The 64,054-nt window shown below is 40.1% G+C and overlaps 1 protein-coding gene across 4 annotated transcripts; it reads left to right on the forward strand.

Moving 5' to 3' along the window:
* Positions 1 to 15,813: 15,813 nt before the first annotated feature.
* On the forward strand, positions 15,814 to 59,785 carry LOC139717449 (presenilin-1-like). 4 transcript variants are annotated; one of them, XM_071628966.1, is made up of 11 exons: positions 15,814 to 15,876; positions 21,794 to 22,013; positions 44,689 to 44,915; positions 47,898 to 48,039; positions 49,808 to 49,875; positions 51,141 to 51,361; positions 53,971 to 54,069; positions 55,831 to 55,941; positions 57,091 to 57,264; positions 58,938 to 59,050; positions 59,630 to 59,785. In XM_071628966.1, exons 2-11 carry the CDS (start codon positions 21,801 to 21,803, stop codon positions 59,783 to 59,785), a joined length of 1,524 nt encoding a protein of 507 aa, XP_071485067.1. In that variant the 5' UTR covers positions 15,814 to 15,876; positions 21,794 to 21,800. The 4 variants fall into 4 exon arrangements, with proteins under 4 accessions (XP_071485067.1, XP_071485059.1, XP_071485073.1 ...); XM_071628958.1 differs by lacking the exon at positions 15,814 to 15,876 and adding an exon at positions 16,142 to 16,277; XM_071628972.1 differs by lacking the exon at positions 15,814 to 15,876 and adding an exon at positions 20,119 to 20,235.
* The last annotated feature ends 4,269 nt before the right edge of the window (positions 59,786 to 64,054 follow it).

Here is a 64,054-nt window from a genome sequence, read left to right on the forward strand (position 1 = left end):
TCATCAGTGATACGAAGCTGCGTTTGCACCATGTTCCCGGCAACCACGGCAGCCCAGTTTCAGGCCACCGTGGAATAAATGGGATGGACATGAAACGACATTGTGAGACGGGATTGTCAAACGCGGCAGGCCGTGATTGCCGTGGATGCCGTGTAAGATTTTTAAACTGTCAAAAAAATGTCACGGCAGTCCCGGTGCTAATGAGGAATTTTGTATGGCGTGATAAAGCGGGCTGAAGGCAACGACACATGACGACACGTGGTAGACCGTAACACAACTTGGACGCAGTCCGCAGCAGGACGCTGTGAGAACAGCGTTTGATAGCTAGATATGTTCACCAGGGCGAGGACCGGAACAAACAAGACTAGAATACGAAGGGGGGGGGGGGGGGGGGGGGGGGGACATGAGAATTTCGGGCAAATGGGGCTGCCGTGGGAACATGGTGCAAACGGTTACAAGCAAAGAGACATTCACTTTCCACTGTTCTTGTTGACCACTGATCTCTAATTGATCGGTGCTGTCGACCGGTACTCTGATCAGTGTGACCAGCGTGAAAATGGGATTGTGCTTGAAGCGGCCTAAAATTATGCTACAACTTGCCATGAAATTGTATCACATCATGTCAACCAAGTGTGGTGCCTAATCAGCTGACAAGCTAAAAAAGGGGGGGAAAAAAGTCCTCACACTTTTTTTTTTTTTTTTTTTTGCTACGGATTATGGTGCCCAATCGCATTTGGTGCCCATCGCATTCTGTGCCCAATTGCCCTCGCATTTTTTTAAAACTACAAATTATTGTGTTGCCCAATCAGCTGACAAGCAAAAAAAACAACAACAAACAAACAAATAACAACAAACAATAAACAAGTAAACAAACAAACAAAACAACCCAAAAAACAAAAAAAAAACAAAAACAAAAAACAAAAAACAAAACAAAAAAACAAAAACAAAACAAAATAAAGAAAAAAAGTCCTCACATTTTTTTTCGGGGGGGGGGGGGGGGGCTAAGAATTACGGTACCCAACTCAACTATGCCGTGAGAAAAGTGAGAAAAATCCACTTAAAACAGGTTTTCACAACTTTTTATTGATCTTGTCGACAACTCAGCTGAAAAACTAACAAACCAACCAAAAAAAAAAGTATCACAGTACGCAAAACGCCTACAGATTTCCTTTCTGTAGCAATTATGCTAGAATTATGCCAAAAAACAGACAAATCATGCATAGCATAAAGCTAGATGCTGAAGCGTCTAACAATATGCCAAAAAGCATAATTATGCCAACTTTGGCAACATCGACTCTGATCGCTGGCGACCTCTGTCAGTGCAGCTGCTGTCGACAGAGAACATCAATTTGTGAAGTGAATTGCTGCCCTCAACGCCTATCAGCTGACAGCATACCGAAAACCAGTCATCACGATAGGTCAATAAAACTACAAGTGAAGCTGCATATAGGTGCCAGCGCGAAAACAAGATAATTTCTTGCCTTTTCTGGGTCTGGATCTGGGGGGTGTTTCATCAAGTTAGTCAGCGCTGACAAGTTGTCAGTCTCTGACAATCACCATGGCACCAGTCAGTGACCAGAGCATCTCAGCCAATCAAAACCAAGGATTTTGCTGAAATTGTCAGCGCTGACTAAATTGATGAAACACCCCTGGATGTAGTACGGTGCAAGACCTTGCGGTATAGGACCCCGGGTCCGAAGAGACAAGAAAACGAGATCCAAGATGTTCTCTTCAATAATCTCGACTGATTCGGGTCCAAGAGGGGAGACATGATATATTCCTATACTCTCGTCTTCTCGACCTTTTTGAGTCCGAGAAGGCAAGGAGGCTGGTTACGAGAGATCCTGTCTTCTCAACATCTCGGGCCAACTGAGAAGGCGAAAAGACATATTATTATAGTACTATTGACTTGTCTACCCGAAAAGGAAAGAGAAGATGAGATCTCACGACTTGCTTTCTCACCTTCTCAGAAACAAAAAGGCAACAGGACGAGATTTCACATCTCACCCTCTCGCCTCCTCGGATCCGAAAAGGTCGAGAAGGCGAGGAGTTACATTTTCTTTTCTGAGGCACTTTATTTTCTACTAATTTTGTTTCATGTTTATTGTGAGCATTGTTCTTTTTTTTTCGGAGAAGGGACAGAGAACAAGTCAGAAGATCCGACATTGCTTATCTAAAATCAAAGGATGAAATTTCAAAATGTAAGAAATGTGGATATGATCGAAGGAGGGCAATCACTGCGTTTTTGTTTTATTTTGATTTAGGGTTTGTTTGCTTGTTATTTTTTATATTTTGTTTTCACCCTTGTGCATTATATACATAGTCGTCTCAAAATTGACAATATTGAGGAATTCAAATCCGTGACCAGCCGGGAACTTATGCACCTTATTTACAATCTTTTGAGGAGTTTCTCTAAACTCTTTTTGTTCCGAAGTGTCAAAATGGCTACTGATGGCTACTTTTTTCAGCCCGTAAAACCAAGGAGGTACTAGGCGAGGCTCGCCTAGCTAGTACTTCCTTGGTAAAACCAACCCTTGATAACGAACAATATCTGCTATAACTGCATCTCTTCGTGTGATTGATCTGGTCTCTTTACAATGTGCGACCATCTCATGGTTTTGTTCTATGTTCATCATTAATATCAGCAACTCTGTATTCAACAGGATCGTAGGAAAAATAAAAATTAAATGGTTTGCTTTACTATTGCAGATTGTGTTGCATAATACGGCACTGACACTGACTAATCTCCATTTGAATGGAACCTATACGCTATGTCGCCCGAAGAGCGTGCTTTGCTCGAGTTAAACAATGATCAGTCTCTGCTACTACAGGTGTAGTATGTCAAAAACCATCAGGTGTAACTACATGCTGACGTGCAAACAAAGAAAAGTGATCGCAAGTATCCCGAGAATGTCAGCCCAGGAACGAACCTTATAATGAAGTCTATAATTCTTGCAAAGAGTACTTCTTAGCGCGCGATTTTCAGCATAAGTCAGTGTTCTTGGGAGTGTGTGGACGGGCTCTGCGAGGCGTTTTGCCCCTTGCATCATAGGGTTGCGAGCAGGAGGGTTTCAACATGCCAGCATCAGATGTGTGATTCTCTGCAAATGCAGAAAACAGTGCACACCCAGTGCTGTCTCAATCAATGTGTATGACATCACTAAACATAGTTCTTTACCAGTAATGGTAAAATATTAAGAGTGTATGCAACCTAATTTGAAACCATTATGTTCCCGTTTCGTGTCTTCGCACTGCTGCTAGCAGCGACCTTGTGGGCCCACCTACTCTCTTCATCGGTTGGAGTTCGGCTTGGCGCCATTTCAGGGCAGGAGGTAAGCTAACGTTATTCAGTCGGGAAAATTGCTCTCTTTCACTGAAAGCGTATCACATTCATCTTTTGTATGATCAGGGATGGTAGTGGAATATTCCAGTAAATATAAAGGTGAACATCTTTTTTTGACATCGAAGTTTTGAGGACGACATAAAATGTTCTAATCTACGTTCTTGATTATGGAAGTCTTTCCGACTAATTTACTATCAATAGCACAATAGCTTACCTTTTTATCAAATGCAGCTCCGGTACGAAATGTGTAGCAACCGATAGATTTTGATAACACAGAATCCAGCCTTTACAAACAAGTGTAGTAATAACATACCATACGAGATATACTATGTACATGTATTTGAAATCACGAATTATTAGTAAATACTCAAAAGGTTTTTTTTTTTTTTTTTGTTGTTTTTTTTTGCCGAAGTGATCTTAAGCGCCATACCTAAGAAGTCACGTGAGCATTCCATTGTGCCAGAAGCTTAACTTGACTGCTGTCAAGCGTTCTTGTAGATTTCTTGAATTTCCACCACTTTCTTTCAGGATCGGCATTTCTTCCTTACAATATATAGTTGATTAATGTAGATGTTACAATGTGTCAATGAGGTTGATCTTCCTCTTCTTTTCCCTGGTTCCGACTGCCTGCTTCGCCTTCAGTCTTAAAGATTCTTGCAAATCTTTGTTGCTGTTGTTAATTCAAGATGCGCGTCATTCATACTTGAATATTTCGGCAAATCTTGTGGAATCATTACGTAGACTTTAAGCAATACATTCCCTCATGTCGAATAAATTATTTAATTCCTATCCATATAATCATATATAAGTTGTAGTATAGGACTTGGTTTCAGGTATATATCTTGTGAGTGAAGGTAAGATTTCTGTTAATGCCCATGGAGCGGCGACTGTACATGACGCACTTCACGAGTTCGACACCCACGAGTCATCCAGCTCACGAGTCATACAGCCCATATGTGCTCGGTATACTCGTAGGCAAATAAGACCCATAAGTCGGACATTAAGCAAAAAAGACCCAGGAGACTGACACAGTAAGCCCCTTGAGGTAATGCCGATCTCGTGGCTCTTTTTTTATAACCTGGTGTCGAACTGATCGTAGGTCTCGTTTGCCAAGTGTTGAACTCATGGGTCTTTTTTGCCTAAAGTGTCGAGCTCATGGGCTGTATGACTCATGTACCTGTTTTAATGCCGAACTCGTAGGATGACCCGTAGTACAAAGCCCTAATATCATCAATTGACTTTATCTATAATTATCTTCAGATCAACATGCACCAATTCAAACCACCAATGGTTTTGTTTGTATTCCATCGTTACAGCGAAATGAGTCCGAGTTTCGAAGAGAGCGAGACCGAATTGTTCCAAGCGCCATACCTCAGGAGTCACGTGAGTGTTATAAAAAAAAAAAAAAAAAAAAAAAAAACCAAAAAAAAAAAAAAAAAAAAAAACCGACTTCCAGAGTATATACGAAATGGTGTATATTAAAGGATCATCAACGTATAAACTGTCGGCCAAATTCCGAGATTCAATGCCATCTTATTCCGGTGTAATTACAGTACGGCACAGCTAGAAAGATGTCATTCCTAAATTTATAAAAGCACAAAAGAGATATCTAGTCAGTCAAGGAGATCCAGAAATGATTCTATTTTTCTCTTCTGAGAACGTTGTCACATTTCTCCATTCAAAATTGTAAAGCTAAATCGCCTTTTCAATCTAAGTATGAATGTTACATCACGATCCGGACTGTAATAGATATTGTGATACATTTGCTACATGAGAAATACATATTACAGTAAGCCAATTATTGTTGGAACTGTCTGGTTTGAACTAAGCTCTGTCCAGCCTGTTTCAAACCATATCAAATGCAGCAACGTCGAGCAAATCGTACGTCCACGAGGACCGTTTCCCTCTGTTTTGCTCGTTTGAAGGGATTCCATATAAAGCATTTTTTTTTTTCAAGAGACAAGTGTGAGCCTTCTTTTTAGTTATCTTATATGAAGTAACATAGTGACAAGTAAATGACATCCAACACTGAATTAATTTATATAGAGTAGAACAGTTTCAATGGACAAAATAATCAATGGTAATACAGTAACGCTGGAGTACCACATGCAGGATTGTGGAGAAATATTATTTAGGCTTATATACGTAAAAGCAAGCTTGTTCATTTGCAAGTCGCATTAAATCCTTGATTTGAAACTAAGAAATCGGACAGAAAAATAGTGAGCCCCCCCCCCCCAAAAAAAAAGGAAACAAAACGAAACAAAACGAAGAGACTTCCATTATTTATGTTGCCCCCTTCACACTAATTTTGTCATACCACTCAGGGAAGATTGCATTTGACTTGAATAAACTACTGTTATCAATATAGAATCAGTGATAGCGGAAAATGATCAAATAATGGTGGGGTGCATTTGCAACCCCAAGAGAATTCCTTGTCATTTTTTTTCCATTTTTATTCTGTTTAGGTGACTTCCACAGCTTGTCACAAGGATATGATGGGAAACACAGCGTCAGCAAGAGAAGTTACCATAGCAATGGCAAGTTTCTGATCGACAGAGACGCCGACAGCTGCAATTACACCCGGAAAGAGTCATCTGGCAACTTCACTTATGAGCTGCTCGACGTAATGACGAAGTGTAGTCAAAATAGGACGGTTCCCGCAGGATTTCTCATCCAGATACGCTCCAAGGATAGACAGGGTTTCATCACCCAGCTCCGTTTTGGCGAATTTGAAAACGCAGGCAATGGCTCCTGCCTCCACGATGAAGTGCGTCTTGCTCGTCCCGATTTTCTGGATCAGCCGCCAACTGATAGAGTGTTGTGCAATATGACGTACACATTTCCAAGTGGGCGTTTCACGACAGATTACAACCAAGCTTTGATCGAAGTCGTATACAAACCAAAGGAGGATACCAATACTTCAACGTGGTACTCGATAGAAGATGAACACAATAGTATGTTCTACACGGAGGAGACACCATCTGGAAATACTTATGGTATACACATTGAGGAAGACGCTTATGCTTTCACCGAGCTTGTAACGACAGACGATAAGAAGGAACTCTCGGAAGAGAGTGGTGACGAGTGCATTGAAGTTGAGGGGACAACGATACGTTCTCGTAACATCCCCGGCAACGAAACAACTTGTTCGTGGTCTTACTCTCCAGAAGATGACCAGGATATTACTCTGACGTTTCTGGTAATTGACCTAATGGTTCCTATTGGAACTGAATGCAAGGACGCCCATGCCTTTATCAGTATTCGAACTTGGGACGCAGCTGGATATGACGCCGAATCTGTGGTGTGTACTGACCAGTCCGCAGGAAGACAATTCGTATCATCTGCCCGCATCATTCTCACCTATCATCCATCTTCTCTTGTGAGGCGGGGATTCATCGCTGAGTTGAGAACACAAACCAATACAGACAATGACATTTCAACTACAGATGCATATTATCCATCTACACTTACGAGGCGGGGATTTATCGCCGAGCTGAAGACAGAAACGACAGAAACCAATACAGACAACGACATTTCAACAACAGATGCATACCATCCCTCTTCGCTTGTGAGGCGGGGATACATCGCTGAGTTGAAGACAGAAACAGCAGAAACAACTACAGACAATGATGTTCCTACAACAGATGTATATTTCAGTGACGAGGACGAGGACATTGAACCGTGGCAACAAGTTAATGACAGTTTTCCCCGGCAGTCAACCTTGGTACACCATTTGAAGGCCCAGGCAGGTATATTCTCATCGGTTGGATACCCAGAAAACTATCCGAGGGTTCGCATGAAATGGAGCATCAATGTTGGGATAGGAAAGAAAATCAGACTCGTGTTTTTGGATATAGATATTGGCTACACTCCGCCAGCCCCATGTACTCCCGCGACGCCAAAGATAATTCTCATTTATTCACCTCCCACCGCAGATAGCCAGCATTACTGTGGAACGTTCCCACCACGCAATGTCACATCAACTGGTCACATTTTTGCTGTCACGTTTTCTCCAAGAGCAGGGGCTTTAATTGGTCGTGGAATTTCCGTAGAATATACCTCATTTAAAGACGAAATTATGTATTTTCAGAGCAATGTCGATAATCTTGATTCAACCCGCATTCCACCGACTCAACTTGAACCAGCTTCACCGACAGCGTTGACCACACGACACATTCAGTTCGAATCTGGGTGTCGGAATCTTGTGGCCAACGCAACTGGCACAATTTCCTCACCTGGCTATCCCAGGGGATTCGCTTCAAATCAAACCAGTTGTTGGAAGATTAGCTCCGATGCATCTGACGTTATTAGACTCCGATTCATGAAGTTTGATCTTAACTCCACGCAGACAAATCCATGTGATCTACAACTTGCTTACGTGAGCCTGACCGAAAACAATCAAAGTGCGCAGATCATCTGTGGATCCGTTAGTACTCCTTTCGTATCTTCTACGAGCCATTTGAGAGTTGATTTCAAGAGCGTACGTGGTCAGGGACCTGGATTCCTGATAGAATTTGATTCCATGCCAAGAGAAGCTAATCAAACTCGGAGCCCAGTCTGCAATGCGAGTAGAGACATTGAGTCACGCATTGAGCGAGGAGAAGCATTTGCCCCTGCTCTGATGAGCAGATGCGTGTGGTTGGATGGTTCTTGGCCAGAATGGTATGTTGAATCTCACAAGGAAAGTGAATGGTTTGCGTCCCCATCATTTCCGGATTATTATCCGCCGGCTTCTCACTGTGTGTGGATGATCAGGGGAGTGGAAGGGAGCAGTGTCGCCATTCGGTTCAAGAACTTTGATCTTGGGGAAGGAGGTTTTGAGGACTGCAGCCTGGTCAAAACTTTCTTGCACATTAGGGATTGTGGCACTGGCATACAGCAGACCCTTTGTGGAGGCAGAACTGTGCCTGAAGATCAGGTAATACCATTCCATGTAGTTTACATCGAATTCATCGGTGAACAGGTGAAAGGACAAGGATTTCAGGCATATTACGAATTTAGATACAACAGTAGTGAAGAATATACCGGTCGTATTCCACCCACATTAATACCTCAACCTGAGTATCGTCGTCATCAACTGACGCCACTACCAGAACCTCGTTCACCGAGTTCTATGACATCAATATACCGCGATTATACCGTACCCTCAATTGGAAACATTGATGTTACCACGGATTCAATGTGTAAGTCTGCTGGAAGCGATGTATGTGGAGACCATTTTCAGTCAGAGTATGGCTATTTTTCCTCTAGAAACTATCCAAAGGAATTTCCTATGGAGAATCACTGCCGATGGGAAATAAGTTCAAATGATACTACGAAGATGATTGCTGTTAAATTTTTGGACGTTGATCTCGGAGTACCACCCAGTACAGGACCATGTGATACCCGCTACAGCTTTCTTGAAATTAGCATTTCAGGGGACACCAGAATACTCTGTGACACGCAAGGACCGAATATATTCATCGCCATGTCAGGTGTAGTAAGTGTCGAATTCTCCTCACTGTACAGTAGCGGTCGTGGATTTTGTGCAGCATTTACAACTGTTCAGTCTACGTTTAATGGCAGCCTTGCAGACTTGCAATTTCCTTGCGTCTGCGAAGACGTATATACGAATGTGACATGGGGCGCCGACAACGAGAATCCTGAAACAGCCACGGAGCCAGAGACTTGCCAGTTCTTGCTCACGGATACGTCAGGAACCTTCCCTCGAGATGATTTTCCATCGCCGTACCCACCCAATTATGAATGTATTTGGACGTTATTAGTTGAAAGCGGCATGTATATCCATCTTGAATTTATTCGACTCGATCTAGACGCACCTCTGGGCAAAGGAAAGCAATGTCTCCTCTCCGATACTCACGTCCAGGTAACCCTGTTTGATGGAGACAGCGTCCATCAAAGGCGTATCTGTGCAGAAAATGACGCATCGGTACCACTACCATCAGCTACAGCCGCCATTATCAAATTTAAATCGAAGGGCATATCCAATCACGATCACGCTGGATTTCAAATGTCTTATTCAGTCGGCCCCACGCGGGGAAGCTTTCCTGGCTTGGGAGGGAATCATTCAGCCAGCAATTCCCCGGAAGATGATTTTGGTTTCAGGGTGTTCGACGACTATGACTTCCCGCTGCTGGCTTCCGTTCAGTCTGAAGACTACGAATCAATGTACGACACTGACAGGAAGGAGAACCCTAATGAGAGACCCCGATTAACGCTGGTTATAGACGACTTCACAACTATTTCAGATTATGTCACAGATATCGTTACCGACATTGTAACGGATGGTGACGCAACGACACTAGAAGACAAGGGATCCGAGTGGCGTAAAGTTCCGAGCCACTCCGCGAAGTACCTAGATGGGGTCGTGAGCACTGGTTCGATTTCACCGCCTGACCCAACGCCTCCATCAACAACTACGAAGGCACATCTGACAACGAGATCCCAAAACTTGCAACGAGCATCGAAAACTCAACCAACAATGGAAACGTCGACCGCAACAACGGAGACAATGCAAACCACCACGAAATATGTGTCTCGAGAAGACAACGAGGAAATCCCTGGTAAAGGTAAATATTTCATGTGTCCGAATGTCTGTGCCGTTGAACTCATGTCTGAGTATACTAAATCTCTTTGTACGCAGGTCGTTACAAATTTTCCCTTACCTGTATGCGTTTTTCATGAGCGCATGAGCGACGCAGTGTATCTATTTCAAGAAATCTCTCCCTCTTAGAATCGTTGGAACGAAAAAAAAAAATAGCGACGAAAGAGAAGCCTCTATTTTCTGTGATTACATCATTTTGTAACATGCTTCCAGCTGAACATGGCGGCCCTCGTTAACCTATCGAAGTGTCTCCCCCCCCCCCCCCTTTCTCCTTTACCTGTATCCAGGACGACGAATGACTGATAAACAGATTGGGCTCACCATCTACATCTCCACAGGAGTGGCGGCAGTTCTCATCCTCTCCCTTATATTTCTCATTCTCTACTGCGCAAAGAACAGGTATGAGGTCTACGTTGTCATACAACTAATGTCAAAGACTATCAGGTCAGTCTTGGCTAAGTCTTTGCATTTTCTAATTCAATTTCTCCGGAAGTTTCTTTAAAGGCGAAGACCAGCTTTACTATCATAATTTATGAAAATATGAATGCAGCAGAATCCTTTACATTAAAAAAAAATTAAAATGCCAATTTCGATACAACGTAAACGTTACACCTATACTGGTGGTCACAGTCATGTCACGATTCAGCTCTAAGTTCGTGAGTCTTATGATGGTAAATCAAACAGTGATGGGTCCACATAGACATCTGAAGTATATCCTATGTATATATACATGTACCTGTGTGGTTGTCAAGTGCAGCTGTACACGTCACGCCATACACTATTATGAACTTCTCTTAGATGGTGACGGAAATGTGCCCGTTATGCAACCTTTGAGTTGATGTTTTGTGAGATACTTCGAAGGGCTAATCTATGAGGTGTGCAATAAAAAGAGCTGTATCAAACATTTTCTTGTCTCGCTCGTGGGCGCCAACATGCAGGAAACGAAGGGGCAAGGCTGATTATGACGTAGATGCTGCTGACGAGCCAACTACTGGCAGACTTACAAAGACTGGGCCAGAGATTGGGCCACTGAGCCCGTGGGCTCGGCACTGAGCACCAGGGATGCCGTTCATGGAGATGACAGCTTCTCGGCGGGAAAGCAACCAACCGGCGACATGGCAGAAGAAGATGCGGGTCATTTGAAGACAGTGAGTGCTGTGGTGAACACCCCGCACGTGGATAAGCCGCCAAGGAGTTTCGACGACCCAGAGAGACTGGTTTAGCATTATCCGATTTTTGGCGGTGGTGGCGCAAGGCAGGAATGCTGAAGATTGCGATGAGACACAAGAAATGTAGCTAAACAGAATTCTCTCAAATTGCACACTAGGACGCCAAGAGTTGAATCAGAGATGTGTGCACTGTCATGTTATTATTATGAAACTGAACAAGACAAGATGCTATCTTTTTTTTGTTGCTAGTGTTTTGATCCCTGATGTGTTTTTCAGAACGAGTATAAATTGTTTCAAGAAAAATTGTTCAAATATCTTGATAACTGATTATGTCCGATGTGGACTTTACGTATACGCTCGTGTTTATATAGTGCGGAGTTTAATAGACAAGCAATTCAGTAATATATACTAGTTGAAAATAGAATTTGTCATAGCTGAAGCATCGATATAGGCACGGATATCATGTATTATATTGTGTATATTTATAACAAATTTAATATAAAATGTATCGTAAGTGGTGGTGTTTGTCGTTTCACAACCGCTCAAAAAAACAAACAAACAACCAACAACAAACAAAACAAAACACCCAAGGTATTATGAAATCGAATATACCTCTATACTCTTTAATACCTACTAACTGTATACGACAGAAGTAAGAAGCCAGCTTTGTAACATGTTTACTGCTTTTATATGTTTATGTCCAATTTGGTTTTAAACCATGACGTCTTAAGAATCGTGCAAAACATCAGTTGCCCCGAATGGATTTAAAAAAAGACGTCAATCCTCTGGGGGAGAACAAAATTGGAGGACCTCTGTGGATTATGATAATATATGCCACGGATTATATAATAACAAAACAATATTCTGCTGTTTGAAGGCTCACCTTTTTTTCTTGGATCGGAGTTTATCGATTCAAATCTTCTTCCGTCTTATATCAGTTATATTAATGCAGTTATGTATGAAACTATCGTCTGATCGACGTATGTGTGTTGCAATTTATTTTGCAAGTAGTTTGAACTGCTGAAATGTAAGCATGAATTGACACATCCAATAGTTTCGTCTCTTGCTGCAGTATAAGATATACAAAGATCCATTTTGATTGAATGGTATTTTTTTTCATAAACATTACCTGTTGCAAAAAACAAAAAACAAACCCGAAACTAAATGAGATTTGCTTAGGAGGTAGAAGATAGTATCTTCTTAGTTCTTCCTTCTGGTAGTGGTCATTATCATTTCTGAAGCGCATGTAGAAAATAATGAAGATGATCATGCTGATGTTACAGTTATGTAAGTAGAATATAGTAGTATGGTTCGGAAAATGAAAAGCGGCAAATGTTCTTAATGTTGTGCTTAAATATGTAGACCTGATGGCACGGTTCACCCCTCTGTAATTATGATGCTATTTGAAGTGAAAGTTTATAGATTATGTGTTTCAAACCCTTTGTGTTTACTCGCTGATTATGTACGCATGACGTCGTTCCAGATATAAACAGTGTACAAAAGGGATGAAAAGTCGAAGGATTGTTTAAAATGCTCGAGACATTGCTTCCCCTCCATCGTGAGCAGGGAACATCGTTGCGCGCTGTAATACATGATAGCATGCTTAGCAGTATTCCACATTTGGTCATAATAATGATAAATTTTGAGTCTCATGCCTTAAAGAGTGTGTACAGTTCTGGTTGAGGTGAAGATTTAGCTTGTAACGTTTTGCGAGATATTCATAAACCATTCAATGAGATGTCAAAGAGCATGCAATTCTACGGGGTATCAAAAGTTTTATTTGATGAAAATCGGTTTTGAAATGGCTGAGATATCCAAAAACAAGGTGAAACAAAGAGATCCTAATAAAAGGCATGGCCTGTCCGCCTTTTATCATCATCACTTTTTTTTTTTATATCTCAGCCATTTGAAAACCAATTTTCGTCAAATAAACGTTGAATCTTTCTTAAAATTACATGCTCTTTCATATTTCATAAGAGGTTTCTTATTATCTCACTTAGGAATGTTTTTAAACCTGAATCCCCACCTCAATCAGTACTGTACAGTCCCTTTAATCTCTGTGTGCATGATGCTCCAGTAATTCAGTTATGTACATGGACTAAAATTAACATGTGGACTCTGTAGTATACAATAGCAACATTATGTATTTGTATAGATCAATATGAATATTATTGATGGTGTCGACATAGAACTCCATGAAAAATATTTTCGTATAAACTTGCAGGTATGAACATTGTGAAAAAATCTATCATCAATACTAATAATTTGTATCCTATTTTGTCACTTTGTATTGCGTCAATTCTATACAAATCTGCAGATTCTGTTATAGATTGTTTGTGTTCGTGTGTGTGTGTGTGTGTGTGTATCGTGTGTGATTTTTCTTTTCACTTTGTATTGCGTCAATTCTATACAAATCTGCAGATTCTGTTAGATTGTTTGTGTTTGTTCGTTTGTGTGTGTGTGTGTGTGTGTGTGTTTGTGTGTGTGATTTTCCTTTTCACTTTGTATGGCGTCAATTCTATACAAATCTGTAGATTCTGTGTGGAAATTAATGGAGTGAAAATATAGAAATTGTGTGTTTGTGTTTGTGTGTGTGTGTGTGTGTGTGTGTGTGTGTGTGTGTGTGTGTGTGAGGGTGTGTGTGTCTGTGCACGGATGTGTCGCAAATAGCCAGCTGGGCTGGTGGCAGTTGCACAGACTGTGAGGCCCCGGGTGTGAGCAGATTAATATAGATAAAGAGTGACATCAGTACATTGTATCCTCCCTGATTGTATACATACCACCGGCATGTTTACATGCAACGTACAGTATTTCGATCAATATTACATTAGGAAACTTCCTGGTTACAGACTTCACTGGAATTTACTATCAATACATTTGTCCATCCACTCATATACGAAGGCGGGGATAATACAACCATGTGAAGGAGAGGTGAATTTTACATGCACATTATGGTAATGGCTTCAATAACTATAGTGGTAGGTATATCTGAAAACATTTATACATATAGGTCTATACGCATCGCAGGAAAAAATAATTGCAAATTCTTTCGAAGCCATGTATCTGGTTTTCATATAAATTGTAAGGTGCTACAATCATCATACATTCTTTTCATCCTTGATAGCTTTACGCACCTTATTTTCTGTTACCCAAAAAAAGTGATGTCCTATAATTATGTTCTTGTCGAAAAATGAAATTAAAAAAAACATTGAATGCCGTTATAATGTTTTTACAAAATTCATCTTCATCACTATTACGATTATTCGAACGAAGTTCCAGAAACAAGAGCAGAGATATTATTAAATAACAACCCTGAAAATCTAATAGCGTCCTCTCAATGCAGAGAACCATCATCCATGAAGATACCAAAATACGGAAGGTGTTGTACATATTAATTAATCCACTATTTCTCCCGCATGGTTTTGGAGTATAGGGCATGGACCATTGACCAGCCCCTCCCCCAAAAAACTAACAAACAAACAAACAATTAAACAAACAAACTAAATTAACAATAAAACAAAAAGCTTCGCGGCCCCTGCCTAGTGGTTGCCGGGTTGCAATCAACAATCCAGATATCAACGCAACTTACTGGACATTCATACATTATACTCACTAATAAAAACAAATGAAATACTAGTACTCTAATAGTAAAGGTCTAAACTTAAAAATAGATGTTTCCCTAGATGACCAATATTCATCACGAGAATTGTTAATGATGGAAAATTAGGTACACGACATATAAAAATGACATTCGAAAGTAAGACTTTCTATTCAGTGATAACCACGTCTTAAAAAGTAATGACGTGACTGATTATAGCGAGAGCCATATTTTTAGGGTGTGTTTGCAAAACCGTTTGTTTTAGTGAAGTATGAAAGATCGACAGATAAATATCTTAAAATAAAAATTGTTAATAAAAGTAATAATCTGTGAGGATATACGAAGAGAAAATTAAGTTTACACGTTGTGAGATAAAACAAATACTATTTTGAACAAAAACCAAACTCACATCCAGTAAGATACTGATAGATAAGTGAAGTATGAACGGCAGGTAAATAACATATCTTAACATTGTTTAATAAAAGTAATAATCTACGAGGATACGGAGAGAAAAATTTTACACGTTGTGAGATAAAACGCAACAAACACTATTTTGAACAAAACCCCAACTCACATCAATAATATCGCAGAAATCTCCTGTCTAACGATCTAATATAGACCTGTACTGCGGCGAAATAAATAAATCAGTATGCTCGTGACCGTTCTTATGGCAGCTTTAAAAAAAGAAAGAAAAAAAAAGAGAAGAAGATAAAATGGAGGAACGATTCCATGATAATATGATATATACTCGAAGGAATTGTCAATATTAGGCCTAAAATACTCGTCAATTCCTCAGGTGACGTATGACTATTTAAAGACCTAAAAGCATCTCCCTTTGTCTTTTCCAAGCTTCCTTGTGATAATTTACTCAGAATTTTATAACTTTCAGTTTAATTCTATTTACCTCTGAGAGAAAAGCAACAACACTGGTATCTATGTTATGTATGTGTATAAATCTACCCTTTTCCGCTACACACTTACGATGCGTCGCTTGGCCTGGGTAGATGGCATCGATGATGAAGCACAATGTAATGCATAAAAACCCGCACCACCACCAACAAACATCACGTGACTCAAAATGATGCAGAACGAGGGAAAGCGGAAGTGCTGACAACAATGGAGATGCCGAGAAAGCTGCCAACTGCTACGACTCGGTGAATAGGTACAGGTATCGTTTTACGCATGTCTTTGGCGACTTTAGAATATGATATCAGTGTAGACCAAGTATTTATGCTTAAGTGGACTTTGATCATGGCTATAAATAATCAAAACATTGAATGCGGAAATACATACATTGTACATTGCCTAGTCCAGGGCATTTCACTTTGACGCTCTATCATTATGGCTTACCAGTGCATGTTCGTGGATAGCGCTTAGAATATTATTACATGCGTAGCATACTGTGTAGACTGCATCGGTACGGTATCGGGTGGTATATGGTCCGTGGTCCAGCCTTGCCCCTGGTCTTCTGTACAACACTCGACAGATAACCCTACTCTTCTTTGTACACAATTGCTATATAGGCCTAGAGTGAGGCAAGATATTCTACATGACGAAGCGAAGGTACATGTACACTGCAAGTGATACTCGGTATACTCTTTCGTTCGTACAGCCGTGGTATCAGGACTAAATAAATAATTTACTGCCGTAGATCTATGTTCTAATTTTCGTAAACTGAGAGAAGGGGAGAATAAATCCTTGTAAATCTACTGATAATGTTAAACTGTTTCCTCCATCGAGTCCATGCCATGCCCAAGACTTAGGAGCAGTAGTCGATAGAAAATAGTCTACAATGTTTTCTTCACTCAAGTTACGTGGTGTATTTAGTCATTGCTATTGCCACATTGGCCAACAAAGACTGTCATTTCTTCTTCCATAGAGTGTAGAGCTCTAGGCTGTGTAGAGGAATCATCAGCATGGAGGCGTGTGGATGATGATGAGATGTAATAATGGGGGTGGGGGGGGGGGGGGGGGGGGTCATTGATGAAAACCAGAAACAGGAGAGGTTTAAGTTAATGCCCTGCAAAACTCCAAATGTGACACAGGTGGTGTTTCATACTCTTTCTTCTGCTCAAATCTGACTCCCTGGGTTGGCCCTTGGAGGAATTCCTGAATCAGTCAAATAAAATGGAAGCAATCTCTTCAGTCTTACGAAGGATAGAACTTACAGTATCCGTCACAATAAAGTTTCACTTGTAATGTTAGCTAACGAATATTGTATTCCACATACTAAGAATGTTGCAATAGGATTGGTCCAGAGCTGATCACATGATGAAGCGTAGTTTTGCCCATCACATCACCTTAGAAGAAAAGTTTGTTACACTCTATGTTGATAGTCCCTTTTGTTTCGCTGATCTCCACACAGTCCTAATGCAAGATGAGTACGCGCGAAATAAAAGTGTGTTGCACTGTGGACTATCATGTGACCTAGGTCACTTGATAGTACACAGTGCAACACACTTTCACTTCGATGCCGCGCAGTGTGCGCAGCAAATTCATTGTTTTGTCATCTACGTGCACACGTAGCCTAAGCCCTAAGGATACCTAAAGACAGCTAAAACAGTTTCAGATGTGGAATAAAATGGGAATTTCTAGGACCCTAGATGTGCAATATAAAGCAAATAATCATCTTTGGGTTTCAGGCAATGAGACAAACTATCACTTCCTCGGCGATCTGAATGTGTACGCTATCTTTCCTCAGCTGCGCTTCAGGAAGATAGCTACATCCACATCTACTTTCTTACTATCGTTAACTAACGACTAGGGGAATCACCGGGAATTTAGCTAACGTTTGCTATTGATACCTAACCACATTTCGTCTAATGTTAGCTATCGATAGCTAACGTTCGCTATCGATAGCAGCTAGCGTTTGCTCCTAGGAATTGATGTGGGCTAACGTTGGACAGAGAAATCCATTGGTCCGGAGGAGTTTAGAGAAACTGGTGTGCTTGTCACCCTTCCATAAAGAAGTGACGACATTAGCGGCTTTCCATTCTCAAGGGATTCTTCCTTGTTAGAGTGAAGCATGGAGCAGAAGGGAAAGTACTGGAAGCAGTTTATTCAAAAATGTTTGGATTCATCCATTGCCATTGTTTTATTACTGCTGTGTATTGTGTCAGGAAGTACAATTAGACCTACTGTAACATACTCACAGTTGGTCAATTTGAAACACAAATGTACCCAAGGTATTGTTTTTGCTTAACACTTTATGAGTTTAATTTTGTTTCAGGCCCTGTGATCTACAGGTTGAACAAAATCACTGGCAGTGTTATATGATAGATACCTGTAATCAGTGTTAGTAAATATTGAAGGCAGGTTTCTAACAGAAAAGTCTGTGTTCTCGATTTACCTTGATATACCTTGATGTTGGGCATAAAGTATACTGGACTTATTTGCCCCTCTGCATCCTCTTGAGTCTTGCTGCGAATGTTATTTGCACTACTATTTACATGCGTAGGGCAGGAGCATCATGGGAATTTAGTATCCGGGTCGTAACAGTTGAATTTATGTTTCCCTGACTTCAAGATTTGATTTGATGGTGTTGATGCTGCTGCTATTGATGACTTCAGGTGGTAGGCTGTTCCATAGATTAACTACTCAGTGTGAGAAATTCCTTTGCCTTACATTTGAATTTGCGTAGGTTCTTCAGAGCTTGAGTGTGTGACCTCTTGTCCTGGAATGTGTACTAATTGCTGGAAGAAATGTGAGCTATGCAAATCGTCTAGGCCATTCAGGATCTGCTTATAACGTCTGGATATCTGCTCTGCGTCTCCTATATGACAATGTTTGGGGACACAGTTTCCTCAGTCGTTCTGTGTTGCTCAGGTTTCTCAGACCAGGTAACAGCTTTGTTGCTCTTCGCTGTACGTAATTCTCCAATTTGACAATGTCCTTCTTTAGGCATGGGAGCCAAACACTACTACACTACATGTATTCAAGGGATGGTTGAATGATTGATTTGTATAATTGTACTAAGCCTCTTCCATCCATATTAGAAAAGGATCTCCTGATTAATCCCAGCAGTCTATTTGCCTTGGCGCATACTCTGTTGACATGGTTAGAGAATTGCAGACTGCTGTCGAATAGTACTCCAAGGTCATTCTCATGATTAACTGTCAAAACTTCTGATGTATCGTCAGGGTTTGGATAATAACTCAATCCAGGATTTCTCTTTCCGAAACACATTACTTAACATTTCTTTTGGTTGAAAGATAACTGCCAGTCTTTGGCCCATGATGTGAGTTTATACAGATCCTCCTGTAGATTGTTATTATCAGTCTCTTCGTGTCATGAGGCATACAGTTTGGTGTCATCGGCATATAATTTAACTGTGGAATTTGTAGATATAATCTCAGGTAAGTCGTTGATGAAAATAATAAATAGTATTGGGCCTATGACACTTCCCTGAGGAATTCCACTGGTTACTATAGTTTCCTGCAAACTGGCTCGCAGTTCTGCATTACCATAACTTAAAAGGTAAATCTTGTACAGTTATCAATATGAATAGTGATGATATTAATCTGACGTGATTCATGAGTGGAGGCTTGTTTGTTTCGTTGAGGACTGCTTATCGTCGCTGGGGCGACAAGACCTCGTATCTACAAAATGTCAAATGTTCAGGAGAGCAAAAAAACATGGCAGCCAAAGCACTGTATCCAATGGGATAGACATTCCTCTGACATGCCATGGTGGCTTAATTTCTGGGGTAAGACATCTAGGATTTGGACAGGATATCACTTAACTGATTATCTGACCATTAATTAAAAAAAAAGTCATTTTCACCAAGGTCTTGTCACCCCAGCGACGTTATGGTGTCAACAGAAAATCTGACTAATTACCGTATCACATTATCTCTGTGGGGGCTGTCTGTGTGTTGTCTTTGCTTTTGGTCATTGTCTAAAATCATGACCGTTAGCTATGGTCGACATAGCCCCCAGTGTTTGGTTTATTGTGGAGGTGGCATTAGGCTTGTCCAGAGCATTTGATTCCCACTTGTTTGATCAAGTGACTTATTGCTGTGTGCATACTGTGTACTGTACTATTCCTTGGATTGGACAATTCTCAGGTGCAAAGATCAGGATTGTTTAGTTTATGGAGTCCAAACCTGCAGTTGCAATAGATACACATGTACATAATGCATAATGCAATACATTGCATAACACAGTTTGCGTGTACGTGCACAATTCTATACTGGATCCAATGTAGAACTGTTTCATCTGTCAGGACTGGATTGTGGGTTAAAAATTGTGCTGCCTGACAGACCATTGTTTAATAGCAGTGGTCATCAGCCTCTTGGACATCGGTCAAAGTCATGAAGGATGTCAATGGATATGTGTTCAATTGAACTCTAGTCATTTCCATGTACAGTGTACTTGTAGTTTGTCCTACCACGGTGGATACGGTAGCCGGCTGGTGATTACACTGTGATTGGCTGCCATTTCAACATAACTGCCTGTGAAACGGCCTGCTGGAGATAATACTTGGTTTTATTGTGTGGTTGAAGTCCACTTCGGTGGTTAAAGTCAGTACACCTTACATTTTATACAGTACATGCATTTGAAATTTCATTTCATTTGATTTTGTATCACCTTTGATTCATCGTTTCTTTTCATCGTAGGGTATGGGAAAGTATCATGTGTGGTAGATTGATATTTTTGTTTAGACATGTGTGAAATACAAAAGTACCATTGTAGTCAATATTACTGATGAAAGGGGGTCCATCATTATTGATAGAAAAAACAAACAAACAGGTGAATGTATCACCGTTTCTTATCAGATTTGAATATGTTTTTATTCTCACAATGCTACTTTGTGAATTTTGCAAACATATCAAGAATTCACAGAAAAGTTGATACAGAAATGAGAAGCATGTCAATATTTGCAGACATTTGTTGACACATGCAACAATCAGTCCTACTTAGATTTCATTTTGTTTTTTTTGTGCATACCTACATATAAAATGTATGCTTTCAGAATCCAATCTGAATACATAGAGTGTACTTGTACATATGGGTTCGTTTTTTTCTCCTATTTGCTTTTTTTTTGGGGGGGGGGGGGGAGGTGAGGGGAAGGGGAAGAAATGAAATGAGAAAAGTGGAATTGATTGACCATTTTTTTTTTTAAATGAAGAGATCAATAATGGTCACTGTTCTACCGGTTTGTACATGTGTGATATACTTTGATACCACACTTCTCAACCAGTGGGCTGTGATGCCCACCAAAAATGAAATGGAAATTTTATATGTGATCTAACTTGGTCTCAAAAAAGAAGAAAAGAAAAACAATATAGGAGTCAAAGTGGGCCTTGGGTTGAGAAAAGCTGAGAAGCATGGCTTGAACAGATTGTTAAGTTCCGAGCAAGAGATGTGATTGACATGGAGGCAAAAGATCTATTCTAATCTTGATTTGAATATGTTTTTCTGTTTGTTCTTGAATTATTTCTTACATTGAATATGTTATGTTAGCTAAAAAATAACACAAGTGTTGATGCATTTTTAGAGTACCTACAGGTGTACAAAAAGTTGTACCTCTCAGCCATGTTCACATTTTGTGTGCTTATGCTTACAATGTACATGTAGCAATTTGTTGAAATTTTGGTCTTTTGACAAATGTTTCAAATGATGTCCTGCCATACTATACTATTTGCCTGATAAAGAGCGCTCTGAAATTTAAATACAGATTTTATTTTCAAAAGAGTTTTACTCAGACTTGTTGCTTTAATTCATTAGGTACTGACATTTGTTTATCCTTGATTCCTATTTCAGGAAATTGCATGGCACAAATAAGTTTACAAAGTGTCTAATTTTGTTTCAAATGGCAGATGGAACTTAATCCTTGTTAGAACAACAAGTGCTGCTCATTGGCGGGTTAATGGTTGCTTGTTTGCAAGAGGAGTGCTGGTGATTGTGGCATTTGATATCTAGGTTACTCAGCCAGTGAGGAGGAAGTGGGTAATTTTGTGACGTCTAATCACACGGCCGCTGCACGTCCCCTTCCACACTGAGGGAGCTGTGACTTGTTTGGGTCGGAGTTTGAGTGTGAGTAGCAGCGAAATGACGTGGCATTCTCTCTCCCTGTAGATCTCATATGGGCAGCTGGGAACAGGACGAAGATAACCCGACGGAGGTCACCCGACTGATGATTGACGAGGACGCCGATCAGCAGTCGGACACAATGGAGGAAGGCACGACGGCACCCACGGCGCAGTCGCCGAGTACGGCAATCACGGAAGGAGCCACCAACCCAAACTACGGCACGAGCATCAACGCCGAGAATCATTCCACGTCAGTGCAGAGAAGGGTAAGAGAGAGATTTCTGAAATCAATTGCATGCAGGTAGAACACTTGTCACTATAGTGTATGTGCAGTACTGTTAACTCCCTTTGCTGCACAACATACAATGTAACACAGAGTTCCTCACGTTTGCAAATACTGTATCATGCATGTACAAGTTCCTTAGGCACCATTACTAGACATCACTTTTGGGGACCATAAACAATAAAAATGACCACTGATTGCATGTTTTCAGCATTACAATGTACACATTCAAATGATAGTGTGCAGGTTGTATTCATGATATTATGCAAATAGTGTGCATTATATTCTGTTGACTGGGTTGCCTATATCAACCCGTCAATTTTCAGGGATTTTCCCAATTAACCAGTTAGATGCAGTTTTTATTGTGATGTGGAAAGTATGTACCATGGTAGTAGTTTCTGAGAGGTGATGAAATATCGGTACCTGATTATTATGGTTGCTACGACAGCACATCCAGTAATTTGAATACCAGTGCTATGATTCGGTAGATATGATCTCTCTAGATTGTATCCGGGCAATTACCCCCATAGGGCAATTACCCCCAGCTAAATACTGGTTAATGGTAAGGTTAGAGTAAAGATTAGGGTTAGGATTAGGATTAGGTTCAGGATTAGGATTAGGATTAGGATTAAGATTGGGGCCAGGGGAAGGGTCCGGGATAATATACAAATGACGCACAGGTCTGAGTGCGTCAGTCGGAATTGTGTGCATAAGGTAACTATGGAATGCTTAACCCACGAGGCGAAGCCGAGTGGGTTTAGGCTAAATTCCATAGTTACCGCATGCACACTATATTCCGACTGACGCACGAAAAGACATGTGCGTCATCTGATTTATAGAATGGGTAATTTTCTTGTCAAAAACCCATTTTTCTATCGTGTTACCCGATGACAAAATTACTGGATGCATTTCCTTTTGGCTTGCCGTAAACAAGCATGCATCAGTTTTTACTGGACGCACGGCCAGCCATGCATCAGTATTTACTGGACGCATGGCCAACCTGAGTGCCGAACGCTGCTTAGTGCGCAAACCTTTGTTACAAGTACGCGTACTCTTGCTACAAGTGCGCGATAACATGTTTACCACACGGTGACTCGGCGTACGTAGCGTGCGGCCAGTAAAAATCAACACATAGCTCTCGACCAATCAGATCGCAGGATTCTCGCTACCCATTCTATAATTGCCCATAACAGGGGGGTAACTGCCCTAGACCCCTCTAGATTAATATCATGCATGGTGAGTGAGAGGACTGTGCAAGTATACACACAAGGTGTACATGAACGTGGTATGTCAATGTACACATGTATGCCTCCAAGAGCTCTGCACTGGGAATTTAGAATTACAACTTGTACTTTGTATTAACTGATTGAGTTTTGTTTGTAATACACCTTACACTTGTAAGTCAGTACATGATGTAAGGATACTGCATCATGCCATTATACAGTCAAACCTACATGTATCTATATTATAACGGCCACCCAAGGGAGACCAAAAAAATAAATAAATAAATAATGGCTGTTACAGACAGGTGGCCACTGTAGACAGGTCCTTTAATATATTTTTTTCTCTCAGAGGGAATTGTTCATAGCGGTCATATACAGCAGGTGACCGCTGTAGACAGGTGGTCACTAGGACAGGTTTGACTGTATTTAGTGAGTATAATATTTTGTATTTTTGGCCAATTTGGCAACCATAACCAAGTGATGGAATGAGACAAAAGTGTTTTCCCCTTTCCAGGAAAAAAAAAAGAATTAATATCCCACTTTGGACACTATACTAGATGGGTTGGAGTTTAATATTGGAGGCAATATTTTCACAAGTGGTTAATTTTTCAACTCATGAAATTCACAAAGATTATTACACTGCAAAAGATATGCTGTGTATGTAGTATCACAAGTGCAAACGGTATTTCAACAGTTTGCTTTACTGCCAGTGCCACTCTGTATGAAAGGGGATTCTAATTTTCTGCATAATACAGAGTAATTGCAAAGCGATGTAAACAGTGTCAGTACTGTGTACCCATCTATGATAATCAACTGACATGTGACATTATCTGTTTTACATTAATAGATGAAGACTTAAGAATAATGACTGTAATTAAAAGGTACTTGGAAATAGACCTTATGCATATGACGTCACACGGTCTTACCAACTGAAGGGCGCCCTCCCTCAGAGGGCAAGCGATGCGTTGCTGGAGCATGCTTTTACACGCGAGGCAACGGGCATTTACACACAACATCGGTGTTTCTTTTACTGTCTTTTCTATTGCATGTAATCCACAGCCCTAGATCGGGAAATTTAAGCTTGTATAGCAAAATCGACATTTGAGGTATGCATTGCACTCACCAGGTTAATGATATACCCAATATTTTGGCACAATTTTCATGAAAAAAGATGGAACTACCAGCGGTCGTAACAGCTCATCAACCTACGAATCCATTAGCCAATCACATGCGAGGTAGATTTCTACGTGTTTTTTTACTAAAACACGTACCTCGCATGTGATTGGCTAATGAAATTCAAAATGGCGACATACATACAGCGAACGGCGATGTTGCGCTATGGATACAAATTTCTGCGATATAACCTAGGAATTCTCTAGTTACTGTGAGTATTTCGATTGCACAATGTGAGAAAATTACCCAAATATTGCTGCATAATGTGTCATGTCATGTCAAACTTGTTTGATGGTAAAAAAAACTGCCACTGGCCTGGGGACTAGCGGCGAGTGAGGCGGTCGCCGCTAGCGCGCATAAGAAAAGCACACAGCTAGCTGCACGCGTGCGGTGTCAAGGACTTCGCTTGCCCCCTCTAAGATGGCGTCGCGAGAGGTTGTCAAGCGAGTGATGACGTCAATGCATAAGGTCTATACCATTACTCTCACCTGTAAACAATAATATCTAAAAATAGACGGCACAAGTGTTAATAGAACTTTCGGTCAATTGATATTGCAGCAATTCACTTCTGGCATCATCCCAGCAAACGTGGCTTTCAAAAATTGGCCTCTGATCTGAGATACGATCAGCAGGAGGGTAGTCATAGTGGCCAACCTTTCAGTTTACAGACAGAATGATTGTAGAAGTCACGTAGACCCCGTTTACAGTGAGTGAAAGGGCTGGGCTCAGCCTTCATTTCACTGTAAACGCGCAAAAGGCCAAATGCGGTACCGAAATTGGCCAAGCTCTGGAGGTAGTCTCGGCAAGCCACGGCCGAGCCCAGCCTTTCCTCACTGTAAATGCAAACTGGGCCAAATGCGGTACCAAATTGCGACCGGCGCGCTCCCAATGATAGTCGTTTGTTTACAAGCAGAGCGCCACTACGACAACATTTTCAAAGGTATGAATTAAAAGCCCGGGCCGAGCCCTCCACTGTAAACGGACAGAATTGCACGACCGAGTACCGCAATTGAGGCCGGACTTGGCCGCGGCTCGGCCGCGGCTCGGCCCAGCCCTGCACTGTAAACGGAGTCTTAGAGACTAGACATTGAAAAAATAGATCGCAAGATGGGAAGCATTTTTGTGAAAACAATTTTGGTGGGCTAGGGCCTAGCCCCAATGCTGCAAGCAAGTCCACAGTTTGTGTTTGAAACATGTTTGTGAGACATTTTGAGTGTGTCCTGCATGGAGCCGCAGAATATCAAAGCACTTCCTCATAGGGGAAATGACAAGGCTAAGCATGGGATGACCAGCAGAGATACACACATGTACATCGTACTTGTAAGTAGATCTTGGATGACTGCATTATAAAGGCCTCATACCTGTATATTAGATGGGTTAATCAAATACCAGTTAGTGATTGGCATAAGAAACACAGTCACGTGATGGAGGCACATTGGTTACGAAGTATGTTCGCCCATGGGCAGAACATTTTTGTAATGTTCTCCCATGGGAAAACATTTTCACGTAACAAATTACAAACGATACTAAACGATTGAACAATCATATTTTTCACGTAATCAATAGGGTGATGATGGTGTTTGACTAACCCATATAATATAACAGATGATGACTTTTATTGTCAGGAACATGTACCAAATGTTCCACCCTCAGGGTTTGAAATGCTATTTCGGGAGGCTATAAGTCCCTCAATAGCATTTCAAACCCTTTGGGTGGGACATTTGGTATGTTCCCTCCCCGCCAGTCATCATCTATATAATGTCATGCTGCAAAAAGTGTATCATTTTACATGTAAAAGGGCTTGGATCATGGGCTGTGCTTTAGTAATACAGTAGCTGCATATAGGATGTAGAAAGAATCCCCGGACAAGAACATGTAGGCATTCAGCAAGTCACCTGGGATGTTATGCATCTGAAATTTAGGCAGAAACTGTTCACTGGCTCAGGATTACAAAGGCAAGCAGAAGAGTTCCGTTTATTCTACTGTCTTCTCCACCCTCTCAATGAACACAGCATTCCCATCTTGTGTGCTTCTAATCTCTCACATAGTACTTGGGGTCACAGGCCTACTGTATATTGGTTATTATAACATAGCAAAAATGTCACTTACAGATATAAATGCTCATTATTGATGTGTTGCCTGTCAAGATACCTTATAGGGCTTTTTACACTTGTAAAATTTTGCTTAGCCCCGGACCAACGGTGGGGCTAAGGGGGGGCCTTAGCCCCACCGTTGGTACGGGACTATCCTTAGCCCACTTTCTGTTTACACTCGTTTTTGCCAAAGTGGGCTAGCCCCACCGATAGTACGGTACTATCTGGCCCTGCAAAATAGCAGGGGTTAGCACCACAATTGCGGTGCTAGCACCGCAATTGCGGTGCCAAGCAAGTGAGTGTAAACAGAACGAAAAAATAATCCTGGGCTAAGCGACGGAGACGAAGTCCGACCCTCACTGACCAATCAGAAACGAGGTAATCAAGTGCTGCCGGTGCGTGCGTGTACGTGTACAGTACACAGCGTAATTATGAATATTCATGTGGTTTGGAAAGTCCGGGGCTAAGAAATACGAGTGTAAAAAGGTCAGTTTTCTCCTTAGCCCCGGACAAGAGATAGTACGGGACTAATTGGCGAGTGTAAAAAGCTGAAAAAATTGGTACGGGACTAACGATAGTCCTGGGTCAGAGAAAGTCCGGGGTTAAGAAACACAAGTGTAAAAAGCCCTTAAGTGGAAACTCAGATTATTGGTTTTTATCTACATTTTAAGAAGGTGTGTGTCATCTCTAGTTCTCATTATTAAGCTGTTTTTAATAGCAGAATCAAGTGTATACATCTGTAGTGTAATATAGTTGTGATTCATTGATTATACAAAGCAAAAACTGTAATGCACATAGAGATTATTAATTCCTTACTCTTAATTCTTTAAAAGTTTTTATCTTCAATCAGTGAATTACACTTTTAAGATCTCTTAACTTGAATTTATTATGTATGGGAGGCAATGAGAAATGATTCTTGTTTCAAATGTACATGAAATGTGACAACTAAATTTTGATGTAAACTCACTCCCAAAATATAAAGACCACAGTACAAAGCAGGAGTGTTGAATAAAATGTCTTTAAATTAATACAACAGAAAATGATGTAAACAAGATACAGGGTTTGCATCAGAATACCATGGTAATCAAAAGTTTTTTAATTCATAGATGTCCTCAACCTTGCATTGATTCCATTTCCAAAATTTTCTTACCGAGCTTCTTAAATGCTGCCATGAAACCTACACAATTCGTATTTGAGTGCACCATTTGTATGTTTTGCCCATGCTCGGCTGTGGTCCCCCCTTTTTTTCATTTTACCAGCAACATACATCATGTACATACAGTCGTAGTTCAGTGGATGAGTAGATGTATCATTGTATAGAAACTAGAACCAAACTGATTCATACCAGCTTTCTGCTGCAGGATACAGAGAGTTACACTGTAGGCCATGATAATCCATGTAGTGTGGTATGTCCACATCTCCCCCCCCCCCCCCCCCCCCCCCATACAGCTGTAAGAGATCACATTATCTACTGGGCATGAAAGATTGTTAGCTATCACTCATTATTATACATAACAAGCCACTTTTTCGATACAATAAAACCATGTATCAATATTCCTGCAAGGGGTTTGCTTAATGACATGCAATATTGTTAGCATAATACCTGTCCTATGCATTTTACATTACCCGTATCAATGGAGAAAAAGAGTACAATATGGTTTCCAATATTGTACTCTGCTGTCAATAACGCACGCAAATGTTTCTTTATACGCATGCGCAGTATCGCTTGCAAAGAAAGCAAAGTGCAGTGGCATTGCGCGATGAGGTTGAGAAATGCCATAGGAGTACACGTAAATCGTCTGTGCGGCCGGGCCCGGTCTCCGGCAGTCGCTCGCTGATATGCTGTACTGTACTGTACTGTACTGTACCTCTGTATACAAGTTGAAAGGTTAGATTTTGTAAACAACAATGGCGGCCTCCACGGTTCGCGACTCTAGACTCTGACGAATTCGAAAACATTCTGAGAGAAAAAGACGCATTGAACACACGAAAGGCAACAAAAAGTGCTCTAGATGTTTTTAGAGCATAGGCCTATTTAACAGAGAAGGAATTGCCGTGGACGTTTTGATCACTTTCATGTCGAATGTGAGTGAAACCCTTTTTCATTTTTTTTTTTTTTTTGAAATTGAATGTGGTGTTGTCGTGGAAAGTGGTTTGTATATGTATAATAATAATGATATTGGATTTCTTTCGTGGTATATCAGATATATTGCAGGCCTCGAATAAACCGACGGCCACCGACGGCCATGGCCGTCGGTACCCCTCTCGTTGGCCGCAATGCCTTTTTTTCCTTGATCAAAGTTACGGCCAAAAAAAAAATGTGCCCTTTTTCTTGTGGCCGTGGTGCCCTTTTAGAATGAAAGTTATTATTTATGACGTATAATATGCCCTTTCTCAAAGTCTACACTTTAATAAGCTTGAACAACTTTCCTGATCTCAAATATCATACCTTCAGTTCACTCGCGTCCCAATATATCTGATTCAAACTCAAAGTATCTTTCCAAGATACGAGACGACGTGTAGAAGTCTACGTACATGTACGCGTAGAAGTCTACTTACATGTACGCCCGACCGGCTTTTACCGTCCCGACTGCCTCCGCAGCGCAGCGGCCATAGAGTTACTAGCTAGGCAGCGGCGGGCCGGAGCAAGTGGTCGCAAGCCATGCTAAAAAATGCCAGGCCTGTCGGACGGCTGCGAGCATTGCCATCTCTCTCGCTCTGCATTCATGCCCGCATGCTCTCAAAGCAAAATGGCGCCGGAAGTGCTCCAAAGTGAGCGCGGCGTACGCGTTGAGAACGTACTGTATTACAGAACCTACATCGTATTGCATATGGCCTACTGCCTAACGTCGTCTGCTGCGGAGAGATCTTATGCCAGACTCTCCAACCCCAAGCACCTTCTGATCGGGAGATTCTCCCGCCCGAAACCCATAGCAAACGGGAGACTCCAAGTTGATGTGTGCGAAGTGCGAAGTTCCTAGGATTCTAGATGTTCACTGGTGCTATCTTAGGCTTATTTTTTCAACATACGATAGAAATAAGTAAGAAATCCTTTCCACCGGGAGACACAGAGCTAGGGCGGGAGAAATCAAATCTCAAACGGGAGAACGGGAGATTGTGCAAAAATGGGCTTTCGGCGGGAGATCTCCCGTCGAAAACGGGAGAGTTGGAGTCTCTGTTATGCGTGCGTGCGCTGCTGGAGTGTAGCAGCACGGTCGATAGCATACAGCTCTACAATTGTATGGGGCATTCACATCATGTATAAACACCCAACATGCCCTTTCCAATGTGGCCTTGGTGCCCCTCTGACTGACCTAAGTGCCCTGGCCTCTTGGAAAAAGTGCCCTTTTCTAAATGGCCTTGCCCCTCCAAAATCCTATTTCGAGGCCTGATATTGCATTCATCAACATGAATATTTCACTCGTCTTCGACTCGTGCAATATTCCTGTTGATGAATGCAATATATCTGATATACCACTCAAGTGCATCCAATATTATATAAATATAGAAGAGTCATCAAATATTAGAGCAAAATGTTATGCTGTGAACTCATGCAATATAACATATCCAGTATACTGTAAAAGTGGTTTCTTTCGCGTACAGAAACTTTTGCGGTTTCCATCGGTGCCGACTTTTTCGCGTGTGTTTAAATTCGCGGTCGGTAATGATAGCGTTGTAACAAGCCATGAGTTCAAAACATTTTCGCGTGATGTTAAATTCGCGGTTCAACCTCAAAGCGCGAAAAGCGCGAAAATAAAACCACCGCGAAAGAAACCACTTATACAGTATTCTGAAATTCTCTGTTATACCAATCATTATCGTGATGAAGTTCCAGTCAGTGGTTGAAAATGGTGCATTGCCATTATGCTATGCAGCTGTGTACTACAATGTATGTTGTTGGACTGTACAGTTTACCAAAATTTTTGTAACACTCAACAGCACTTGGCAAAACAGCACTTGTAAATGTCATATGTTCAATGTGTTGGTCACAGTGGGTGGATGTCTGTAGAGATTTTGTGTACGTACAAGAGGATATCCTGAATCATGATAAACACACCAGTTGCTGTGCAATAAGGAAGGGAAGGGGATTTCCATGATGATAGCGTACAACCATGTACATGTGCCGAAAAATTTTGAATAGGGATCACACTTCAAGATCATGAAGTTTTCACAATCTTTTGTGGTCTGTTCACACTGGCAGCCAAACTTTGGATCTTTGGATTGAGAAGTTTGGGTCACTAGTGCGCGTGCGCAAGAATGGAGAAAAAGTAGGCCATCTGACAGCTGGCAATTTTGACGTAACAATACACTCCTTTTCATTACAGTGGCTTCAGAAGCACAGATGGTGGACTGGTCATTGTGTGGCAAACTTTGCAAAGTTTCAGTTTCTAGCATTCACACTGGCAAAAGATTGAGAAGGTTAGCCGGGATTTGAGGAATTAACCCTAGTTTGAGTGAGAAGTTTCGGGAGAAGTTTTGCAAAAAGTTTGAAGTCACACTGGCAAAAGATCGAGGTCTTAAAGATCACGATCTCAATCGCGATCTTGTGGCAGTGTGACTGCAGCTATTGTGTACCTGTTGCCGAGTGAGTGCTTACACCATATATGTGCGTATGTACTCCTATTATCCACCTTGACCATAAAACTTTTATAGTGATGTTGGTACAAAGTTTCTTGTTGGTGATGTTGCCTTCTTGTGTTCTGACGATCATATGCATTGTAGTGTATTATCAGATTTCTCCATTTTGTCCTGGGCATATATGAAGCCTGCTCAATGAAAATGAAATCATTAGACTATTAAACATGGGGATGAGGTACTGTATACGCTATAATTTTCGCGTACATAAATTTTCGCGAATTGCCGCTGTCACACATTTTCGCGAGTGGTTAAATTCGCGATTGGGGGACCAGAGAAAATATGAAGTGGCAAAGAAAGTGTGAATTTTCAACTTACTAGCAAATAAGAATGACACTAGTTATACACTGCATGAAAAAAACTTACCAAACTCTGCGAACTAGTAAGTCAGAATTCAACATTTTTGAAGTGGTTAAGTCCATCGCGCTAGATTTCTGACGAGTGGTCCCCTTGCGATAATGGATTGGCTCTCTACAGTATTTGTAAGTAGACGTGGACGTGCGTAAACAAGCTTAGCCAGCATGGTCTGTTCGGTAAGCCGTGACATGGTATACTAGTACTGAAATGTTCGTATCATCAAGGCAAGGGATTCATTTTGGAAGGTAATATTTTCGCATGTTGTTAATTTCGCGAATAGCTCCCGACTCGCGAAATTCGCGAAAATAAAACCCACGCGAAATATATAGCGTATACAGTATTTTATTTCACACGGTGTCATATACAGCTGTATAAAGCAATGTGTTGTAAGTTACACCAAGGAGATTTAAGAGATGGAGTTCCAACTGGCTGTAATTATTATACCCCCGCCAAACGAAGTTTGAAGGGGGTATATAGGAATAAGCGGACGGTCGGGCGGTCGGGCGGTCGGTCGGGCGGTCGGGCGGTCGGTCGGGCGGTCGGGCGGTCGGGCGGTCGGGCGGTCGGGCGGTCGGGCGGTCGGTCCGTTGCAAATCTTGCGTCGCGAACTACTTCCTCAGTTTTCAACCGATTCCCATAAAACTTGGCACAGATGTGTGCCTTGGGTTGTAGATGTGCAAGACGTATTTTTTGACAGTACCCAAAAGTACGTTGCCATGGTAACGGCATATTATGGGCAAAAATGGGTACAAATCTTGCGTCGCGAACTCCTCCCACAGTTTTTGATCAATTTTTATGAAATTAGGTACAGATGTTCATCTGAATATGTTAATGTGCAAGACACATATTTCCGCAGTGGCAAAAAGTGCGTTGCCATGGTAACGGCGTGTTATTGGTAAAATATAGGGCAAAATGCTTCATGGCAAAACTGCTTCATCAGTGTTCTTCCAATTCTCATGCAGTGACAAAAAGTATGTTGCCATGGTAACAGCTCACATATTATGAGCCAAAATGATGGAAAATTTTGTGTTGCAAACTACTTCCTCAGTTTTTGCCCAATTTCCATGGAACTTGGTACAGATGTGTGCCTTTGGTTGTAGATGTGCAAGACGCATTTTTCGACAGTACCCGAAAGTACGTTGCCATGGTAACGGCATATTAATGGCAGAAGATCAAGGAAAGATCTTGCGGATTTAACTACTTCCTCAGTTTTTTTGACCAAAGCTTATGAAATGTGGCACACACCTTGATCTTGGTGGGAAGATTTGGAAGACATATTTTTCGGACGTGTCGGAAGCTGCGTTGCCATGGTAACGGCATATAAATGGCAGAAGATCAAGGAAAGATCTTGCGGATTGAACTACTTCCTCTGTATTCGACTGAAGCTCATGAAATGTGGCACACACATTGGTTTTGGTGGGAAGATGTGCAAGACATATTTTTTGGACATGTCGGAAGCTGCGTTGCCATGGTAACGGCATATTAATGGTGGAAGATCAAGGAAAGATCTTGTGGATTGAACTACTTCCTCAGTTTTTGACAAAAGCTTATGAAATGTGGCACACACAATAGTCTTGGTGGGAAGATGTGCAAGACATATTTTTCGGACGTGTCGGAAGCTGCGTTGCCATGGTAACGGCATTTAAATGGCAGAAGATCAAGGAAAGATCATTCCTTGGGTAAGACTGTCGTCACGGGGCGGGGGGGTATTAATCACCTTAAGTGATATTTCTAGTTTTCTATGCCTCCACCACAAAGTGTCGATGTGAAGGCCTTGGAACATGCATACACTTGGATTAATACTAGGTATACATGTGTTACTGCACAATATAATTTTATGGGGAGAGACTTGGGCCGTTGGGGTCAAAGGTCAAATGAAAGTGTAAAAATATCACTATTTTCTCATATTTTGAAAATAGCTTAAAATCTTGTTCAAACAGTTGTCAGATTTCTATTGATGTGTGTACATTGTACAAAAGAATTCCACGGGTGCATTTGTGCCATTGATGATTGAGGTGTGATGCCGCCATCTTGCTGAGCAATCTGAAGACTCATTTTGAATGTTGACGTAATGCTGACCATATTTTGCCTGTGCAGAGCTACCAAGTCTCACGCATTCTGCTTGAGACTCAAGCATTTAGGGGCCGTCTCACGATCTCACGCATGGCACCCATTATTCTCACGCATCGGGCGAAGTCTGCAGCTTGGGCCTATAATAATGAGCATAGCTCAAAGGATTAAAGTGATAGTTGAAATTGAAGGTATATTTCCCTTTTGTCTTTAAAAATAAGTAACAAAAAGTCACTTAAGTATGCACCTGATTGCACCATTAGGAGCTAAAATGGAAAAAGCTCCCTACCGTGGGAGGGGGGAACGGAAAAACCCCTCCAACACCCTCGCTCGCGTGCACATTCGTGCACCGAGATGCGGAGTCATGAAAATCTCACTCATTAAAATTCTTTGAACTTGGCATCCCTGCCTGTGTATTTATGACAATGTTTTCATGGAAATGCCCCTGCATACCTCAGTGAACACATCAAGCCATATCATCCTGGTTGTAATCTGCACTCAAAATCAAAAAATCTCTCTGAAATACTTGTGTCAAACATTTGGTGATAGAGCTTTTGGGGAAATGGCACCATCATTGTATGGAATAATCTCCCTCTTAGTATTAGATACATTATGCATTTTAATAAATTCAAATCTGTGTTAAAAACTCATCTTTTTGATAATTGTTAATTATATGTGAATATAGAAATGTTTGTTGTGCGTTCTAAGAACTGTTTATCATTATTATTATTTACTAAGTGATTTGAAATCTCACTTATTAATGAAGCATATAAAACATGATTCGATCCTGTTTAGAAATACATGCAAATGTGTAAATCATAGCTGTATCATGTGAAACCTATCTTTTATAAGTAGGGATGGTGAAAAGTAATTACAATCACAAAGATATTCCAATAGAAAGTGGCTGGTGATTATGCAATGAGGCACAAGTCAATTGTCTTCCTATTTGTGCAGAGGATCCAATTTGGCACATGCTTCAAATATTTTAAAGTGGCGGCATCAAACATGGTTCAAAGGAAATAAGACAGTTGTGACTCCATTCTCTTGAACCTCCTTGATTACACTATACACGTATTAAAGTGAAAGTGACACAGTATACAGTGTAAACTAATGTAACCTTCACTTTCACTTTTGGGGGTCAAGTTGCTGAGGAGGATGAGGATGAAAGCTCTCAGGAAACAAGAGAATGAAAGCAAAGTTGTTTAATAGCAAATGTTGATGTAGTTCTCAAGTATGATTCAAAATAGGATATCACTCATGCTATAAAACTATTTACATGTAAAGTGGATAAACACAAACAGACTGTAGGCCTGAATGTACAACTTTAAGGCTTTTTACACTTGTAAATTTTTGCTTAGTCCCGAACCAACGGTGGGGCTAAGGGGGGGCCTTAGCCCCACCGTTGGTACGGGACTATCCTTAGCCCACTTTCTGTTTACACTCGTTTTTGCCAAAGTGGGCTAGCCCCACCGATAATCCCGTACTATCTGGCCCTGCAAAATAGCAGGGTTAGCACCGCAATTGCTGGTGCCAAGCAAGTGAGTGTAAACACAACGAAAAAATAATCCCGGGCTAAGCGAAGGAGACGAAGTCCGACCCTCACTGACCAATCAGAAACGAGGTAATCAAGTGCTGCCGGTGCGTGCGTGTATGTGTACAGTACACAGCGTAGTCATGAATATTCATGTGGTTTGGAAAGTACCGGACTAAGAAATACGAGTGTAAAAAGGTCAATTTTTCCTTAGCCCCGGACAAGAGCTTAGTACGGGACTAATTGGCGAGTGTAAAAAGCTGAAAAAACTTGGTACGGGACTAACGATAGTCCTGGGTCAGAGAAAGTCCGGGGTTAAGAAACACAAGTGTAAAAAGGGCTTAAGGGTATTTCAGATTCAGAATTTAGTCCACGGACCAAAACAGGCACAACATGCATGTCCCCTTCCACATGCATACCGGTAGATCACTAATTAGAATTACAACTGGAAAGCCAGTTCTTATAAGCATAGAATTACGTGTATGATATTCCTTTTCCCCTCCGACAAAAGTTGGCACATTACAAGTTTGTTAGATTGCCAGATTCCATGCTCAGTTTAGACTGCTTCATACTGTAAAACGAGGAATGTTTGCGCGCATTTTAATTTCGCAAATTTCGCGAGTGCCAAGATTCGCGAAATTAAAATGCACACATAAGTTCTTGTCTACACTATATGCATTGAATGTTAGTGGCAGTTCGCGAAAATTTCATGCCGCAAAAAAGGCCGTCGGCTCCAATTCGCGAAAAATTCATGCCGCGAATATATCATGTTTTACAGTATGTGTTAATGGTCATTGCTCAAACATAATTTGAGCTTTGGGTAGAGCATTCATACAATACCTGCACCGCACTGTCGAGCTTGCCCCCCTTACTGTGGTATTTTCTGTGATGCCCCATATGTGTTTGTGATGCCCAAAGAAAGCTGTCATCTGCTGCCTTCTTTCTACATGTACATTGTACATGGTACATTTACAGGGATACAAGTTTATGACAAATGTGCATTATATTCTCTAGGTGAACTTGAGCTACAATGTAAGCTCTTTATTTTGTCCATTTACAACAAGTTTATCAGTGTGTAATGTACAAAGTTCATCTTCTTCACTATCAATATAACTTGAACTGGCAGAGACTTATTTGTTAACTTTTTTTGGGTAATTTTATAATCCTTAGAGCAAAGCTGCCACATGTTCTGTTGAGAAATTATACACATTAGTAGCCTGAAGTACAGGCTGAACAAATTCTGCTTAGCAATCAGTAATTGAAGTGTACAAAAGGTTTATGCACATGCCTTGTTGCATAAAAGGGTATTTTTGTTGCAGCCTTTTAAATTTCTAACACTCTATGGGCACAACACTAATAGATGCATTTATGAAATCATCCCTCTTTCAGCAATCATTTTTTACGAGTTGGTTATACTGGAGTGAGCCCTCTTGTGGTTTGATTCTCCAGAGTTGTGTGCATGATAAACAGCAGTTTTCATTGGTGTGTAGGCAGTCAGTGAACACTCCATGGTGCATACCCGATCAACCCATGACATACGTACAAACGTATGTTACATTGCAAGGAGCACACTCACAGTACATGTGTAGTGCCCTATGTATGGGTGTACACTTCATTGTATGCGTAATGTGTGTTTGGAACAATTCATCACATGTTTCAATGTAAATTAGAATTATAGCAAACGGGGGGGGGGGGGGGGGGGGATGTACAACGTAGTTGGAAGGGCACAGTACAATTGTAGGTCTATGTTATCAGACTGCACACTTGTGGCTAAGAAATGATAATTTGTGGGACCAGTATTTGAAAATTGTAGCTGTGGCCATAATGTTCATGTTATAAATATAAGGCTGGTTTTTTTGTTGTTGTTTTTTTAATCAGGTACTGCAAGATGGAATAAAAGAGGCAAATGGTGGTTGTACAACAGTAAAAATGTACATTGTATATTGGTATTATACATACACCACCTGCAAGGCCCCCTTTTGTGGGGAGATAATGAATTTTTGATGATATGAGGAACAACTCCAATTCTCGTACACAGTGTAGCATTTGATTGACAACAACTGGCTACGTAACAAATTGTGTGGTTGATAGGTTGGTCTGTCATATTCACTTCTACCAGCATCAATTGTAGTACAACTGTAAATGATTACAGCAATGTGCTGCAAAGTATGGAAGAGGATGCAGAGTACTCATTTTCGAAAGAAGGTTTCAAGGTTATGTTTTACAAAGCTTACTTATGATTATTGCAATTCGATCAATTCATACAGTTTGTACGTAGGCCTGCACAAGTGTAGCTTTCAGTAGTCTCCACATACACGCGATTGGGTTGTTTCGGGCTAAGTATTTCTTACCCAATTAAGTGGTGCACCCGATTTAGTGGAGAGCATGCTTCGTTTAAATTGTCACAGATCCCGCACACTTATTATGATGAAACTGTATAAACTGTAACATACGCAGCATGGTATTTATGTTACTACAGCCACAACTCATCTGTCATGTGTAAGAACTAAAGTCACTCATTGTCCTTCAAAGATATCCCAGTTTTTCATGAAATGCTTTCAAGGAACAGGATGTACAATTTATAACCTGTGCTTTGCCATTGATCCCTGGGTAGACTACATGTACTTTGCTGTCCAATACATGTATGTTTCATGCACCCATGTGCTGCAGCAAATTCTGCTGTCCTCACGACCATGTGATTTTTTTTTTTTTCATAAAGAGTAGCCAGAAGAAAGGTTAGCATCTCAGTGGAGATGTAACTTGAATACACCTGTACCCTTTGTTTTTCTCAAGAGCTACATTTGTAGCAAGATACATTTTACGAGGAGTTATCATTTTCCCTTTTTTGTGTAGTTTAACCCATTAGTCACTGAAACGCCCCAGACCGCTTGTCCATTTTTTTAATTTTTATTTTTTTAGTTTTAAGCTTTACCATATTTTGTTTCCATTATATATAGAATACATAATTATGTAATTTGAAAGAGGTTAGAGTTCAACAAAAGTACTCCTGGTAAAGTCTATAAATAAACATAACTTACACACAAAAATAAACATGTACAATGTAGGTGAGCTAATTTGCATCATTTTTAGAAAGTAGTCGAAATGAGAGCGATATTTCTGTACCTTCCAGTGAACCACAGGCCATGACTGTACAGAATCTTCATTTGCTAAAGGGTATAAGGTCTTGTTTACCTTTGGGAGCAGTGATTTTAAAAATGTTCAAGATATCACTTTTAATGCATATATGTAGGTCAGTTGTATCACAAAACATCCCACCATATAAAATTTTTGCAATGAAGCCTAAAATATAAGGAGGTATCACTATTTTTCTCATTAAACCATAACTGTAGATGGTTTAGTCTGGAAACATTTTTATCATAATTACTGTTCACATTTTGTAGGCCTATATTCAACAATACTTACCATCGATTATACTGGTTCAAAACTATTTTGAAGCACTAATGTTGGGTTTTTGTTTCATTTGCAAATGGTAAATTATGCCTTTATTATAGCAGTGTGTAGTGCTGTTGCAAGGGTTTGTACATGGCATGCATTTATAAATGTGTGTTTACTTTGTAGCACACAATACATTGTATGACAAATTGATCACATGCTGCACTATACAGGTATACAATGTTAAAAAGTGAAACCAATGAGTTGCTTTATTGCTTCTCATTACCTCAGAATCTATATTTATAGAATAAAATTGTTTTCTTTGCTGAAAGCTGTGAATATAGAGCAGGTTTGTCCGGATAGTTTTTTCCAATTTAATAATGGAAATGCCTGCCTGACTTTCAGGTATGAGATAACTTGCCTTGGAACTGTTCTTTCAGCCTGTGCCCTATAATGCAAAAATTACCTCATTATGTGGAGACCACTGTTCAATTACAATATAATGGATATGATGAAATTTGATTGAACCACTATAGTTGTGTAGAGATAATATCTGATATGTGTGTGTCTATGATGTATGGTGGAAGTGGATGGTGCCTTCTGGACAGAATAAAAGACCATTCATTTTGGTCTTTCTCTTCACAGTTGAGTGCATTTCAATCTCGTTTCTGAGCCAGTGGTTTCAAAAGGTTTATTTGTCTGTGCCGATCGACAGACCCACACAAAATGCACTCAGCATAGAACAGCTTGAAATGCCCAAGTGTTATTGCATGAATGCTCAATGTACGCTGTACATCTAATTTTGTACACAAAGTTTATGGTTGTATAGCAGGTACCGTACATGTATTGCCAGCTTTAATAGTCTAGTGCAGCTGTCTGTTTCTGGCTGTGTGAAGTAATTTCTAACCTTGAACAAACAGTGCTCTAGTGATTGGGTGTGTATGTATGCATTCACCCTGTGAGGTCATAGAGTGGTTTCAGGATTATCTGTAATCACGGATGTGTGTGAAGCTGCATATCAAAATGCATATTTGCCCGATGCGCATTTGTAGCCTGCCTCATATGTATTTAATGGACCTTTCTGTGGATTTGGACAGAATTCACTGAAGTCTCTGAGAGCGTGCAGCTGTGGAGCATGACTGATGCTATGCAGTAGCTGGCCTGCCTGCCTGCCTCCCCGGATATCAGACACGGAGGCACAACAGTAGGGTCACATGTCTGGTATGATGCTGCCCCTGTAGCTGGTGGGATCGGAGTGAGAAAGCGTTGCTTGAAGGGGGCACGAAGCTCTGGGAGTTTCTCTGCATCAGTGTGTTGGTCTTGGGCAGTGCCAGGGGATCACATGTCTGCAGGCAAGGATCGTCTGTCACCCATGTGTTTGTGTCTGTGTGTGCTTGTCAAATCATGCAATACCGACTCACCCGCCCGCCCGCTGGCAAGTCATCAAATCATTACTCTGGGTAGTGACTTGTTCTCCTCTTCAATGTCGGACAGGGACGCCACTTTGCTGTAATTATAACCATCCCTTCCCCTCGCATGGATGCTGCTTGTTACATGTCAGTGACTCTGTGTTCCAATCAGCAAATTATAACACCATCATTGGTTGGCAGAAAGGCTTAGTAGGTTGCCTAAGGTTGTTTGTCTGCAAACCAGTAACGTGTGGCTACAGTATCTGAATGGCATAGTCTGCTTTCTTGCAGCCCATACCCCAGATTTACAGCCATGATGATGATCTTGATAAGAAGGAGAACTCGTTCATTTCGTAGACACTTTGCGGATGATGATGGAATAACACCCAGGGATTTTCAGCGAGTCAGATCTTACTTACAAGTGTGCTTTGTACATGTACCTCAACATCTTTGTCTTCCAAATGTGTCTTTCTACAAGTAGAAATCCGAGCGAGCAAATTGCTGTGTAGCATGTTGTGCAGTTGACTTGGAAGTTTTTAATCAGAGTCCTTCAAAGATGCCCTTTAGATCTCGAGGGATTTGAATCTGTTCATTTCTCTTCCGCTCGCATGTCTATTGGTGCCCAGAACAAATTAGTCCATTAAGCGACGAAGCTGTTTTGTATGCATGTGCGATCTCACGGGCCATCAAGCGAAGCATTCCTCGAAGCTCATATCCTGCCCTTTCCATTGACCACGGAAGGGATGGTAAGCTCGCAAGATAGGCTATCACTGAGATGGTGATGAGTTGTACAGATTGCATTAGAAGCATCTCACATTGTGCCTTGCCGTTGCCCCGAGTGAACTGAGCGTGACATCCGCTATTAACGCAAAGCGACTTCTGGACTGCAGTTTGGTGCTAATTGTTCAGTCACCGCCACAAACCCTTTCTTGAGGAATATTATTAACAATCTGCTACTCACAAGATGAGCGATGAGAGGGAGAGTGATGTGGAGGGTGAGGGGGATGAATGCGCCGTGCTCCTCATCCACCCAGACCGGTCCAGATCAGAAGCCTCATTTCACAGGAGCAGACGAAAAGTAAGTGAACAGTGGGCAGCAGAAGGAACAGCTGACCAGGGCCCCATTTCATAAAACTTGTTATCAATAAAATTAGTAAGTTATGATAATTGTTATAAACTACTGAAATCCTTGCATCTCATTGGCTGAGAGCAAATTTGTCATGGAAACGGGACCCAGGGGCCTGTTGCGCATCAATCTTTTTACCTGAGAAGAATTTTGGTAAGAACTGAAAACTCAGGTTAGCATGATTCTGCCGTTGACTTTCACACAGATAGGGAAAAGCTCTGTTGAATACAACCTGAGTTTTCTCAGGTTAAACATTTTATGCAATAGGCCCCTGATGCATGTATGGATACATGGTATCTACATCATGAGATAACTTCTCAGATTGTATTCAAAATCTTCAAGCACATTTCGGAGTGGAGACCTAACATAGTTTTGTTACAAAAAAAGAAAAAGTAAAAAAAAATGTACAGAGTACATATCTTAAAGGCATAATTTACCATTTGCAGATAAAACAAAAACACAGCATTAGTGCTTTAAAATAGTTTTAAAATGTGAGTTAGGGATAGAAACAACCACTGTAGAAACTGAACCCATATAACCGATGTTAAGTATTGTTAAATACACAAAATGTGAACAATATTTATATAAGAATGCTTCCAGATTAAACTGTCTACAGTTAGGGTTTATTGAGAAAAATACTGATATCTCCGTATATTTTAGGCTTTATTGCAAAATTTTTATATGGTAGGATGTTTTGTGATACAATGTATCAGACGTACACATACAATGTATGCATCAAATGTGATATCTTGAACATTTTTACAAATCACTGCATCTAAAGGTAAACTGGACCTTTAACAGTCAATTTTTTTTTCTTTCTTTCTTTATTATTTTTATTTTTTTTTTACAAATGGGTCTTTCAGAATTGGAAAGTTGAAGTTGATTAGGCCATTCACAAGCAAGCAAAAATTGCTCATTTCTCAGAGAATTGTGTGAGATATTGATTTGCAGTATTACATAAATACAAATGTACATTGGTATGTACATTACACTTTGTCAGTCAGTCAGTCTTTTTCAAGTTCATTGAGTTTGAGTCTGTGTTTTTAAAATTTGAACAGTGGTTGAGTGCACACTGAGAGATTGTACTACTATCTCTCATCTTGTGCGTGCTAGCTTGTTATTGCCATACAAATGTAGTTTGAAGACAAATAACAGTACTGTGTACATAAGAATGATTGAGGGGAAGAGATGTAAATGACTAAATGTTTAGATTATGTGTACATACAAAATGTACATTGTACTCTCAAGTTAGCGTACAATGTAGGTCGGTGCGAATTAGAAATTTGTGAGATGTGTAAAGCACTCAGTTGAGGTGGCTGTACAACACTTGCATGAGACAAATCTGGTAGGACCGTTTTTGCTTGTTTTGTAAATTCCCACCAAAATTAGATTTCTTGTAACAATGACTTCAAGTGTACATTTACATATCTGTGCGTGTTCAGCATTATGTACATACATGTAGTGTATTGAGTGTATATTTTGCTTGAACATGCACATTCTAATGTTCACTTACTTTTATGTGAATCTGCACACATGGTTGTCGACATCATATTTTCTTCTTTTTCCCCGAAGTAATGATTTATTTGATTTGTAGTATACTCGTAAATGCATGAAATTCCCATGACCACTGTGAGGCTGAGCCATGATTTGTTCTACACATACCGTCTATTGTAAAGGGCAGTAAATTTGTAGGAAGGCATGGTGTGCTACATACGAGTACTGTAAATGCAGCATGTAACTTGTCTTGCCGGCCATCCTTCCACTAGGTGTTTGCAGGAAGCGCTTCATCACTTTGATTTCCTTATTGTTGAGTGATGAGTGTGGAAAACGCTGGTCTAAATGTACTTCCTAGGGCAATAACCTTGGCAACTATTTTAAGAGTAATTGCATGAAACTCAGCTGAAATCCTTTTACTGTAAAGTTCATTGCCACAAATGACTTTTTATTCTAGATACAAGATAAGGGGCAATCTAAAGTGTGAATTTTGCAATGATTAGCCTGGATATTTTCATCATTTGTTAGCTATTGTACATTGTGCTTTTTAAAAGTGTATTTGTACTGCATTCAACCCCCCTGTGGCATCATCTAGAAAATCTCATATCAGTAAAATTGAAGTTAATTACAGACTGTACCTTCTCAATGTTTGATAGGCTCTTTGGCTGTAAAAAACCTCACAAAGCAGTTGCATATAACACTCAATTTCTTTATCCCATGCACATGATTTTTTATGCAGATTCCAAAAGACAAAACCTTGCTTTGATCTTGGGCTATGGTAGCTCTCCATGCTATGATCACCTCATTTCTTTAAAGGGGAAATCCAGTCCTTGAAAAAAAAAGAGTAAAATCTTACGAGTTCAACGGTGAAAGTTTGACTGAAATCAGATGAAAAATAAGGAAGTTATGGCGTTTTGAAGTTTTGTTAATTTCTGCAAAACAGTTCTTGTACAGTGGATATGAATATGCAAATGAGTGAGCTACCCTTGTCATACCCTCTCAAGTCTCCACTGATCGTGTAAAAAAAAAAATGACGAAAATTCTATGTTCTATGTTCATTGAAGTCTGAAACATGATGTTATTCCTGGTTGAAGAACTTCAGTATAGTGATCAGGTAGATATGCCAGGATGTGAGTCCCGGGCATAAATTTGCATTTGAATGAAAAACTGGAAATTTGGAAATTTTATGTACAAACTATATATGGCAAGTTGTGAGGGGATGACATTTTCACTTTACCATTTGCATTCATATTGACTGTTCAAGAACTATTTCCTGAATAATTAGTGTAACTTTGAAATGTCATAACTTCCTTATTTTTCACCCGATTTCGATCGAAATGTTATCGTTGCACTCGTAATATTTTACTCTTCTTATCAGATTAACTTAGATTTAGACTGGATTTCCCCTTTAAAAATGGGAAGTTGGACACTCACTTTAAAAACTCTGTTTTCCAGCTCTGATTGTTGACCAGTTATGTGTACAGATTTGTCACTGTGTACTATGTACCCTTCCATGGTTTTGTTTGATGTACCTCAGTTAAAAAAAAAGAATAATAATAATAACCTTGGCAACTTCTCAGGCAGGCAAGAGGGAAGAAGGTCAGAGTGTCACTTACCAAGGAGAGGGATGTTTGTTGTATGCAGCAAACGTTCATTGTGAAATACGTTGAATTCTTTGTTGATAAACTTATTGATAACTCAGAACCTCTGTAAATTGTACATTGTGTCTCTGTATTGTGGTTTCATTTTTGAGTAGTTGGATTTTTTTTTTTTTTCGGTCAAGGAAGGAAATTTTCTTTTTTCAATTTAGTTGCGAATATTGGAATTTTCACTGTGTATCCATAATATTCATAAAACAATAAACAGTTCATCTGAATTATTTTAAATAGTCACATGTAATACACAAAATAACACCAAAACACATGTTTACTTCCCTCTCATATTTCTTCATGAATTTGCTTATCATATTGTAGATGAATTCTAGACATTTCTCTGAGTTAAAACATTTAGAAATTTAATAGGTTTTTTTTGGCAAAAAGTTTGGCTGACCCCATCCCCTTCTACCACCCATGCTAGAATACAAGAACTCCACTCAGTTTGGAATGGTCTTTTCCTTTTGCTTTATACTCTGTATTTATCGATTGGTACATCTAGGCTAATGCAGCCAGCAGGCGTAACAACCAGGAGCGCCAGCGGGATGCCCGTTCCAATAACCAGTTCGCCAGGGGAGGCGGTGATGACGAGGAGGAGGAGGAGGAGATCCTCAAGTATGGAGCAAAACATGTCATCATGCTCTTCGTCCCTGTATCCCTGTGCATGCTGGTCGTCGTGGCAACCATCTCCACGGTGTCTTTCTACACAGAGTCAGATGGTGTCTACCTGTGAGTATGATGCCTTGTAACGGTACTGAATGTTGCATGCAGTCACAGTATATGTAAAGACCCCTGCAGTGAATTTTCCGGAAAGCAGTGTTCTTGACCTCCATTTTCACAAGTTTTTCCTTCCCCCTAAAAGAGTCTAGGCATGTTCAGTGATGCTACGCTTGTGTGGGCTTGAGCATCTAATTTAGATTAAATAATTTAGGTGTTCTGCAAACGATTCCTGTGAATATGTGAAGAAAAAAAGAAGAATTGTTCATCAACAGAATGGAAGCAGAATGGAAGCAAGAGCGACAGAAATTCACTTAAAAACAGAAACAAAAAAATATGACTTTTTCCTATAGCAGAGGGACAAGTCATACCTTGACAATATTACATGTGAGCACTATCAAATGAGTATTTAGATGTGGACAGTATATTATAGAGATTAGCATGTGTACAACTGTCCCCACCTACAGAGAGAGTGTGTATTTCAGTGTGTGTTTGTGTGTGTGTGTGTGTGTGTGTGTGTGTGTGTGTGTGTGTGTGTTATACAATTGGCGTGGGCTGCCAAAGTGGGATAGATAGAATGGATGGCTCAGATATTTCTAACAGCTTACTGGCAACATTACTGTGGCACCATGTTTCCGAGAATTTTGATTGTGCCTAGAGAGCAGATCTCGCACATAATTTTTCTTCTCTGTCTGGGTTCATCGCGGTTAGCAGGGAAATGGAAATGTTAGGGATAGACAGGGTATTACAACCATGCCCGCACTAATCCCATCAGTCGCTATGCATAATGCATGACCCCTATTACTAATCTTCGCAAAATGTCAGGACGTGCTTTGCTCCACCCTCCAGCCCTACTTTCCAAATGGACAGAATGCAGATTAATGACCCGTTCCTTCACGTTGAAGGATGCTTCCCTTTATATTAACCGTGCCATCCATCATCAATTTTTTTGCATCACACGACATCATTTGGCTATTTTTGAAAGGGGATAGTGTGTGTCACATGGACTATTTTAGACTGGAATCTCCCCCCCCCCCCTCTTGGAAATCCATTCCAATGGTGAGGTCATGCTCATTGTCCCATATTTTGCAGCTTTCTACTTGCCTGCAGCCTGAATGTTTGTCTTAAAGAAGTCTTTTATGAGTGACAAATTCTAACTACAGTGCACTCCTGTTATAACAAACACAGTTATAAAGAAATTCCGGTGACAACGAAGTAAAAATTCAGGCCGCAACATTATCCATTCTATGTGTTTTCATTGTTTATTTGTTCGGTTATAATGAAATTTCGATATAACGAAAGAAAATTGCCGGTGTAGTATACTGTAGTACAGCATAGTGCACTGTATAGTGTACATGTGCATGGGAATCATATTTGTTCAGTGTAAAAAAAGGGCTATCACAGTAGATGAATACCTTTATTATAGGAAATTGTAACTTTCATCGAGGGCTTGAGGTACAGTACATTGTAGTAATGTTGAGGCAGTTATCCTCTCAAATGGCAAATGAGCCACCTTTGATACTACAGCCTTTGCTAGCTCTAGATGTTTGCAAAGTCTGTTGAATTTGTATTGTGTGAGGAGAAAAGATATTCCAAAGATTATTATGTCTTGTGACATGGAACATCAGTTTTAAAAGCACATTCACTGTGGTATATATTTTTCCCCCTTGGCTTTGAAAACACACTTATGACAGGAACAAAGTCCACATCATACTTTATCTGTGCTGTTTTGAATTATTTGCATATGTGTGTGTGTGTGTGTGTATATGTGGTTGTTTCACTGCATTGTATCTGATGAATACCCCGTTTATACTGCAAGTGGGTTTTTTAACCTCGAGGAGATTCGAAAGCCTGCTCAAAAACTGGTTTCTCATCTTTTTATACTGTGTGAGCTGATGTTGCCCAGAGCAGGCCGTGGCAAGCCCTTGCAGGCCCGACTGGCTCTGTTCCTACGGTGACGGAGTTCCCCTCTGACACAAAGCATGGGCTTTTGAATTTCTTACATGACCGCAAACATGATTGAGCGCAAAAGTTTGCAAGTTTTGTGGTATTTGTCAGTGGCTGTCGATGACGATAGCTGGGCTGTTTACATTAGCTTGCGATGACCTTCAATGATCACTTCCGGGTCGGCAAAAAAATGACGTCTCGAACCCCCTAGCATTTTTACTGCAGCCGAGGCTCTTCGAGGCTGCTGTATAGGGCTCTGAAACCACCACCTAGAGGTGATTAGGAACATCTGTTTACTATGACAATTAATGCATGTTCTGTTGATCGATACACCAGAACTGGGCTGTAGAACTCCAAATACTAAATTATCCCTTGTGCCGTTCTATTTCATCTCGGCCTGTGGTCTCGGTGAAAACAAAATGGCACTTGGGATGATTTATTATTGTCATTCTATAATCCAGTAAAGTGTATGACAGACCAATAGTGAACACTTGCAGGGGAAAGCAATGAGAGGTTTATAGGGTCAGGAGCTACAATGTCATTTCCTATCCATAACTTTTCCAGGGAAAGTCCAATAGCAATGCTAAACATATGCTGATGGAAATGTATCAGGAAACATTCTTTGGTCTAAAGATGGTCATATGTCAGGTCTTTAGGGGATCAATTGAAATTAAGGAATTCATTAGAATGTTACATTTACCCATGACAAAATGTAGTGATTGCGTGAGAAAGTATCCAAGTCTACTGCTCTAGTTTGTTGCTTGTGTATGGCAGTATGTATCTCTGTGTTGGCTCTTGTCAATGTGATTGTATGTGTTCAAGTGGTTATGCATGTTCCTTTTGCTTGAAGTACATTGAATAGGTAACATTGAATTAAAAGACCCCTCGGACAAGAGTGGAAGGTGTGAAATGCGAGTTTGTCAGTGATCCTCTGAATATACGTAGATGTCAAAAGAAAAGCCTAAAAGATATCTTGAGTATGAAGATTACTACAACTGTAGTAACACCTGCTTTGTTTTGCATGTTTGTCTCTATCCTCCAATCCAGGATTTATACCCCTTTTCATGAAAAGTCCGATCAGGCTGGAACCAAAGCATGGAACGCTCTGGCCAATGCCCTCATCATCATCGGCATCGTCCTCATCATGACCATCTTCCTTGTCGTCCTGTACAAGTACCGATGTTATAAGGTGAGATGGGAAGACAGCACAATCTGCCTGTTTTTGATGTCTCCCTTTAAGGCAGAACCATGTAGCGTACCTGTGTTATTCCCATGTGCACGTATCCTTCCTAAACCTTTACCCTCTGTTTATACTGTGGGACATTTGGCTCGCTTCCATTTATGTCGTGTACACATCTCTATAGAATGAGGATTTGTACGTGACTTGTGTTACTGGAGATAAGGAGTTTTACATTCTTTTCTGTTTTCTATTTGTTTTCCCCGTCATTATAAAACATCCATATGTACAACACATCCTTGCTTTCTGCCTCTTGTTTTCTCTTTTTGGGTTATTCCGTGAAGTTGGGGCACAAAGTGTTACATTTTAGCATATAACTCAATACTAATTATGCTATACATATAGTGTTTATAGGCTTTACATTTGTATTGAGACCATACATTTTCCTGGAAATTTTGTGCCATTCAGACTCAATTTTGATGAAGTTATAAAAACAATATGTAACGGTGTCCTGTAGCATCGTGACGTGTCCATGTAGCATCATGATAGTTAAAATCTGGTCCTAAAAGACAAATTAATGCAATTAGCTTGACCAAAATTTGATATAGTATGCATAATTACTAGATTAGTCAGATAGCTAAATATCTTAACTCTCCTTTCCACAGTTTTACTTTTACAAGAAAATTACACAATGTGTCACCATGCTACGCGGTGTCCACCAAATGTAACAAAAAAGGACACCGCATAGCATCGTGATACATTTTTTAATTTCTTTTAAAATTAAAACTGTGTACAGGAAATTTGAGATATTTAGCTATCTCATTCATATCTTGTAAATGCATATTGCATCAAATTTTGGTCAAGCTAATTGCCATAATTTGTCTCTTAGGACCAAATTTTAGAATATCACGTTGCTACATGGACACGTCACCATGCTACAGGACACTGTTACATATTGTTTAATAACTTCATCAAAATTGAGTCTGAATGGCACAAAATTTCCTGGAAAATGTGTGGCCTCAATGCAAATGTAAAGCCTACAAACAATAAATGTATAGCATAATTAATATTGAGTTATGCTGAAATGTATTTTTTAAATATCATGATGCTACATGGACACTGCCCCAACTTCATGGAATTACCCTTTTATATCTGTCTCTGCCACTTTTTGGATATATCTATCACATACTGTTGGAAAGAAATGCAACATGTCCAAATTACTACAGGGTAAGCTCGGACCTGCATGTGTGAAGATGACTCTAACACTTCCTAGTTTCAAATTCAAATCCTTTTGCCAACATTTAAAAAAAAACTATGATTGTCATTGCAGTATCTTTCTTCTTTTCTTTTTTTTTTGTAGGGAGGAGGGAAGGGATGAGAAGGGTGTATTTCTACACCTTGATAGATGCAGAATCGTATCAAAATATACTCGACATAATTCAAGTCTTGCATTTGATATTGTGAACAGTCTTTTATATTTGACATGTCAGTAGCTATTCAGCTCAACTTGCGAATACAAATCAAGGCTAGAATGTAGAATGTATGTTGTACTAGCTGACTTTCATTCAGTGATGTATCACATAAAAGATATATTCATGGTGCCACTGATGTCATTCTGTACTTTGAAACAGATCCATAAACAAATCACAATACATACATGCACAGAGCATATTGCATCAAATCAATAAGTTGCACATTCAAGTTGACATGACCAAGTGAAACTGTAATGTCTTCCTGTCTTTGTTTATGTTTTTGTCTTTTTTTCTCTTGTCCAATTCAGGTTATCCACGGTTGGTTAGTCTTGTCATCACTCATGCTCCTGTTCTTCTTCACATTCTTCTATTTACAGTGAGTACCGTTGCAGCTTCTATATTTCTGTAGATTTCTAGTTTCTGCGATGTTCACATGGTGTATTATACACTCTTCGCCATGTCTATGTCATGCAGTAATATGGAAAGCTTTCCATTTCTTGATATCATTGATGGCTAATAGGCACAGCAATTACCAGGTGTAATGTTAGTTTCTGTTATTATTTTTTTCCGGCAGCAACAAGTTGTTTTTTTATTAATCTAAAACCCAGAAAATATCTAAACATTATAGTGATAAAACCTTGGTAAGCTGCAGTTCTTCTCTTTCCCCCGTTTTCAAGTGAGAAAATCCTTAAAACAAGAAAACTATCAAAAACCAACATTTTGGCTAGAGTAGATATGTGTTTGTACACAGCCATCTAGGGTAACCTTTTCAGTGCAGATAACATAATCCAAGAGGGCTCTGCAATTGTCATTACCTTTTGATAATTAATTTTGAGCTTGCAGTAATTTGCATATCATTATGATTACATAAGTAGTGCCATTGTCAGGTCTGTGAGTGGCATTATGCTACAAGATGTCAGTTTGATTCTGTTAGTTGATATGGCTGTATTTCACATGAAGTATACGAAATGTAAAAGTGTGTTAACTAAAATCAAAATTCACACTTGTCATATTTCATCGACGGAGCAATAGAGATATGTTTGCTTCTGTCTATCTGTCTGCTTGTCTGTATGCCATCTGTATTATGCTGTAAGAGCTGTTATCTTCATGAGGGTTTAATTTTTGTGAATCACACTGTTGGGCTGCCAATTAAACAACATACAAAAATATTGTAAACGGACACGCATTAGAGCACTTGCACTAAGCCTCGATGTCAAATCGCGAAAATGTCTTTGAACTCCTCATTCACTACAATATCTGTATACGGAAATAACAGCTTTTACAGTAGTTATCGATAGACGATATTTCAGTATCCGTCCATCCAGTTATCTGTTGATCTACTGTAAAACCAGAAATGTTAGCATGCATTTTAATTTTGTGAAAACCAAATTCGAGAAATTTAAATGCACATGTAAGTTCTTATCTACACTATGTGCATTGAATGCCAATGGCACTTCGCAAAAATTTGATGCCGCGAAAAAGGCAGTCGGCTCCAATTCGCGAAACTTTCATGATGTAATGATATCTTGCTGTACAGTTTCACTTTATCCATTGATCCACTGATTTTGATGTTTAGTTCCAGTGGTTGCTCTGGCTGTTAACATGCTCATGCTGCTTCCTGCCCCATTACCTCCCCCGCAGAGAGCTGCTGGTGACCTACAACATTCCCATGGACTACTTCACCATAGCGGTCATCATCTGGAACTTTGGCATGGTGGGGATGGTCAGCATTCACTGGAAGGGACCGCTGCACCTCCAACAGGCCTACCTCATCGTCATCTCGGCCCTCATGGCCCTCATCTTCATCAAGTATCTCCCAGAGTGGACCCTCTGGACCATTCTGGCGGCCATTGCTGTCTATGGTGAGTTGCTTGGCTGGAGAGTTGGGGGGGAGGGGGAGGGGAAGGGGCACAGGTGTCAGAATTTAGGGATTGGAGGGAGAACAGAAGGATAGAGGAGAAACCGGTTTATATGCTTCCGTTGGAAAGAAGTCCTGTATATGCTGTATATTTTGCGAGGTTTTCATTTTCGCAAATTTGGTAAAAATCAAAGCTGGATGGTATTTACAAATCTAAGAACACCCGAAAACATCAACTCTGATCCGGACCATAATGCGATTGCGCACGCATACATTTTCTCGTTCATTACGGTACTTCTGGTTCGTGAATTTAACCACTCATGAAATTGTCGCGAAGTCCCAATTGACAAAAAATTAAACTTTATAAATATATGGCGTATACGGTACTTCACATCCACTCTACTTCTCGCCACACATACACACACACACATAAACAAGAAAAAAAAAATTATTGTATTGGTCCACAGTGTGTGAATCAGATCATTTTTGAAAGCTGTGTCATCTAACCTGAGAATACTTGCTTGGGTGGATGTAGTTCCTGTCGGAGGCCCCTGCTCACCTCTCTCTATGTTTAATTGACTTCTAAATCCCTGTTAAGAATAACAAGTCCTCCATAATGAGCTCCAAATTACAACTGCAAGATTGATGTGGCAAGCTGAAACATAGCATGAAAGTTGAATGAAAGTATATCGAGGTCCCTTTGTAGGCAGCACATGCTCTCGAGTTGAGAATCTAATTTTTTTTTTCCATTAACAGGCTTCACTTCTCACCTTACGCCCACTTTGGAATTTGTTTTTGTTGTTTTTTTTATTGCAGCACCGGGCTTTATATTTTCTTTGTGTTTGTAGGGTTTTTTTTAGCTCACCTGAGCCAAAGGCTCAAGTGAGCTATTGCGATCGCCCTTCGTCCGGCGTCCGTCGTGCGTCGTGCGTCGTGCGTCGTCCGTCGTCCGTCGTCCGTCGTGCGTCGTGCGTAAACTTTTTACATTTTCATCTTCTTCTTGAAAACCCCAAGACCGATTTTCATCAAACTTGGCAGGTAGCATCCCTAGGGGGTTAGGAACTCAATTTGTTAAAATGGGCACCATGCCCCACCCAGGGGGCCCCCAGGGGGGCCCAAACCCCCCAAAATTAAGGAATCTGTAAAAATCTTCTTCTCTAGAACCAGAAGTGATAGAGCTAAGTTAATACTATGAGTTAGTACATTGATGACTGTAGTTTCAAGTTTGTTCATGGCAAAATTAGGGGTGCCCCCCTTGGGACCCAGGGGAGGGGGGGTGGGGAGGGGTTCTAATGGGGCCTAAATTGTACATTTTCATCTTCTTCTTGAGAACCCCATTACCCATTTTCACCAAACTTGGCAGGTAGCATCCCTAGGGGGTTAGGAAGTCAATTTGTTAAAATGGGCACCATGCCCCACCCAGGGGGCCCCCAGGGGGCCCAAACGCCCCAAACTTAAGGAATCTGTAAAAATCTTCTTCTCCAGAACCAGAAGTGATAGAGCTAAGTTAATACTATGAGTTTGTACATTGATGACTGTAGTTTCAAGTTTGTTCATGGCAGAATCAGGGGTGCCCCCCTTGGGACCCAGGGGAGGGGGGTGAGGAGGGGTCCTAATGGGGCCTAAATTGTACATTTTTATATTCTTCTTGAGAACCCCATGACCCATTTTCACCAAACTTGGCAGGTAGCATCCCTAGGGAGTTAGGATTTCAATTTCTTAAAATGGGCACCATTCCCCACCCAGGGGGCCCCAGGGGGGCCCCAAACCCCCAAAATGAAGGAATCTTTAAAAATCTTCTCTAGAATCAGAAGTTATAGAGGTAAGATAATACTATGAGTGAGTACATTAATGACTGTATTTTCAAGTTTGTTCATAGGAGATCAAGGGGTGCCCCTCTTGGGGGCAGGGGGGGGGGGGGGGGGGGTTGGTTGGGAAGGTCCAAATGGGGACCTGAATTGTACATTTTCATCTTCTTCCTGAAAACCTCATGATGTATTTTCATCAAACTTGGCAGGTAGCATCCCTAGGGGGTCAGGATCTCAATTTATAAAAATGGGCACCATGCCCCACCCAGAGGGCCCCAGGGGGCCCCAATCCCCCCCCCCCCCCCCAAATTAAGGAATCTTAAAAAATTTGGGCCCTTATTGTACAGTTTCATCTTCTACTTGAGAATGCCTGGTCAAATTTTGGTAGAGCTGTGAATAATTTAGATTAGTGACTGCGTGAAAGGTGAACTTGCGATACTCAGGTGAGCGCTAGACCCGCGGGTCTCTTGTTTCCCTTCATTTTCTGGTTGGCTGGTTATTTATACACTGTGCATCTACTTATGCAGATATCAATTTAGTCTTCTGTGAGCTGTGAAAATAAAATGTACTATTTGATCCAGAGCATTAAAGAGTCAGCTGAAATACCACAATGCCAGGAGTTGAAATGATTCTTCACCTTGAATCTTTATCTTGTGCACCTTTTTTTTTCCCAATAATTATTGAATGTGGCTCATACATACTTTGCAAAATTGCACCTTGAGGATTTTAATATCGCACAACTTTGTCAATGACTGCTGTGTTTTGAATGCAAAGTATTTTCATAAGTTTCTATTTTCATTTTCAGACCTGTTTGCTGTGCTGTGCCCCAAGGGTCCTCTCAGGTTGCTAGTGGAGACAGCTCAGGAGAGAGACGAACAAATCTTCCCTGCTCTTATCTATTCCTGTGAGTTGGAAAAGACAAAGGGGGTACCATTTGGATACCAGAAGATGGATAGATAGATGGATAGATAGATAGATAGATAGATAGACAGAAAGGTGAATAGATAGATAGATTGCTTGATAGATTGATGAATGAATTGATGAATAGATGAAAACTCACATTTTTCACCAGGCATTCAATTGCTAATTCTCGTGGAGTCTGCACCTTTGAATGTTTCTACAACAGATATATGGCGCTATACAAATGCTGTGGATCATCATCATCATCATATGTATATTCTGTATATTCTGCTCTTATCTTTTCCTGTGAGGGGGAAAAGACAAAGGGGGTACATTTGGATACCAGTAGATGGATGGATAGATAGATAGATAGATAGATAGATAGATAGATAGATAGATAGATAGATAGATAGATAGATAGATAGATAGATAGATAGATTGGACTGTAATGCTTGTCTTTGCAGGATATCATTTCTGTTCAGTGTCTACTGAATATTGATCCTGGAGATATTTATTAAATGACAGGTGATTGTATATATATCTTGGGGGTCAGGGGGATGGTATAGGGCAAGTTTCTACTGATTTCTGTTTCATCATCGGATATTGCAATAATGTGCATGGTACTTTAAAATGTGCAACATGGCACATTTTGAAAAAGAAAATTTTCTTATTCCAACACTGTTGCATTGTTGGTGTGACAGCAATGTTCAAACAAATACCAGCTTTGCTCTGTTGGGCATGTTCTAACACCAAATGTAATCAAAATGAAACTTCTATAGATAATGAGCCATTAGTTTTGTGTACATTTACCTGCATCTTTTGTTTATGATTGAAACTCTGAGAGAAAAAGAAACAAAGCAGTCACAGTCTGGTAGGTCATAGTCTCCTGATGGACCAACTCAAGCAAAATGTCTTGCATAACTGGATATTGCCATTTCCTTGATGTTTGCAAAAATTCTGATCAACTTGCATACAAGATTGGACCAAGAAATATAGATCGACAAATAATGTACTGTGCTTGTATGCCTTCATTTCATTTTGTTGAAGCTTTCTAAGTATTCAAGAATAAATTTGAAATGCATTTGTAGGTGGTGTTTGTTTCTTTGTTTTGTCTGTTTTAGAAAGAGAGGCGAAACAAAATGTCTGTAACTGATTTTGAATAATTTATGGCATATTCCAATAGATTCTGCATTGTGTAATCCCACGAATGAGTCTTGAGGTTGACCAATACTTGACCAAGGGATGCCTACACAAATATATGCCAGTAAAAATATTTGTATTTCTTTGTTTTATATCTAAACAAAATTTGAGATGCTTTCCTGTGAGACTTATAGGTGTGGAACTTCCCTTCTGTTGAAAGTGCAGTTCCAATTTTTTCTGTGATAGGATTTGTGACATAACGTCGCTGGGGTGATAAGACCTTGTATCTGCAATTTTGGTGAAAATGAGTTTTTTTGATTAATGGTCAAATAATGGGTTAAGTGATTTCCTGTCCAAATCCCAACTGTCTTACTCCAAAAATGAAGCCACCACGTCATGTCAAAGGAAAGGCTATTCCATTCGCCACAGTGCTTTGGCCGCCATGTTTTTTGGCTCTCCTGAACATTTGACATTTTGCAGATACGAGGTCTTATCGCCCCAGCGATGATAAGCTACTATGATCAGACGTATCTTGAGAACTGTAGCTTTGAGGACCTATCAAGTTGCATGCAAGTAGCCACTGACTGTAACCATGTTAATATGGTGATCTTCTTTTTCCATGCAGCAACAATGGTATGGTTAGTTGGAATGGCAGATACAGATTCAAATACACCAAAGTCAAATAGTCAGCAGCAGAGACCACAAGATGCTGTTTCTACCCAGACAAATGCAACTAGTGAGTATCAAATAATCTATACCCCATACATTTCATGAGCATGATATTTTTTGTATATCAAGTTTTACATGTTCAGTGAGTAGTTTGAGACCCTGAGAATGAAATTGATGGAATGAAAACTACATATTATTCCCAGTCAAGAAGCCAGGTTCACAGTTTCACACCTTGAAGATGATACGCATTGCACTTGTTTTGCTGTCAGAAATATTAAGGTCTGTTTTTAATTTCCTCAATGTCAGGACTTGCAAAATTTTGAAAAAATGAAAACACTGTGGAGTACTGTAAAACCAGAAATGTTTGTGTGCATTGTTATTTTGCAAATTTTGCGAGAGCCAAGATTTGCAAAATCGAAATGCACGTGAAAGTTCTTGTCTACAATATAGGTATTGAATGTCATTGGCAATTCCTGAAAACTTTGCCCTGCAAAAAAGCCTGTTGACTCAAGTTCGTGAAAATTTCATGCTGCAAAAATATCTTGCTTTACAGTACAGGGCTTAATACAGTAAGTGGCAAGGCTGTTGAGATTCCACGGTAACAGAGCAAAATTTAATAGAAGTACTCACTGTACTGTCTTTGGCAGTGGTCATTTCGATATAGATCATTTCTGACACAGATTTTAACCTACATTAGGCCACTTTGTCATGAGTGTCACATTCCACCATAACAGAGTGTCCAGACATGCAAGAAAAAAACTCCCCAAAATCCGAAATATAGGTAAGAAAAGGAAGTCTCAAGCAATCCTTTCTGTATGTGATATGGCAGTGTACTTTTTGAGATGCCACTGTTTAAGCTAAGTCTGCATCAAAATGACTGTGGATTTGATATGCACACATGCAATATCTTGACAGCAAGACATATCTCTGCAAAGTGAGTGACATGGCTGATGAACTTCTTACTGTTTGTCAAATAAGAGACATGGTATATTTCTATTGGTATTGCTTATAAAAGAGGGGTACTTGATAAGAAGCATAGATATGTGTTTTGGTCGACTTGGAATCAAAATCGGGTGTAAATCTGTAGATGGGGCAGGCTAATTTGCTCGATCAATTCTTGACATGATAAATGAAGAGTGGTGAAGTGTAATGAATAACCGTAATTGCCGTCAATGGTTTTTCTCCAATACCTTCTGTTCCTCCTGCCAATGAGTAGCTGACGAAGACAACGGTGGATTCGATAGCGAGTTCCAGGCACGAAGGGAGCGGGACCTGGAGAGGAGCGGTTCCACGAATTCGGAGGATAGGAGAGCGGCGGTGAGGGCGCTGAGGCAAAACAACGCGCATAACAACCGGCCGCCACCGCCAGAGGAGGAGGAAGACGCTGAGCGTGAGTCAACACAATTCTGTTACCATCCAGGGCAGCGAACTGGCTCAGGTGGTTGCGTGGCTGCCTTGTTTTTAAACGAGTGGCTCCAGTTCAAGGTTTTCTGAGTCCAGTTGAGCCAATGTTGTGGGTTCTCATCCTCCTTGTGAGAAGAAATCTACACGCCCCGTCTGCCAGCAGAAACACAAACTAGAGAGACATGTGTGTGAAAGAGAGCCACTACTCACACACATTATTAAAAAACAAAAAAGATCACATTTCACTTCTTGCAAAGAGCAGGGTACAAACCTAGTTTAGTGGCTGGTTGGACACACACACATGCACACACTCATGCACACACACAGAACACACATTCACTCATTCACTTAGAAACAGTGAGAGTGATACAGCTTCTCTTTAGATCGCCAAGGTGACTAGTGGCAGTCAGTGTATAGTATTAACCCAGCTCATCGTTCCATTTGAATGAATGAAGGAATCAAGTTACTGTCTGTTGAGACCAACATTAGGGCCCCATTGCATGAAACCAAGGTAACTCTATAATTAATGGTAACTTTGCAGTCAGTAAAAACCATCAGTGATTTCTTGGCATTGATTGGCTGTGGAATAGTGTTGCTATAATAGTTACCATTGATTGCGGAGTTACCAGTGATTGTAGAGTTACTATAGTTTCATGCAATGGTGCCCAGGTAATGTAAGGTCTAAAAGTGAAAGCATAAATAAATAATAAAGCATGATAAATGACTGTAATTAATCAAAAGAAGAAAGTGTCACCTTCAGTGCAGGGTTTGCCCATGAGAAATGTATTCCATCTTTGGAGAATAAGTAAAGTGCCACTGGGCACAGCTGTAAATGTGGTTTCAGGGGTAATGTATTGACTTTTAAAGTACAGTTGAACCTCTCTTATCCGGCCTCCCTTTATCCGGATCTCTCTATTATACGGACGCAATCTCGCCATGATTTTTTTTTTTATAATTACGGGAGGAAAGGGGGATTCCCAACTCCTTGAGAACTCCTACACAAACACACATGCATTACATATACTTGATACATTTCTTAATGTTATTTAGATAAATAATCCCAAGAATTTATAAAAGAAAATGATTTCATTCTTGCAAACATGAACCTCTATTTTGGGATCTGTTACTGAGTGTAGCAATGAAAAGGTTGCAGTATACACATTACTACATGTGGTACTACAATGGGCTACTGTACATGTGTATGTATATTATGTACATATGACTGTATAAAGCATTGAGTCTCCCGTATCCGGCCAAATCCCTTATCCGGATGAGCCCCGGTCCCCACTTGTCCGGATACGAGAGGTTCAACTGTACATATTTATGTGTAGCAAAAGTGATCAGCTATATATGAGGAAACAATGGTGTATTTGCCACCAGAAAATGACATAAAAAACATTTGGCTTTGATGGACAAAATCCAACCTTCTAGCACAGGACTGAATCAAGAGATTCTTCCTAATCACAAGCTCTGCCAAAGATGGCCACGAAGGGCACAAATACCAAAATTTGAAAGACAAACGGGATACGCACTTAGTTATGCTTGTTCACATAGGGTGAGCTCATATGCTCACTCATTTGTGATTTGTGTATGAAGAGTAGAGTTCTTGCCATCTATATCAGTATGTATGTGCTTTCGTTTTCTTCCCGTCCTCCCCAGGTGGTGTAAAGCTGGGTCTTGGAGATTTCATCTTCTATAGTGTCTTGGTGGGCAAGGCATCAGCGTCTGGAGACTGGACAACCACAGTGGCCTGTTTTGTTGCTATTCTCATCGTAAGTTCATGATTTGTAAGGATCAGTGTATATTAGGGAAAACCATGCTACCTGTATGATGGCTCAGTGTGCAGTGTTTTCTCCAAAGATTATTGAAAAACCCTGTAGTCATTACACATGTGAATTAATATCTTGAGTTGTTTGATTAAAGAGAAACTCTCCTCTTTGTTTAAGCTGATTTTATTGTCTAAATATATTGCAAATCTTCACAAATTTCCTTAAAATAATAAAGAAGAGAAAATAGTGTCCATAACAGAGTTGTTTTGATTATTAAAACAATATGACTTTTCAATGAAAGTTGCAAAATGGGAATGGAGGTCTTATAAGACTTCATGTGTTTTGTGTATGACTCGTTCTTCACTTTCAACAATTCACTTGTCGGTTGTTACTTTTTGAGAAATGTGAGTAAATATCCCCTGGAAATATCCCTATAATTATGGCTGTCTGAGGAAATAAAATATAGGGGTTGTACGAAAATCACTATATGCCTCAGAAGCACTTCCCCTGAGGTGAAAAGAAAGTAAAGAGTCGATGCTCTGACATTTCTTCTGTGTCTCTCTGTCCTTCTGTCAATCATAGGGTCTCTGCCTGACGCTCATCCTCCTAGCTATATTTAAGAAGGCCCTGCCTGCTCTGCCCATCTCCATCGCCTTTGGTCTTGTCTTCTACTTCTGCTCGTCAAACCTTGTGTTCCCCTTCACCGACGAGCTCGCCAGCAAGCAGGTCTACATATGATGATGGGCAAACCACCAGCAAATCGCTGGAAATGGACAGTGGCACTCTTGGGACAATTGATGAGTTGCAAACCTGCTGAACAGCCACTTCACAGCTCTCTGTGATTTACGCAGACGAATTCTTATATTACTTTTCTCTGTTGCTTTGCCGCAGCCACTCTTTGTAGCTTTATTTCTATCCTTTCCTAGCTATCAAAATTGTTTCACATTTATCATTCACTCACGCCTGTGCTGTGTTGCTTGATTAAAATTGTATTAATGGAGAAATTTGAAGCAAGACTTTTAACATCAAGGCCCAACTGATGGATAGTGGGAAAATCACCACAAACACACAAGCAAGATGCATTGTTGTGAGGATGCACCCTGGTGTCAATGCACTTTGTAACGTGATCAGTGAGCGCATTCCAGTCAGAGTAATACCAACACGTTTTCCAGCTCATAACAGTGGTGAACAGAGACATTGGCAATGTAAGAAAAACCTCACTGGATTGCCCAGTGCACACATATTGCACAACTGAGGAGAGTTTGTATATTTGCAAATTGGATCAGATTTTCACTGTCTGTAAGTGACGGTTTTAAAGAAACACACAGTTGTAGATGCCCTGTCTGTATTTTTTTAGGCAGAGTAAAAAAGAAAAAGGAGTTTGAAATCATGACATTCATTTCAAACAAAACAATAATGGATCACTTTTTGTTTTATTCAGAGCAGACTAAATGTGGAAGCCATGAGATGTTACACGATATTTCATCCAAAGACTTTAAGTGAAAAAAAAATTAAAAAGTAGATCACTTTGGCATGCTATGTTGAAGCTGTTAGGATTGAGCTGAAACAATCAGCTGGTTATTCACGTCCCACGGACTCAAAGCTCGCCTGCTTGCCAGTAAAAAGATTTATTACTACACCTGGAGTGGCATATTGATGTGGACAAATATAGATTCCAGGTTTGCACTTAGTTGGATTTAGAGGAATACATGGTGTGGAAAAAAAAAGTTATATATGTATTATTAATTCCTGCATCTTGGTAATAATATGCCACAATTTCATCTAATGTGCACACAGCAGGCTAAATTATTGCCGAGTTGACATCTTCCTAAGTTCAAATGTTGTACGTGTTGCCCTGGTAGCAGTCATTCTGCCTCTGTTTGTGGGTTTGTTTGTTTGTTTGTTTGTTTGTTTGTTTGTTTGTTTGTTTGTTTGTTTGTTTGTTTTTTGTATTAGAGGCATTTCCCACTATGCGCACTGCAGTTGCACTGAACTCCTAATGCATGTTAATCATAAAACTGGTGGTAAACCGGTATTAGTAGTGTACACTATATGATGAGGTCTCTGTGACTATTGATTCCGTAAAAAGATGTAGAAATATAGATGGTCCTTAAAAAAGAAACAGACTGTACCTTGATGCTCTGTGTGAACAGTTTGTCAGACTTCTGCAGCACTCACATATTAGTTTTAGATTACTTTAGAATGCTTTAATAGGGATCTATACCTGCACATAATCTATTCCAAGTCACAACAATTATGATCATGTCACTGCTCTTCATTTAACATAGCACTGTAGATATTGAGGTTGGTTAGAGAGTATGAGCATTTGCGTAAAGTTGACATTACCTCTCCTATTCCAAAACATTTGTATCCCCAAACTTCAGTAAATATTAAAGAAAAGTAGAATACAGTGCCTTATGTACAATCAATCAAGTTCAGATAAAACTCTGGAACACTGGTTTTGCTTCGTAAAAGATGCAAAAGTCATCTTGGCGTTAGAGAGGGAAAAAAAAAACTCTAGCAAGATCTTCCTTGTGTTTTCAGTTGCTGGTATTGGCTTAAAACTAACTGTGCAATTTGTACATACATACAAACATACATACATACAAACAATGCATACATGAAAGAGATTGAACCTACATGTACTGGTACATATATTCTTTCAATCTGATGAAGCAGTTTTGTAATGCTGGCCTCATGGTTGATCCTGGTTTTGTGTTACCTTCAAATGCTGGTCATGTACACTAAATCCAAGGACTCATTTATCACATAGATTAATGTGACGTTTTCAGCCGGAATCATCTATTATTTCAGTTTCAGTTTAGTTCATTTGAATTTTATGTTTTTCAACATGCGCCATCCAAGAAATTTTTACTTGTTACTATGTTGATGAGTGCTGCTGCTGATTTGATAGCATGTGGTCAGGTGATATAAATGGAATTAATTTCTCCTCTATTTGGTCATTTAGTCTTGATTATGCATTCCCTCTGTCTGCAGGCTCCTGCAACGTGACGACTGCAGTATGCAAAAGTTGTGATAATTGTTTGAATGATTCTTGTGTTTTATAGTTTTAAGAATTACTTTTTCGTTGTTGTAAAGATATATCTTGTTTAATTTTCTTGAAATGGTTTTGTTTTGTGTTTCAAACAGTTTGGATATGCATTTTCCCCCTCTTATGTGATATGTTTATCTGTTTGACTAACAGCTGAGCAAATCAGTGTTGGTCTAACTTATTGATTTCAGACAAACCTCACACAGCCATGTCCATTAATATTCTAGACTGTGTGTTGTGATTTTGCAGGTATGAAGAGCAGTCTTTGGCTCTCTATGTACAGTAGGTATTAATGTATTTAGAATGACGCTTTATGAACTTTTTATACTCTGTGGTAGGCCAAATATACAGACAGAATAATGTATGTATGTATTCTGTGCCCAAGAAAATATATTCTGTGATGAAAGTACTTAAAATTATATAACATCTGAATGTTTGCTCTGGTAAGAAGATAAATAGTACATAATTACCTGCGAGACATTCAAAATTGAGATATTTCATTCCAGTTTTGAAATGAAATACAGGGCTGTTTTTGAAGTTTGCTGTTATATTGCTTTGAGCACCAAGTTCAGCATAATTACGAATATACTGTAAAAGTGGATATTTTTGCGCAACTAATTTTTCGCGCTTAGCTGGGTAAGAAGAGTTTCGCTTGTTTTTAATTCCACGGAATCAAGACATTCATTACTGGAATATGGCAAGCAAAAATAGTTGTGTGCTTTTATTTTCGCGCTAGATTCTGGTTGCTTGAAATGTGCGACATTGTCAACACCGCGAAAATTTCCACTTTTACAGTAATGTAGCATCCTACAGTCTCTGGAAGAAGATGAAGAGAGGGAAAAAAGATATACATATACATATGCATACACAAATGCATACACATACGTACACACACACACACGCACACACACACATGCGTGGGCACACACGCACACACACACGCGCGCGGGCACACACGCACGCGCGCATATCCACAATTATCTATGTTCATTATTAGAAGTCCATATCTTTAGATATTGTTAAGAGTGCAACATACTGTATAAGCTGTTTTTTTCGTGAGGGTTTAATTTTCGCGAATCACACTTGGACCGCGAATTTAACAACACACGAAAATGTCACCATGCGCTAAGGTAAGAGTTCGCTTATAAAGGCCTCTGTGTCAATTCGCGAAAACAACATCTCGCAAAAATGTCCATGACCTCCTCATTCGCAAAAATATCTGTGCGCGAAAATAACAGCGTTATTCAGTACAGGGATAATGGGTTCCCAAAATATTCGCTTATAAAGTGTGTTTAGCAATGTGGTATGATTGTGTGTCCCACAGTGCTTACTTTCAAGAAACAGAACTGAATATATTTTCTTGGGCCTGTGCAACATTGTAGAATAATGCAACTACTAGGTAAACAAATCTTAAAGTGGCTTTGACTTGCAAAATGATAAGTCAATCAAGTAGACTTGTATTAAAAAAATTGGAAAAACATATCATTACATACTTTGATTTTGTCAGTGCTTCTTTTTATTAATGTGCATGATATGCAGTCTAGCTGGCTATCTCTCTCTCTCTGTCTACATACACACACACACACATGCAATATATGTATATATATATATATATATATATATATATATATATATATAAACAAAACTGAAACCAAGTTCATGCTGTATATTCGCCAAGTTTTATTTTTGATGATATTATCACGCCAACATGTGGACAACTTACTCAATCTCTCTCTCTCTCTCTCTCTCTCTCTATATATATATATATATATACATATTGTGTGTGTGTTTTAGGAGGTGTGGTGTATGTGTAACCGAGTGGCAGGTGGATCTGAGGTTGGGTTTTACTGTGTGTGTGTGTGATTGAATTTTGTAACTAAAACATTACCAGAAAGTAACAGGATGGAGCCACTCAGAGCGCGCCTTCTACAGCCATCATACATCATGCGATTCAC

Source organism: Diadema antillarum, unplaced genomic scaffold, assembly GCF_040938485.1.
Source record: "Diadema antillarum isolate AM-2024a unplaced genomic scaffold, OU_Dant_1.0 scf00000007, whole genome shotgun sequence".
Taxonomy (NCBI): Eukaryota; Metazoa; Echinodermata; class Echinoidea; order Diadematoida; family Diadematidae; genus Diadema; species Diadema antillarum.

Coding starts and splice junctions, on each gene's coding strand:
- LOC139717449 (XM_071628958.1), top strand. Junction 22,014..44,688: donor CCACGTCAGTGCAGAGAAGG/GTAAGAGAGAGA, acceptor TGGTACATCTAG/GCTAATGCAGCCAGCAGGCG. Junction 51,362..53,970: donor GGCGGCCATTGCTGTCTATG/GTGAGTTGCTTG, acceptor TTTCATTTTCAG/ACCTGTTTGCTGTGCTGTGC.